The sequence below is a fragment of the Gymnoscopelus braueri genome, assembly GCF_963280865.1.
Source record: "Gymnoscopelus braueri genome assembly, chromosome: 8".
Classification (NCBI taxonomy): Eukaryota; Metazoa; Chordata; class Actinopteri; order Myctophiformes; family Myctophidae; genus Gymnoscopelus; species Gymnoscopelus braueri.
In genome coordinates, this window is record NC_137609.1 from 45,862,994 (window position 1) to 45,917,136 (window position 54,143).

General features: G+C 43.1%; 1 protein-coding gene across 1 annotated transcript; it reads left to right on the top strand.

Moving 5' to 3' along the window:
* The first annotated feature begins 389 nt into the window (after window positions 1–389).
* Window positions 390–48,990, top strand: LOC308089735 (pecanex-like protein 3). Its single transcript, XM_080434624.1, has 36 exons — window positions 390–693; window positions 1,532–2,836; window positions 4,397–4,605; window positions 5,995–6,100; window positions 6,274–6,313; window positions 6,928–7,026; window positions 7,235–9,007; window positions 10,560–10,689; window positions 11,779–11,948; window positions 13,104–13,161; window positions 13,650–13,791; window positions 14,930–15,087; window positions 16,597–16,750; window positions 17,605–17,637; window positions 19,353–19,524; window positions 20,275–20,385; window positions 21,073–21,164; window positions 21,583–21,692; window positions 24,762–24,867; window positions 25,208–25,300; window positions 27,169–27,319; window positions 27,411–27,555; window positions 28,556–28,733; window positions 29,521–29,629; window positions 29,840–29,969; window positions 30,208–30,266; window positions 32,455–32,670; window positions 34,182–34,435; window positions 35,810–36,040; window positions 36,989–37,092; window positions 37,422–37,569; window positions 37,954–38,184; window positions 39,676–39,950; window positions 41,122–41,294; window positions 42,739–43,151; window positions 45,856–48,990. Exons 2-36 carry the CDS (start codon window positions 2,684–2,686, stop codon window positions 46,006–46,008), a joined length of 6,879 nt encoding a protein of 2,292 aa, XP_080290750.1. The 5' UTR covers window positions 390–693; window positions 1,532–2,683; the 3' UTR covers window positions 46,009–48,990.
* Window positions 48,991–54,143: the final 5,153 nt, after the last annotated feature.

The following is a 54,143-nucleotide window of genomic DNA, read 5'->3' on the forward strand; positions in this document are numbered from 1 at the left end:
AAGTGGACTGAAATAAATACACCATGCAGCATTTCTCTCTCTCTCTCTCTCACACACACACACACACACACACACACACACACACACACACACACACACACACACACACACACACACACACACACACACACACACACACACACACACACACACACACACACACACACACACACACACACACACACACACACACACACACACACACACACTTCCGTTCCAAATAACCTGTTCCCAACGGTGCATGACATCTTCGATGACGTAAACCCCCGAACACAAGACAGCTGCCGACTCCACCCATACATCTGTGACGTACTGGCAACAAGCAACCAATCAGCTTTCTGGGAACACTACCCTATGCGCTTGCGCGAGCATGTGTGTGTGTCAACTAGTTAGCCAAAGCTAGCTTCTTTTGGAACAAACATCACCTCAACGGCTCTGCCACCAAAAAAAACTACGAAATGAAAGAAACAGCTGTCGCTGAGCATGAAAGAGGAGCTCCGCCACAGCAGGATATCTAACGGCGACGAGCGTTTTAATGCCAAAGAGGACTTTAGACCTTCCTCACAGCAGCTCTGCACAAAAACAATGAGAAGTTAGCCCTGCCTGCAGCTAAGCGACAGCTTTATGGCTAGTCCACCTAGCACAGTGTTGCCATGTCCGCTTGTTCTACGCGACTTTGGCCTTGTTTTTCTGGTAAGTTGCTTGTAAATATTGGGTTTTGGTTGCGTTTTTTTTGGGGGGGGCTTGTTTCTAAAAGTGTGTTTCCTTTTATTTGGGCTTGTTTCCTAATGTCGTTTAACCCATTAAGACCTAGAACTGTGTCATTTTTAGATTTGAGCTAAAAAGCATTATTTTACACTTTTGGCTATTCAAAAATAGCAGATCTACAAGCTCATAGCGCGGCACCGAGTGCCGCGCTATGAGCTTGTAGATCTGCTATTTTTGAAAAATTGTGAAAATGTGTGCAAATGATTGAATATATATATATATTTTTAAAGCGAACATTTTTAACTCAAATCTTTGCTTCTGGGGGGTCCCTGGAACAAAATATTTGATGGGGGTCCGTGGCCAAATACATATAATTTTGGGGGTCCTTGACATGAAAAAGATTAAGCACCACTGATAGAAACATACGTTTTTCAGAATACTGTTGAGATTTAGGAGACATGTAGAATCGGCTTCAGGTCTCAATGGGTTAAACCGGTGTTTCTCAAACATTTTCAAGTCAAGGACCCCCTCCCCCCAAATGAATATGTATTTGTCTGCGGACCCCCAGCCCCCCATCTGTAAATATTTAATGTCAGGGACCCCCATACAAGATTTGTGTTGTTGAAATGTCTCAAAAAACATTACAATTCTTTTCACATTTTCTTCACGATTTAAAAAAAGAAAATGCCTATCTACAAGCTCACAACGCGTCGCGTAGCTTGTAGATCTGCTATTTTCAAATAAAGTGCTCATGTAGCCTATATTATACGTCGCTTCTTTTGGGCTTGTTTTCATAGACCCCGTTTGCTTGTTTCTCTCGCAGAATCTGGCAACGCTGACCTAGCATAGCATGCTAGCATCTCATCCTGGGCTGGAAAGGGGAAAAACCTGTGATTTTCTTTGCAAAAAAAAGGAGTGAAACGCGGAAGAAAGGAGGACATGAGGCAAAAGCTGAACAACAACCCATGTTTTTTAGTCATCTGGCTGTAACGGGGCTCGTGTTGTGGAGAAGGTCTCACAGTGAGACAGGAGGCACACAGCATGTTAATTAAATCAAATCACACCAAAAAGGAAGCTAACGCTATAGCCAGCCAGTGAACTGTTATCAGCTATTCAACGTTAGCTTAGCCATATTATGCTAATGTTAGAGCTAACCGCTGAAATAATCGCCAGCTAGCGACGGTTGACGAGTATCGAATATCGAATCGAATCGAATATCGACTGATTTGTTTGTCCAGTCGACATTTATATACGGATATTGGTCAATTGAGCTGAACTGGTCGCTACCAAGCTACTGTCAGTTACAGAACTTTAAAGCTGGCTTGTTGTGGCTCACAGTGACCTATAGCTCTCTGAAATGCTGTTTTTTGGCTGGAAATAGTTGTCCTGTCTAAAAGTAAAAAACTGTACAAACATTTACACGTCATCGCTTACACGATTAATCAGCATTTGCGATGTAAATAGTTACGTGAAACCCAAGAAGTAATAATAGACCATTTTAAGGTGTTATCTTTTTAAATGATGTGTGGTTTTGTGTATGTTCCAATACAAATGACTTGACCTCAAGATTAGTTAGAATTCCTGTTACCAGTGGAATATCCATTTAGAATGCTGACAGAATATGAGGAATTGAAACAAAAAACAGCTTTGACCCTTTCTTACAGATGAATACTTTTTATACATTCAGTGGATTACCAATGTGCCAAAAAGTCACTCTCCTGATTACCCTACAAGGGCTAGGCTAGATTTTTTTTGGCAACGGTGTGTTTGTCAGCGAGCACATTAAAAAGTACAAGTTTGAGACGCAAGACTGGCATGCTTGATGAAACTGCCTCAGTCCAAATGGTTAAACTGCCATCCTAAATGGAAGTGCCATTGTAGACACGACACACTGTGGCTACAACTGCAGCACAGTTAAAAAAAGCCTCCGAGGAGGCATTGCAACTTTGGGTTGACTTGACCTGAAGGAGAAGAGATGGGTTCCCAAGCTCTTCAGATACTGCGGCAGGGTGTGTGGGCTTCTCTCACAGGAGGCTGGTATGTGGACCCCCATCAGAGTACCTTCTCCAACTGCTTCCACCTGTACCTTTGGATATTCCTCCTGGCCTTCCCCTTTCTGCTCTACATGGTGAGTGCAATTCCACAGCTTCAGAGATTAAGATAAGGATGTGTGTTGTACTCCATGTTTGAATGATTGAATATTTTTATTAGGCAGAAATGTAAAAAACATGTACAGTCAAAACACTTTGTCTAAAAGGTACGTCCAAAAAAGTCCTTGCCGTCTTGTTTCCATTGGGGTCAGAAGGAGGCAATGAAATAGACTCTCAGTAGCCTCTGCTGTCTTAATTGGACTTTATTTTAATGTGTCAAATGACTATGCCCCCCTCAAGCCTTCATAGTTTGACATGACCAGTGGGTGGGTGGTGGAGGCTTCTCTGTGATACTAAAAGCACTGCAGGCAGTACACTGTTCGACTGTTGTCTCATTTTGACGGTCTTGCCATTTGCAAGACTGCGTTAAAGTGATTGGAAGTCACACAGCCTTTTAACCCATTAAGACCTGAGGCGATTCTTAAAAATGTTTTCTAAATCCTAACAGTTCTTTGAAAAAAATCAAAAAAAAATAAGTCAAGATTTTTCAAAAATAGCAGATCTACAAGCTGCCTCGCTATGAGCTTGTATATCTGCTATTTTTGAATAGCCAAAGAAATCTAAAGTGACAGATGCGTTCCAGGTCTTAATGGGTTAAAGTGATGGTCAAATTTTGGTAGAACCTTGGTTTCTATTAGAGCCCAACCGATGTATCGTTTTTGCCAATAATATATCTGTTTGGCCCTGTTAGTGTTTGGGGCCACCTGTCATTAAAGGTGAAGGTTTTAAACAGTTTTCACTCCGAGAGTGTAAACAAACGAATGAACCCGCCATGTTTTAACAGAGGTGAGTCCCTGTGAAATAATGGACAGGAGGAGATAACCGGTCTTGATGCATTATTTACACACAGATTTAAGTTCTGATGATTTGAGGCTATTTGAGGCTTCCCGGACAGCTCGCTTTCATTGGATATTGTTGGTTTCTCAACATTCAGTCATTGTCCCTTTCACACTAACAGGGTTTAGTTGTTTGTAACATGTTTGATCATTACGTCTCAGGATTGGTGATGCTCTGAGCCAGTCGGTGACATAAGATGAAGTCTGTGAACCGCTCACACTAAAGAGTTAACCAGTTGGCACATTAACAATTCAGACCATCTTCGAATTGGGAAAGTTTGTTCGGAGGGGTGAATCGGACTCAAAATCAGGCAAATTGTTCTGTAATGTGGGGCCAGCTTACAGGACTTGTTCTTTTAATATATCAGTAGAGCACTTGTTCTTTTAATATATCAGTAGAGTCTGCTTTGTATGCATTTTCTATGTGTTAAAAATGTGATTTGTGAGACCTTTTTCATAAGTGTTTCTTTTCACAAGAGTAAAGGGAAAGAGGGAAGAAATGTGTCATTCTTAGTCCCCCAATCCTCTCTCACAGCACATTGAGCGCATGAGCATCTGATAAAGATGATTGATAATATTTATATGTATACTGCACCTAAAACTACCAAAGTTCAACATCTCTTTGAAGTAGTCTCATATGACTCCACTACAGTATAGTATACAGAGCCTCATTTGCTGTCGTTGTCTCTGCCTACCTCTCAGGCCCTTCCTCCTAGTTTGGTGGTAGCAGGGGTGTACTGTGCCGTGGTGGCGGTCTTCTTCACAGCCATAAAGGTGATTAACTTCCGGCTTCACACCATGTTCGACCTCGGCGAGATCATAGAGCAGAAGCAGGCCTCGCTCACGGCCGATGCCCCGAGGGCGGAGGAGGGAGAGGAGGGGTCAGCAACCCATGATGGAAATCAACACAGGTAAACAAGGTTAATGATAAGCAAGCTTGTCAGAAGCCTTAACACTTCATTGCGAAGTCTAAGGTTCATAGAAGGAATTTACTTAGGGGATGTGGTTGCAGCGATAAGCCTGACATGAAACCACTGATGCATAGTAGTGCATGATACAGACTTGCGGTGCAGCATAGTTGGAGAATCTGATGGCTATCTGATCTATGCAATCACATATTTATCACTTAGAAATATGTAACCTAACCTACAGTATATAAAGGCCTATATCGACTGAATGTGTCCATAACGTAAATGTGTCCAAATTGTTTGAAATGGGGGCAGGGCCGTCATTTTCGTGTGATTCATGTACTAGGTGACAAAGGTTATCCCGTCACGCAATAAGTGATAACCCCACAGGCAAACCTTGCAACAGAGCAAGAGCGCAGGTTCAACAGTGCACAAATACACACATAGACCACGGTGGAGTGCTCCTCCAACTTAAGTTGCAATGTTAAAATATCTATCTCCACCAGAGAAGTTTTCTCTTCTTGGCCATATTCCACATGTCCATGTTGAACACGCCAGGGTCACGGCCTCTAAAGCGAGAATATTTAACACATCGACCGCCAGAGGTTAATCTCATAATGTACTCACCAGTGCCAAGGTGTTTTTGTTGTTTTTTTGTTTTTTTCATGTCGCCATAGATCTTGTTAAAATCCTTAAGATTGAGCTCTACACGGTCTGTTTACATCCGCGAGATCTCCCTGTATCTCCCAGTGAAGATCGCGTGTCAAACGGGGTATCCATGTTGTAGTTAGAGCGGATTACGTTAAACAGTGAAATGCGAGGAGAAAAAACTACAGGAAGAGAATTGAGTTTCAGTTTCGTCTGTAGAATGGGAGCTGGCGTGATCGTCAAAACCGGATCCCAAATCATTCTATTTCCGGTCATCAAACCGGAAACGGAAGTGGATCAAAAAAATTCCGAAAGTGCACCCGGACCGCGCATGCGCGAAAAGACCGCAGCCCGTAGGGCTACGGTCTCGGCGCTTAACAGTTGGATTTAACGGACCGTAGGACTACGTTCTTGGCGGTTAATGTGTTAAGGGCGTGATATTTAAAAAAAATCGTTTTCAGCTGTCACATTTATCAGCACTATCATTCTTATGCTATGATTAATGAGACACAACCGTTTCATAAATCACACGTGAACCCTGTCATAACATGAATTCTACAGTGTGATCTGTGCTGGTTTCTATGTTAGATTGATGAGGGCCATTATGTCCAGTGAACAATAAGTGGATGTTTGCGCTGTAGTTTGAAGAAGTATATTGAATAAGATCACAGCGTACTCAAATGCTATGCTGCATGGTGTATTTATTTCAGTCCTCTTTCCACTGCCGTTTTAATTTCCTCACAGGGACAGTCATGTCGGTGTGGAGATGACTGTGTTTCGGAAGGTCAACTCAACACCGCCTGTGCGCTGCAGCTCTCAGCACTCACTGTTTGGGCTCAACCAGGTGTCGGTAAGGGTTACCGCATACTAAGCAGTTGTCAATTTGAGCAGAGCTATTTTAAATCTCTCCCTTCTATTAGGTACTTCTATTTTGTTATTTAGGTGCTCCTGTATGCTTTATGTGCACATCCTAATGTGTCTCAAATGGCTTGTGTGACTTATTAAATGTGTGTGTGCTTTTAGGAGTTTTTACCTCAGCTGGAAGATACGGGCGGCACTAAGGGTATGTATCTGTGTTTTCATGCAGTCGCCATGCTGGGCATACTGGGCTAGGTTTACAATCTCACTGTTTACAATCTCACTGTGTAGTATTATATTTTTCTTACCAATATGAATCATGCCAGTGAATGGGTCAAACCAGTGGTTACATGTGAACCCCACTCCCACAGTTGGAGGAGAAACACACAAAAAAAATAATATTATCACTGATGGAAAATCATACCCATGCCTTTTTTGAAGCCACTTTGGCAACCAAGCAGACTAGGTCGTTTCTGCTCATAACGGCGATGTAAAGTGAAAGCGAGTCTGATAGCATGAGGAGGAATATTCATCTCTCTTTGTGAAATCAGATCCAACATGGTAAAGCCCTGTAGGTCACACAACACATATGCACTCTTTTCTTTAAATCTTTTTACGATTCCTTATTATCGATTATTTATGCTGGTGCATTGCCTGAAGGAAGCAAAACAAAAATAAGTTTTACTCTTTATGTACCTGTACACAAGATGTAACAATAAAGTACAACCTTGAACCTTAAGTTCCTTCCCTTGTAGTAGTAGTTTCTACTTTATTCCTACTAGTTGTGTTGTAACCACAGTTTCCATTTTTGCACTTCAGATATCAGGGAGCTAATGCGGGAGCAAGGCAGCAATAATGTAATTGTGACCTCAGCTCACCGGGAGATTCTACGTCAGAGCTCCCAGGATACAATCAGTAGTAAGCCAGCTTTTACTTTGTAGGGCTGCAGAATTAACTGAACAATGTTTTCCCCCCATTCATTTCAAATGAAGCTAATTTATTGAGTTTGAACATGATATGTATTTTCTGTCTAAAATAGACATGCACATTCTACAAAGACCCATTTCACCCTTTTTTTTCTTTCTGCCCGGCTCGTTTATTCTAATGTTGATTTCTCGCTCAATAGGGGCTGCTAGTGTCGTCCAGTCCTGCTTGGCTGCAGCTCTTGGAGGGGAATTCCCAGGCCTAATGGGAGTGCCTGGAGTGTCAACCGTATTCAGAGAGCCTGGGGATTGCCTGTCTATACCCCCTTCCCCCTCCAGTCAGGAAGACGGTGGGGAGAAAGAACACATGCTGGAGGTGGGGGCGCTGGAGCGACTGTCTCCCCAGAGTCCCGAGAGACATTGTATGAGGGCTTACTCTCCCCTTGGTCCCTCTGCTGAGTCCGAGAGCCTGGGGGAGACTCCCCTTAGCCCACTCATAAAGAGCAGCTTGAGCGAGGAGCTGAGTCAGAACCTTCTGGGTCTGGGCCTCGACCCCGTGGCATTTGGCCCTGGGACCGAGCACCCGGGAAGCCGCAGTGGGGTGGCCCTAGCCGCTGGTTCTACGGATAGCTGCTTCAGTGCCGGAGGGGCCACGACGGATCGCGAGACCCTCAGCACCGTTAGCAGCTACCGCAGCGAGAAAACTGACTCCACGCAGCTCGAGAGCCCCTCGTTCAGCCTACCACGACCCGCGGATGCACGGGCGTCCTCCTCAGCCCCCGCCGCGGGCTCTGGGCTCCCCGAGCCCTTGGAGGACTCGACGGCTCAGGACGGCAGTGACACTGACAATCTGTCCGACAGCGTGCTGCTGCGCTCACCTTCCAAAGATCACTCCCTTGGCCAGGGGCTGGACAGGACGCTCGTCGAGGGGGAGGACTTGCCCTCTGACATCGCACAGCCCCCTCCTCTCCTCCGGCCGAACTCCTCCCCCTCGAGCAGTGACCGCTCGATGGACATTCGTGATATAGACCGGATCGTCCCGGTTCCCCCCCCGCCCCCGCCTCGACAGGCCAACTCGGCGTCCTCAGGGCTGGCCCTGGGTCTAGTGTGCTCCGAGCCCGCCCTCCCCGTGTCCTCCGCCCCTTTCCCGCTATCGGACCGGCCCGCGCTGCAGGGCCAGCAGCAGGTGGTTCGCCCCAAAGACCTGAAGCTGCTGCGGACGTCCGCGGGCCACAGGCCGGGCCGGCGGAAAGCCCCCCGAGCCCCCCGCAAGCGGGTCGGCACGGGGAGCGGCAGCTTCGACTGTGGCCCGTACAGGCGTCACCACAGCCACAGGCAGCACAGGGACTACATCCCCGTGCGCAGCCGGCTGGGCGTCAAGGCGTACAGCGAGAGCCTGTTTGAGGACTCGAGCGACGAGGACGACGGCAGCGACATGAGCGCCGGCTCCAGCCTGGGCTCTCAGCGGCGCTACAGCTCCGACGACGATGACGACGACGACGACGAAGATGACACGAGTTCCTCTACCTCCTGCTACTCCCCAGACCTCACCAACGCCGGCGTCGTGTCCCCGCTACCCTCTGCGGCTCCGCCGCCCGCCCCACAAAGGGACGGGGAGTTGCCAGACTCTCTGGCCGGCCCCTCGCACACACACTCTCGCGCCGCTCATCGCTCGGCCAGCACGGCGAGCGCCAAAACTCACGCCAGGGTGCTCAGCATGGACGGGGCCGGCGGTGGGGGTCAGAGCGCCACGGCGGCGGCCGTGCCCGCTGTGGCGCTCGCCATGCCCTCGTCCTCCACTCCGGCCCCCCGCACCCTCACTCTCTCCAAGTCCGACCTGGAGGCCCGGAACAGCCACACTGACGGCTTCCCTGGAGCTCATCACCACCGGCTGGACTCCCTGGGAGGCTCCTGGACAGGGAACCAGATGGGGTGGAGGACGGGAGAGCTGGTTGAAGAGGGGGCTGTGGGCGGAGGTGAGTTTTCTTTTAACCCTTTAAGACCTGTAACGCATCTGCGTCATTTTAGATTTCTTTGGCTATTCAAAAATAGCAGATATACAAGCTCATAGCGCGGCACCGAGTGCCGCGCTATGAGCTTGTAGATCTGCTATTTTTTGAAAAATAGTGAACATTTGTGCAAATCTTTGCTTCTGCGTCTTCTAAATCCTAACAGTTTTTTTTTTTTTTTACATATGTTGCTATAATATCAGTTTTTGCATGTCAAGGACCCCCAAAATGACATGTATTTGGCCGCGGACCCCCATCTCAAAATATGTTCTTCCAGGGACCCCCAGAAGCAAAGATTTCAGTTCCAAATGTTCGCTTGAAAAAATATATATTGAAAGATTTGCACAAATATTCTGCTGTTTTTGAATAGCCGAAGTGTAAAATAATGCTTTTTCGCTCAAATCAAGAAGTGACACAGATGCGTTCCAGGTCTTAAAGGGTTAAATATCAGTTTATTTATTCATTTCAGCTGGTTACACAATACACACATACACTAATTACAGCACTGGTGTTCGGCATATCGTCTCTGTTGTGTATCGTCGCTGTTGTATCTCTGTATTTCAACTGTTAATGTTTTTATGCAAGTTAATGTTCTACTTCGTTGTATCGTGCAAAATAGCGGATCTGCAAGCTCACAACGCGTTGTGTCGTGATGCAATGTGACCTCCTGTTTTTGCTACTTTAATTTTTTGGGGAATATCTTAACATAATGACATGCCCAAAATAGGAACGCCAGTGGTTAAGTCTGTCTATTTTTAAAAAATCGTGAAAATCTTTGAATATATATTATTTTAAAGCGAACACTTTTAACTCAAATCTTTGCTTCTGGGGGTCCCTGGAACAAAATGTTTTGAAATAGGGGTGTGGGGCCAAATACATATAATTTTGGAGTCCTTGACATGAAAACGATTGAGAACCACTGATATATAACATACGTTTTTTTCAAAAAACACTTACGATTTAGAAGACATTTTGTAGAATCGGCCTCAGGTGTTAAGCTGTGTTTGTTTGAGCAGTATGCTTATTGTTTATAGCTGTGACAGCGGTGAGTGACATCAGAAGAACTCAGTAATGTAGCCTGCATGTGTTCAAGAACTGGTCTGCCACCCAATGCCCTGCAACAGTGATTTCCTCATGTTGTCACTATCGGGCAGTAACCTTGCATGTCCAAAACCGTTCCTTTTCAGGTGATGGTGGGGGAGAACCTGTGTTCTGATGGATCGAATGTAGTTATTATTTAGTTACACACTACTTTTCATTGGTTAAATATTTATGAAACCCCACAGACAGACTTAACCACTTTGAACCTCATGTCTCTATTTTGGGCATATCATTATAGGCAAATATTTTCAAAACATAGCAGATCTACAAACGCGTTTTGAGCTTGTAGATTGGCTATTGCGCGACACCATCATACGTATAAGTCATAAGTTATAAAGTTAGGCATTCCTTTATGAAAAGATGAGATGAGATGCTCTGTTTCTGCCCTAGTAAAAAGTGTCATTAATGTCACTTACAGCCTTGGCCCCAGAGGACGGGGGCAAACGTGACTCAGTCAGCAGTGTAAAGAGGACCCAGGCCATCCGCAGGAGACACAACGCAGGCAGCAACCCGACACCTCCCCCCTCCACCATGGGATCCCCACCCAGGTCAGCCAAGCTAAATCACACTAACAAGCTAGCAATATTCATACAGGTCCTTGAATTTGAGTTCTACTTGTTTTAAAGGAGTAGTTCACCCCCCCCCAAAAAAAATCTCATTTTCTATCAATTACAGAGTACAGACCCCATGAAGCATTGAATTCCAGGAGATTTTCTTTAGTTTTTGACGCATTCCTAAGCCAATAACTTGATTACCGGCGGAAAGATGCTAATGTATCTGGTAGGAGACTAAAAAGGAGACTCTTTGAGTCTCCTACCAGAACTACACCCAGTCATCAAATTATTGGCTTAGGAATGCGTCAAAAACGCCATTGATAGAAGAAAAAAAAGTCACGTTTTGGGCGAACTATTCCTTTTATGTCATTATCATTAACTCATTCACTGCCAGAATAAATAAATGCATCATAATGTGGTGGAAGGTTGGAAAAAAATATATATGTAGAGATTATGATGTATTATGATGTATTATCTTGTGTCCTTGCTTACTGTAAATCGCTCTGGATTAAGAGCATCTGCTAAATGCCTAAACTGTATTATCTCCAGAGTATCCAGAGTAGAGTTTGTTACAGCCAAGCTAAGCTGCCATGTTTTAAAAATACCAAGCACATTGATTTCATCCTGCACAGCATTGAATGTTCTCAACATTCACGCTCCACATGAGTGCAGCACTAACCTCCTGCGTTATCTCCTATAAAAATTAGTATGTAGGAGGAGGATAAAAAAATCTATCCGTTTTCTGTCAGCAATGTGGGCTTTGGTGGCCTAGCGGTTCAGGCGCAACCACATATATGCTCTAATGCAGCCTGACAGCATGTCGCAGGTTCGATTCCCGAGCCCGACGACCTTTGCTGCGTGTCACCACCCCCTATCTCTCTCTCCCTGTTTCCTGTCACACTCCACTACTACTATACAAATAAAGGCAGAAAAGCCCCCCCAAAAAAGAATTGTGGGAATTAAAAATCAATGTTAAATCTAGATTCTAGATATAATTATTGTTATCATTTAAATGCTAACTGGGTAAACAATGCAAACCAAACCGTTCTGTCCACCCATGTCCATGTTGTCGTCATCCTGTAGCCTCCAGGACCTCCAGAGGGCTCGGACCTCGTCCCACTCCCGGACCCGTACACTGCCCTCAGCCTTACAGTTCGCCTCCTCGCTGCTGCTGCCCCGCGGTGGCATCCACGAGGCCTCCACCTTCGACGACACATCAGAGGGGGCTGTGCACTACTTCTACGATGAGAGCGGTGAGTGAATAGTAATGGTAACTACGCTGCACTTCCTGCGAGTTGTGGTGTTTAAACCAGCGTGCACGGCACGCGCATGCCTGTTGCATGCAAGCGATTCCCAAAACGGTTGTTTTGAAGAGCGCTCGTTTTCGTTCACTCGACGTCCTGCATTTGAGGCACGCCCCGAGCGACCCGCAAGGCCTTTTGAGGATGGCTGATTTGGGAATCGCTTTCCATCGAGCATGAATAAAATATCGAGGTTCACAATCACGATGTATGACTCGGCACTTTGTCCAGCCGAGACTCATCCCTCCTCTACAAACCACAAAGCCAAAGTCATATATCAACCAAGCTTGACCCCGATATGAGAACTTTAAGACAATGCACTGCCTCTTACTGATACTTTTACTAGATATTAGTGGTGTAACGATATGCATAGTTGTATTGGAACGTTTTCGGTTCGGCAAGCACTACGAACCGAACATTTTTTTTTTTTTTTGTCAACTTCAAACGATGCGCTCCGTTATCAACAAGGCAGACCAAACAAAGTCACGCAAGTTGCTCCATGCTGTCTGCCCCTCCCACCCCCAAAAAGAAACACTATTCCAGTCACAGTCAAGAGACACACTGAGAAGCGCATATGCTAATAATGCTACAGATAGAAAGACCAGAAACAGAACATCAACAGGTCTGGCGTTTCCTGTGAATTATGGCAAGAGACCGGTAGGTAAGAAAAAAACGCTATGTTGTGTTTTCCGCATGAGCGCAGGTTGTGTCTGCTGACATCACCCCAGTGTGTCAAACAAGGAGCAAGCCTTCCTTTACTCTGTAGTGAAAAATGCAGGCTTTTTGAATATGCTTAATGTAATCCATATACACCTATATACTCAATGCCGATAGACTGTACCATATGTACATTCATAATTCATTTTTAGTTTGCTAATAAATGTTTAGCGACAGATGTATAGATATTCATATATTCACTGTACATTTATATCTATTAATAGACTGTACATCTGTTCATTCATTCAGATCCAGTGCAGATATCTAGTATTTTAGCATAGTATTTTATTTTACCTTTGCATAATGCAACAATAGTGAGTGGCCTGCATTGCCTCTTTTTAAACTCTGCACTTCCCCTCTCAGAGGTTAATTTGTGTTCCCGTGTAACAGGAGTGAAGAGATCATATACTTTTGGACCTGCTGGAGGCGGTTACGAGGACCCAGTGCTGTAAGTTATCAAGCTTTTATCACCAGTTAACCCTCTTGACTGGGAGAGTGGAGCATATCCATATCGCCTCTGTCGGGCAGAAACCTTATATCTCCATATTTCTTCTTTATGAATCAATACCCTACTTAGATTTGACATTTTTGCTACAGTATATCCATAATGACATGCCCAAAATGGGGATGCCAGTATGAAAGTGATTAAATCTGTCTGTGGGTTTTATGAATATTTAACCAGTGAAAAGTATTAACAAACGCTTGTGACTAAATAACTACTTTGGATCCATTGGAACACAGATTCTTTGTTCTATTTCCTGAAATGTTACGTTTCTTATTTTTGACATACAAGGTTATGCCAGACAGCGATGATATATATTACCTTTTGTACCTTCAAATGCAGTATTGTCCCCTGACCTGAACCAGGGTTCATAACCACAGCATCCAGGCTATACGTAAAATACTTACATTTGTTGACGTTGCCTGACTTTGCAGGGAGAGGGAGAGACAGTCGCAGTCCTCCAGCTTCACCTCCACTGAGGTCCAGGAGGGGGCGCCTGTGCTCTCCATGCTCCAGCCCAGGCCGGTGGTTCTACAGGGTATGCAGGTGCGCAGGGTGCCGTTGGAGATGCCTGAGGTGAGCACTACTTGCTTGTTGTGTCATCATGTGCTATCACTAAACGGATTGAATCTCTTCAGATTCCCATACTCCAGTGACCCAGTGTTTGCCCAGTACATGTCTGCTGTGGTGGGCCCACCACTGTAAGGTGCACGACACGCCATGCAGAATTTCTCCCTAAGTGGGCTAAATAATAGATGCAGAGTATCACTCTAGTCCAGGGGCCTTCAACCTTTTCAGCCCAAGGACCCCCTAGCTGAGAGAGAGAGATGAAGCAGGGACCCCCTCTATATTGTAGAAAATTGTTTTTCTCTTTTTCCCCTCTAAACCTCTATACCTCTTCGCCAAAAATAGCCGATCTACAAGCTCACAACGCCTCGCAGCGCGAGGCGTTGTGAGCTTGTAGATCTGCTATTTTCGGCTAATGTTCCCCCTCAGGATAAGGATGCTAGGGTTAAAAGTTGTTCATGTAAAAAAAAAAAAAAAAAAAAAACATCCTCTCACACAAAGATTTGGCGGACCCCTTATAGTAGCTCTAAGGACCCCCTAGGGGTCCCGGACCTACCCCCTGTTGAAGACCTCTGCTTTAGTCCAAACGGTGTGCCGACTCCAAGACACACTGGTCTGACGAGACCAGTCCAGATGTGCTTTTTATTCACTATAGCAGTATTTTGTGCGCACTAATTTCTCAATGCCGATGCAAATTCCCAAAATATTTTAATATTTCAATCTGGTGTCCATCATAACAGTGATGACAAGTGTTGGAGGGGAACTTTTGAAAGTATATGAATACCCGGTGTGCCTTGAGATTTTGACTTGCCCATTGGTGTGCCTTTGACTCAAATAGTTTGAAAACCACTCAATTTGAGTCAAAGACCACTTCAAGCGAAGATATCTTTCTAAGCTCAATACTCAATTTCATACCTGAATTGTATTTGATGTGTTAACAAAGATGAGGTAAATGTTCAGACAACATATTCATGAATCAGCACACACACCCTGTTGTTTGCTGTTAGCGTGTTTTTGTGTTGAAGAACTCTCTGATGGAAATTCCTAGTTTGTGCAATAATTGGCATAATTGCCATAACAATAATAAAACAGATTCTGATGAATATTCAGGAGTCCTCTCAACCCTCTTATCACCATACCTCTCTAGTTTGACCTGGACCACGAGTCTCTACAGGAGTCCCAGGAGAACACTCTGATGATTGAGGAGAAGGCCAAACCCAAACAATACTATCGCTTCTGGGTGCTGCCGAGGAAGTGGCTGAGGGTTCGCTATGATCGGCTGGCCCTGCTAGCCTTGTTAGACAGGTAGGATGGATAGATAGATGTTCTTAACTCATTCAGTGCCACATGACGTCAAAGACGTCACGAGGCCTGACGCCCCGTGTGCCACAGGACGTCAAAGACGTCATGGAAAAAAAAAAAAAAACTCAAAAACTTTTTGGAAAAACATGTTCAGAACCCAAGATATGATGATTTGAAGATTTGCTGCTCCATTCACTCTTTGTTTAACTACTTACTGAAAAAGGCTGTATCTCGGCTCCTAAGCACTTTTTTTTTTACAATGAATTTTGCTGTGGCACTCGGAACCAAAATTCCATAAATAAGCATGGCATTGAAAGAGTTAATAGGGTGCTTGAAAATGCTTTTATATGGTGTAGACGTGCTATCAGAAAACACAGAATTGTAATAATCAAAGTAATATACATATATTTGATAGCTCCCGACTTTTGAATCGCATGCAACTTAAGCAAAGCTGCAAATTAACCATGCACCTTGAAGATGACTAAAATGTGTTTAAAATTTAAATTCAGATGTGTTTAAGCCCTGCATCATTCCTTGAATTGTGAAAGTGTAACCCATTTTTTGGGTTACACTTTTTAACCCATTTAGACCTGAGGCCGATTCTAAAAACGCCGATTCTAAAAACGCTTTTGTTTTCTCTCGGCTTGATTACTGCAACGCACTCTACTCTGGCCTGCCAAAGAAAACAACTGACAGATTACAACTTGTTCAAAATGCGGCAGCCAGAATTTTAACTAAAACCAGGATGAGAGAACATATCACTCCAGTTCTTGCTTCACTACACTGGCTCCCGGTTGTTTTTAGGATTGATTTTAAAATTATTTTAATAGTTTATAAAGCTCTAAATGGTCTGGCACCTACCTACCTCTCTGACTGCCTAGAGAGATATGTTCCAAACCGGGCCCTCAGGTCTTTAAGTGCTGACCTGCTCGAGGTGCCTACAATGACATATAAAGAATACGGTGAAGCAGCATTCTGCTTTTACGGACCGACAGTGTGGAATAAACTCCCATTACACCTAAGACAGGCAGCCTCTGTCGATAGCTTTAAAGCACAGCTCAAGACCTATTACTTCACTCTTGCTTTTAGCTGATTCTTTGGTTGATTTTTAATTCCTCACTGTATTCCCTATTTTAATGTTGTTTTATGCCTTTGCTTTTGCCTTTGCTTTTATTTTATTTTATTGTATTTTTGTTTGCTTTATTGTTAAATTGGTTCTAACTGTAATTGTATTCTTGCTCTGTAAAGCACTTTGAGCTGCATTTCATGTCATGAAAGGTGCTATACAAATAAAGTTTATTATTATTATTATTATTAAATCCTGAAGTTTTCTGAAATATTTTCTCAAATATGTATTCAAAAATTACCAAAAATGTATGTTGCCATATCCTGAAAGGTATAGTTACAAATAGGGGTTCCCGCCCAAAATGGTTAATGAAACGATATCAAAGCCATGTGAAGTGATAGTCATACGTATAGTGCAACTGACCCCACTTCACCCTTTTGTGTCAGGAACCGGCGGGTGGGGGAGAACGTGTTCGCCGTGGTGCTGGCCAGCCTGGTGGCCTTCCTGGGGTTCCTGCTGCTGCTCCAGGGCTTCTTCAGGGACATTTGGGTCTTCCAGTTCTGCCTGGTCATCGCCAGCTGCCAGTACTCCTTACTCAAGGTGCAGTCAGTCGGTGACCTGCCTCTGGCTCGCAAAAAACTGGGTCTCATCCACAGCTACATTGCTGTTGGTGCTTTTAGGATATTTAACACTGAACATCCACATTCTGTTTGGGATTTTTGGGGGCATTTAGTTGAAGCTATTATCAAGAGCAACTTCCAATTGAATCAAGGTCAGTGTCGTACATAAATGGCTATTGAATAAGCTTCACTTTCTCATGCACCAGCAGTCTTAACCCTTTGAGACCTGAAGCCGATTCTACATGTCTCCTAAATCTCAGCAGAATTCTGAAAAACGCATGTTTCTATATCAGTGGTGCTCAATCTTTTTCATGTCAAGGACCCCCAAAATTATATGTATTTGGCTGCGGACCCCCATCAAAATATTTTGTTCCAGGGACCCCCCAGAAGCAAAGATTTGAGTTAAAATGTTCGCTTTAAAAAATATATATATTCAAAGATTTGCACACATTTTCACGATTTTTCAAAAATAGCAGATCTACAAGCTCGTAGCGCGGCACTCGGTGCCGCGCTATGAGCTTGTATATCTGCTATTTTTGAATAGCCCAAAGTGTAAAATAATGCTTTTTAGCTCAAATCTAAAAATGACACAGTTCCAGGTCTTAATGGGTTGCAACCAACAGCTGCAGTAAGAAGTGAAAAGGCCACAACCATTCATCTAGAATGCTTAGATAAGGGATGTTCGTGTCAGTATAAGAATGGGGACACATAGCTCTTATCTAAATTAGCTATCTGATGTATGATCTCTTCATTGTTATCTCCTTAAACTGTTGACGCCTTTTTTTATGTGTATGAGAACTTGCCATCAATCCATGCCAATCTCTTTTCTTACAGAGTGTACAACCTGATGCAGCTTCTCCAATGCATGTGAGTGTTGTTTTATTTCCAGTTGTTTAACATTAGCACTTGGGTGGCGCAGGGGTAACGTTGCTGTCCACCACCACGGAGACTAGAGCCAAATTCCAATAACGAAAATCTCTGCCACTCGCTCACTCCCACTCGGTCACTCCGACTTCAAACCGGAAGTAGTCGGAGTCCAATTGTTCATTTGCTTCTTGGAGGAGTCGAGTGGAGGAGGCGAGGAGGCTCTCCGCTTCCGCATTCAGCGAGTGTACATGAAGTGAACGCTCGAGCTGCCTCCACAGCTCCTCGCGGCAGACTTCCGCATCACGTGTACACGTTTTTTTTTTTCTTCCCCTTCTCCCGTGACGTATACATGGTCCTCCTCCACATGTGGCCACACAAACAATGCTTGAAACCTGAAACCATGCCGAGGGCCGAGGCCGCCCGATTAGACCTGGGGCGAGGGTGTTTTAGGACGAGAGGTGCGCGAGCAGATGGAGAAGAAGGACCCAAGGACACATGAAAGAAGACCCTTCACAGCTAATAGAGAATTTTACATTTACACGGTTCAGAATTGAATGAGTACGGCTATAGTTAAATGTGAACCTGTTTCTGCTATAAATATGCATCCACCGTTCTGCGCGCCCCTCGGCTGCGACGTTTCCTTTTTGCCACGCATCTACACTTCATGGATACATTTTTGTACTGGGGTTCTGGGGACTGTACGAGAGAAAAGAGGGACAGGTCAGGATTAAATTCATAAATGTAAGTTTGCTCATCCTGGCGCTTCATTCACTATTTCAGGAATAAATGGCTTTGCACAACAATGTTAACTAAAGATAACGATGTGGCCATCCATCCACATTGATGAATTGTCTATTCTTATATTCTGTATTATTCTATACCTGCATATTATTCTATACATGTATATTTTCATCCACGGCTCTGGTCCAGCTGTGTGAGACGTCATAAGTGATCGCGGAATTTGCCGTCGCTTTGAAATGACACCGAGTGCAGTCCGATCCTTTGAGGGCAACTGCTCGACCACTCCGTCCTCACAAATAATCCTCGGCTCCTCGCAGGGGCGGGGCTTAGGCGCGAGTGGAGGAAGCGAGGAGAGTGAGCGAGTGACCGAGTTTTGGGGAATGGAATTCATCTTAGGGGTTTGAATCCTCTGTGGCGCATGTGGCTTGGCCTGGGCATCCATATAAGCACAATTGGCTGCAGGAGTAGTGCTGGGGCAATACATCAAATCCTCCAGTCTAATAGATGGAATTAACCCATTCAATCCGGGAACGCAACTACAAATGTCTGTGGTGCTCCAACCTTTTCATGTCAAGAAAAAATAATATGTATTAGGCTGCCAACCCCCATCTCAACATATTTAGTTCCAGGGACCCCCAGAAGCAAAGATTTCAGTTACAAATGTTCCCAAATATATATATATTCAAAGATTTGCACTCATTTTCACGATAAAATAAATAAATAGCAGAACTACAAGCTCATAGGAGCATTTATATCTGCTATTTTTGAATAGCCAAAGTATAAAATAACGGTTATAGCTAAAATCTAAAATGACACAGTATGCGTTACCGGGTTGAATGGGTTAGATTAGAAGAACATCATGAAATAATTTGACATGGAAAACCTTCCCATTTTCATTGAATCTTTTGTCAGCTGAAAGCCAAGTAATTCACCCATTATCTGCCCTCTCTCTGTCCGTTCCCTCCTGACAACAGGGCCATAACTGGATCATCGTGTACAGCCGGCCAGCGTACTTCTGCCTGTGCTGTGTGATGATCTGGATCTTTGACCTGTCTGGAAGCTCTACCAGCCTGCAGCCCTTCTCCCTCTATGGCGTCACCTTCTTCTCTGCGCAGTTCCTCCTCTGTGCCAGGGACATGCTCATTGGTTAGTTTGTGTGGTGTGTGTGTGTGTGTGTTTGCGTGCATAGACCAGTGATTCCCAACCTGTAGGCTGAGAGGATATTGCTATATAAGTGAGTAATATAATTAGCAAAACACTCAAATTTTAATGATAATAATAAAACATTATTCTAAATTAAAGGGATAGTTCACCCCCAAAATGACTTTTTTTCCTATCGATTACTCACCCCATGGAGACTTGAATTCATGAATATTGTTTTTGTTTTCGTCGCATTCCTGAGCCAATAATTTGATGACCGGCAGCGGTTCCGTATGCAGACACAAGGAAGACTCTTTGTGTCTCCTACTGGAACTGCTGCCATCCCGATGAAAACAAAAAAATATCCATGAATTCAAGTCTCCATGGGGTGAGTAAGTGATAGAGAAAAAGTAGTTTTTTGGGTGAACTATCCCTTTTTTGTATTTTTCAATGTTATGTTATTTTCAAAAGGCAGACAATTAATGTCAACAAGGTCCAATGACCTCGTTGACATTTTGTGAAACCACACAGTGCAACCCTCAGTGATTAGCACCCATCAGGGGATCGATTATACTGGAGATAAATATTCTGTGACTACGGTACTTGAAAAAGGTATAAGAAAATTGAAAAATTGCTTGCACAGTTCGCAATAATTTTTTTATTTCATTGGCACTGAATGAGTTAATTATAGGCTGGATTTTAAAACAGTTTGTTTTGACTTATTTTGTTTTTGTGTGTTTTTGTTTTCTCCAACAGTGTTTGCTTTGTGTTTCCCGGTCATTTTCCTGTTTGGGCTCCTACCTCAGGTCAACACCTTTATCATGTGTGTGCTGGAGCAAATTGACATGCACATCTTTGGGGGAACTGGTAAGAACAGGTTTTAAATAATAAAAAAAAGAATAAAAAACGGTCAGAGCGAGGGATGATTGATTGGTCTTGCTGGCTCAGCGATTGACACATGTCGATCCTGGGTTTCGAAATACAACTGGGGCCTTTGTGTTGAGTTTGCATGTAGAGTTGCACCGATACCGGCTACCGATATGACTTATTTCACATATCGGACATGACATAACCAATCCACGTTCCGATAAAAAAAAGTTTTTTTTTTTCCTTTCCTGGAGCCAGGGTATGGCAGCTGCAATACCCTGCTATACCCAATTGACGCCTCTGATTTGTAGGTATTTTCTTTTGGTGATAGATCATAGTGTATTTGTTTTTTTTCTACTGTTATTGTACTTTAAAATATTCAGTAATAAATGTCTTTAATTGAAAGGTAATGCATTTTTTTTTGTATTTAAAGTTTTGCTCGGATATCGGCATATATATCGGATATCAAAAAATATCCTAATTGATATATCGGATCGGATCGGAATTGAGAAAACCTGTATCGGTGCATCTCTATTTGCATGTTCTCCCCATGTTCACTTAGGGTTCTTTCTGCACGTCAGAATTAGCCGCACGGATAACACTGGCATATTGACAGTGATGATTTCTGTTGATTAATGAGCACTGTCGCTGTAAAAAATGAAATCCATGTCTTGTCTCTCTCCACAGCCACTACCAGCCCCGTATCGTCTCTCTTCAGCCTATTTCGCAGTGTGTTGGTGGCTGCTGTGCTGTATGGGTTTTGCCTTGGTGCTATAAATGTAAGTGGCAGCGAGGACACTTGAGAGTGAACGTCATGAATAGAGAAACATTGTTCAAAGAGGGAGGAAGAGCCATGGCTGAAAAGAAGAAATAAATAATCCAGATCCAGGCACTCAGGGTACTGTAGGTTTGAAAAATGTAAAGGGCCTTTACTTAATTGGGCTAGAATAATAATACAAAAAATACACCAAGACGTGTCAGCTTGCGCTTTCTTCAGGGTGTGAGAAATGTTGCTTCTTCTGCCCGCCATGAGCACCACAATGTAAATAAGTCAGACTTGATTATGTCATCCTCGATGACTTAAATCTATACATTCTGTATGTGTTTTTCAAATATAAAAAACAAACAAAAAAACAGGCAGGTTGTGAGTTGAATGTGGTCTCTCCTCATGTTGTGGTGTTAACCTTTGACCTCCAGGCGCCGTGGGGTGACGCCCATGTGCCGGTGCTGTTCTCCGTGTTCTGTGGGCTCCTCCTGGCCCTGTCCTACCACCTCAGTCGTCAGAGCAGTGACCCCACCATCCTATGGTCAGTATTCTGTCTTCACATGGCATTATATCTACTTTTATTTTATTTTTGTTGAGTAACACATCACTTGACAGTTTGTCTCAGTAGTTTGCATTAGGCTTGAAACGGCCCACATTCATTCCCAACATATTTTGTGTAGTAAGAGATTCATTCATATGTAGTACATACAGGGTATCTGCGTTGCATCTGATGTTGCCCGGACTACCCACTTGATTTGAGATGACTGTTTTATATGTTGCCTAACAAAAGCTTTGATGATTGAATCCAGAACAAACCATGTTTTGTGTCAAAATCAGAAACTGTTCAAAAGCAATATTGCACTCGAGGTTGTGCTGTTACACTGTCAGCAGGGCTGTGATTATCTGCAGCCGGTGGCCTCGTAACTACTACGGAATCACATCTCAGTTGATATACAGCAGGGATATTCAAGTAGATAAGGTAGGGGGCCACAATTGTAAAATGAATTGAAGTCGGGGGGCCACAAGACCATGACAACAAAACCGTTTGTTGTGTGCTATAGGTCCGATAGGACACATTATGTCCATTATGGTAACCTATTAGGGCCTGCTTCATACTGCATTTTGATGTTTGATAGGGACATTTCTGTGTCAGTCCTTGGTGCACACTGCACAGGCATAGATTTTGTTATTTTTTATTAAAAAAATAGGAAGTAGATATTTCAGTGTGTTCTGTGCATGAAAGTGTCTTTGTGTGAAGAGTATTGGCTCTTATGGTGTGTTTGAAGTGGATGAAAATGGAGAAGCTGGAAGATGCTGGCAAGGTGAAGTGTTTACATGTTGGTATGAATGAAAGGTGTTTTCATTCAGTGATGAGAGAGCACAAGCTCTTATGACAAGAGCACAAGCTCTTATAATGTGTTTGAAGTGGATGAATATGGGGAAGCTGGAAGAATGGAAAAAATCCACACAACCCACACAAAACTCACACAACCCACACAAAACTAACACATACAAGCTAATGGATGCATAAGGAGAATAATTTATTTGGTGCACAACATCCACTTAAAACTAGAAATGGTTACAAATGGATGGTCTGTGATGGATGAACTGAACTCAAAACCCCTGTTGTGCTTTTTTATGTTGATGTGCCACTGATGTAGCTTTGACCAAGCTACCCGGCTACATGGTGAAAAGAAAATATTGCTGAACTTCTTGAAAGCTACATTATTCTGAAAGTAGTTAGAAGTAGAAGTAGACAATATTTCTGGCTGTTTTGTTTCTTTATACTATGAAAAGGTCTTACTTTTACTTTGAATAATTAATACATATTTTAACACCAGATGCTTTTCTTATGTGAGCTACTTTAACACTTTGACCCAAGTGATTTTCTTTTGGGTGACTCAAGGTCCTTGCACACCGCGGCGATTTTTTTCATGCGAATAATATGTTTTTTTTTAAACCTTGTAAAGTCAATGCAAGCTTACATGGAGCGAAAAAGCGAAGCGAAAAAGCGAAGCAAAAAAGCGAAGCGAAAAAGCGTCTTTTAATTATTCGGAACGAGTCCGAATTTTTATTCTTTGGTGTGTAACCGCCTTTAGGCACCAAAGATTATATTTACCCGCATTTGGGTTCCTGAAGCAGTGTCTTCACTGCAAATGCAGTACTGATACTGTAGGCGTTAATTTGGGACCCTGAGTGACACTAACATCCTCCATTCTAAATAGTTTCTACATTTTATTCTTATCTGTTAACACATCGACCGCCAGAGGTTAATCTCATAATGTACTCACCAGTGCCAAGGTGTTTTTGTTGTTTTTTTGTTTTTTTCATGTCGCCATAGATCTTGTTAAAATCCTTAAGATTGAGCTCTACACGGTCTGTTTACATCCGCGAGATCTCCCTGTATCTCCCAGTGAAGATCGCGTGTCAAACGGGGTATCCATGTTGTAGTTAGAGCGGATTACGTTAAACAGTGAAATGCGAGGAGAAAAAACTACAGGAAGAGAATTGAGTTTCAGTTTCGTCTGTAGAATGGGAGCGGGCGTGATCGTCAAAACCGGATCCCAAATAATTATATTTCCGGTCATCAAACCGGAAACGGAAGTGGATCAAAAAAATTCCGAAAGTGCACCCGGACCGCGCATGCGCGAAAAGACCGCAGCCCGTAGGGCTACAGTCTCGGCGCTTAACAGTTGGATTTAACGGACCGTAGGACTACGTTCTTGGCGGTTAATGTGTTAATGGTTGATTAACCATGTTAATGTTAATGGTTGATTAACCATTAACGAGCTTTGGTTAACTCTCTCAGTGCCACGCCCCGAGATATCCCGAGTTTTTCCCGAGTACCCTCAGTGCCAGCACCGCACGAGAAATCCCGAGTTTTTACTTTTGACTGATCGTGCTATTCTGTATATTTTTCATGATCACTTTCGCTTCCTGACTCCTTCAGACTCACCCGGAGCCGGATGTAAAAAAAAAAATTCATTTCCGGGTCACGTTGTTTTTCTCCAGTGATTTTCGGCCAGAATAGGGAAAGTCACGGTTTTTCACACGGTATAAAAAGCGAACGGAGAGGTCCACGTCTACTCTCTTTGGTCTGGGTGACGATCAGTCATCGTAGTCGTGTATCGCATCGTAATTTAGCCCAATCAACGATTGTCGAAAATGTCAACATCCGGATATGACGTGAGCCTGTTTGGGAGGGGGTGAGTGAGCCAGCGAGGTCATCAATGTGTCGATTTGTTGCTCTCTACTGGTAGAACTGTATTATGGGTTTAAAAACCCAATCAGATCATTTATTTGAATGAAAAATTACAAAAAAACGCAAATTGCTGGCACTGGGGGAGTACTTTATGAAAATACTCTTGGCACTGAAAGAGTTAACGGTTATGAAAAACATTCAAAATGGTCATCCTGTACAACCAACCATCTAGTAAAAATTATTTGCATTACATTTTACATTGGAACATGAAATATGTTCCAGGGGCCACAAGAAAGCTCAGCTGGGGCCGGATTTGGCCTGCTGGCCGCCAGTTGAATCTCACTGATGTACAGTATAACAGCACTATGAATATGATATTATGTGTTCTTTTTGTTCCCTCCACCCCAGGTCTCTTGTCCGAGCTAAATTATTCCCAGAGCTGGAAAATCGGACACCAGAGGAACCCCCTGTGGAGATCAAGGACCCACTTCCTGAGAAGCTGCGCAACTCTGTGGTAAAGCCATAAACCCGTAACAAGCCTTTAGAAACCGTTCTAACCATGGTGCTGCTTTACTTTGTTTTTTTGTGATACTCATGTGCCTGGGGTTTTGATGGCAATTAATCTGTTGTGCATTTATATTGTCTCAAGCTAAATCCAATGTTCCACGCCAGGATCCCCTGGCTCAAATGTGCCGAGATAAAATCCAGGCGTGGATTTGATTTGACAGTTTCATATTGATTGGTCGCATCACAGTTTTACATTTTTTATCAGATTGGATTCACTGATAAAATGCTTGCAGCGGGAAAACAAACTCTCTCTCCTTCTGTCTGTCTGTCTCCCTTTTTCTTTGTAGAAAGAGATTCTTCATTCAGATCTTGTCATGTGTCCCCTCATGGCAGTCATCACCTTCGCCATCAGTGCCAGCACAGTCTTCATAGCTCTACAAGTTAGTTGTTGGCCATTGTTTCTTAATCGTAATTGGAGCTAGATGGACGGAAAAATCGACATGTAGATAGATGCATTGACCCAGTCCACTCAGGGAAAAGTGTCATCCAAGCCACTTTACCTCCCTTTTAACCCATTAAGACCTGAGACCATTCTTAAAAATGTTTTCTAAATCCTAACAGTTTTTTTGAAAAAAAAATCTAAAAATATTTTTTTTCAAAAATAGAGTGCCGCGCTATGAGCTTGTATATCTGGTATTTTTTAATAGCCAAAGAAATCTAAAGTGACACAGATGCGTTCCAGGTATTAATGGGTTAAAAATGATTTACAATAAAAAAAAAAATTATTGTTAAAGTAGCAATGTGCTATTTCTGTCCACTAGAGGGTGCCTTTGTTCAGAATCAGAATCAGAATCAGAATCAATTGCTCAACTAAAATGTCTATCTGTTACATTTCTACTGTCTAGTATAGAATAACCTAAAAATATTGAAAGTAATAGTCTAGTGGGAAGAACGGGGTATCATGCACCCCCCGGAAATATACTTATAATCAGTGTTTCTAGATTGGGGATGTGCACAAAATGATGAGCTATGTTAAAAAGTTTTCAAAATGTCCCACATAACTTTTATATGCAAATTAGTGCCGCCGTTATCCAAACATATATTTTCACTATAAATCAGCCAATATTGCACTTAAATTAACAAATACGTTGTCTAGACTTATGTTTTGAGGGTCAAGGAACACAATGAAACTATTCTTAAATTGATCACATGTACCTGTGGCATGCTGGTAAGTGCTGTCTTTACAATAATACAATAATATAATATAATAATATTTTTACTTATTATTATTAGTATCATGACAACATTTTTTTGCCATCTGCAAAATAATAGCTTTCTTCACCAATGTCTTCATAAAAGTGTCTTCTAACACCTCTTTATTACTTCCAACCAAACTCCTCTGGGAAACTTCGTGGGAGTCAAAGTTGAGAATCACTTCCAACACTTTTTCAGACCGGGCAGCGGGCTCAACTGGGCGGGCAGCTACCCGCTCTGCCCAGCGCTGACGCTCTGGAAAACTTTGTGGGAGCCAATCTCAAAGTTGAGAAGACCTGGTGTGAAAAACTGGAACAATAAATAATAATTAATTGGCCAATATGAGCTTGTGGGATGTCTAATTTAGGAGTTTGTGGGAGTGCTGAATCCATTCCAACCATTAGTTTTGAGTAAGAATGACTCACTGGCCTACCTTTCAGGGGGCCTATCCATCAAATTGTGGTGGCCATAATTTTCACTTGTTATTTTTTCTTGAGTGGATTCTTGAGGTTCCTAGAGAGTCAAATGGAAATGGGTATAATTTGGCATTAACTTTGAAAGGTGTCTGGTGATCTAGAGTCTATGTCCATGTTTGTGATAAACATAACAACGGAAACAACAGAAATTCATCTATTACCATTGTGAAGCCATCCCCTTACCAAGGGATGGCTGATTTATATTGAAAATATATATTTCTATAATGGCGGCACTAATTTGCATATAAATGGTATATGGGACATTTTGACAACTTTTTTACATAGCTCATCATTCATCATCAAGAAACACTGATTATAAATATATTTGCGGGGGTGCATGATACCCCCTTCTTTCCACTCCACTATAATGTTTGAAATTATTTTCTCAATGCAAATGTACCATATGCCCTTTCAACCGGTTTGTAAAATTAGGTGTCACTTTTTGTATACATACCTTAATTCGAACTAAAGCACTTAATTTCTCAGTGGTTTTAAACTTCCAACGTTTGCTTCATCTTTAAAACTCAACCTTCTTTCTCTCTCACTCTCTATCTTATTTCCCCTCTCCTCATCCTCAGCCTGCTCTTAGCTTCGTCCTGTACATCATGGCAGGAGTGGTGGGCTTCCTCACACATTATCTCCTGCCTCAGCTTCGTAAGCAGCTACCTTGGTTCTGCCTGGCGCACCCGGTCCTCCGCTCCAAAGAGTACAGCCAGTTTGAGGTCCGAGGTGAGTGGCTACTTTTTATTACATTTATATGTATTTATTTATTCATTTCAATTATTACTTCATATTCAATTCATGCGGTGGTCTCCTACAGATGCTGCTCAGCTGATGTGGTTTGAGAAGCTGTACGCGTGGCTCCAATGCATAGAGAAGTACTTAATCTACCCGGCTGTAGTCCTCAACTCCTTAACGACAGAGGCCCGCGCCGTGGGACAGAACCATAAAGAACTGGATATCTAGTAAGTATCTTCACACATTATCAACTATAGAGCCCAACCGAAATATCAGTTTGGCCGATATATTAGCCGTTAATTTACTTTTAATTTACTTTTACAATATCAGTAACGGTATTAATCATGTAGCCGATGTGTCCCAATTTTGAACTACTTTCAACCAAGCGTCGATCACCCGTTTGGGCATGTCAGTATATGTGATAATTTTGGGTTATCCTTTTAGCCTTAATGTCTGACTGTACCTTGTGCTGTTTACATTTTTGTAGTATTCAATCAATCAATTCTCAAATAGAAATTTTAATCAAACATAAGGTTTTCAAATGTATTTCAAAACATAAGTAATCAGTGGTCTCGGACTCAGGATTGTCATCGACTCCAAAAGTCTCCCATTATTCGGGCTCTAGTTAACTACCATATATTGGACCAGTGATGCGGAACTGGGAGCTCACACTGGGACTTGCACCTTCACAAACAAGTATTTCAAATGAGACATAGAAGTGATAAATCGCTCTGGTGGTGCAGTGGTAAAGTCACTGCCCACCACCACGGAGGTTGTGGGTTCGAATCCACCGTGGTGCATCCGGCTTTGTCGAGTGTCTACACGAACACAATTGGCCCGTGTTCGGAGGAGGGAAGCCGGACGGGGAGATCTACAAGCTCATAGCGCGCTACGAGCTTGTAGATCTGCAATTTTTGAAAAATCGTGAAAATGTGTGCAAATCTTTTAATATACCGGTATATATTTTTAAAGCAAACATTTTTAACTCAAATCTTTGCTTCTGGGGGTCCCTGGAACAACATATTTTAAGATGGGAGTCTGCGGCCAAATACATATCATTTTGGCGGTCCTTGACATGAAAAAGTTTGAGCACCACTGATATAGAAACATACGTTTTTTCAGGTTAGGATTTAGAAGACATTTGTAGAATCGGCTTCAGGCCTTAATGGGTTAAGTGTAATTATGTACTACTCTATCGTTTCTCTCTCCATCTCTCCACTCCTCCAGTAGCCGCGCTCTCTTCATCTCGGTGGCAGGGATGAAGCTGCTGCGGTCGTCGTTCTGTGCGCCGTCGCTGCAGTACGTCACGCTGTGCTTCACCACGCTCTTCTTTCAGTTTGACCATCCCAACTTCTCCGAGACCTTCCTCATCGACTACTACTTCATGTCCATTCTCTTCAGCAAGGTGAGCGATGCAGAACACCTCTGCATCTGTAGCAAGAAGTGATGTTTCTAACCACCTGCTTGACCCCCTGGCCAAGCGGTGGGATTCCCTTTTGAATGAGGTGACGTAGGTTTGAATCCCGGGTGCAAAACTTAATGGACTGCAGCTTTAATTGTGAGCACAGACTTATGAACTTTAATTGTATAGCACCTTTTAAAACATAATTTCAAAAAGGTGAGAGTTGCAGATTTTCACACACATCTTTAGACTTGACAAGCATTTTAAGTGGCCCTGAGTTAAGCCATCTGGAGGGTGATTACTACATACAGTATACTGTTAAAGGGACCGTATAGTATGTATATTTTACAGCTCAGTGAAATGCTGGAAATGCTAAGTAACATGGCAACAGGGCTCAGACAACTTTACAGTCAAAAACGTTCTTCATTTCTTTAGTACACTTTAGTACACAACAATGTTGAGTCATCATCCATTAGTAACTCAAAGGGTGTACATTAAATTGTGTTACCGTGTACACTTGCCGAGTTAAATGAAACCAGGATTTTACAGTGTACAGTGCCCTAGGCTTTACATTGAAAAGTACTTGAGATGTGCTGTTTGTCAACTGGTAAACATCTGGTTTATTCTGTCTTCATTCTTCTCTTTACTTTCTCAAAGTGGTGTCCAGGGACACTCAGGGTTCCTTAAGAAATTAAAAAGTTTGAGAACCACTTTAAAGCACATTGTGACAAAGTGGTGGGTCAGGTGTGTGTGTTTGTGATTACTGACGCATTTTTCTTTCCCTTGCCAGATGTGGGACCTGCTGTACAAACTGCGTTTTGTGTTGACCTACATCGCCCCCTGGCAGATCACCTGGGGTTCAGCGTTCCACGCCTTCGCCCAGCCCTTCGCTGTACCTCGTATCCTTCAACATTATACTCATACAGTCACTGTGTGTGTGTGTGTGTGTGTGTGTGTGTGTATGTGTTTGTGAATCTCTGATGGCTTAGACATTCTGCCACAGCTCTAATATCCCTTGACTGCAAAGGCTATCTATTACATTTTGAGGGAATTTTTTTTTAGCAATTAAATTGATGTCGGAGAGATCCTCAACTCGATTGTTACCTCAGACTCTGCCGTGCTGTTCGTCCAGGCTGTGTTTTCTGCAATATTTTCTACTCCTCTCAACCCGGTCCTGGGCAGTGCTGTATTTGTCACCTCATACACCAGGCCTGTTAAGTTCTGGGAGCGAGACTACAAGTAAGTTGCGCTTGGATTCTGTTGTCTTGTGTGGTAAAAAGTCACAATTTCGATGTCTACCAGGATGTTTTGCATTAGTTGTAATTATAATACAATACTCTTATAATAAAGTAAGCTAGATGATACTTTTACTGAGATTTGGTTTTAGTACTATTATCAGGAGATATTGGCACTCATTAGAATGCCTCTCAAAATGAAGGTGGGAACTAAATGTGGTATGACTTCTCCTACCTTGCAGCACCAAGCGGGTCGACCACTCCAATACAAGGCTCGCCACTCAGCTGGACCGCAACCCAGGTAGGCCATGAGAGAGTCACCTGTCTTTTCTAAGTGATAAATGAGAACATAAAAGTTAAGTGAAATTAGAACAAGCTCATAAGCCTCAAGAGATCAAAGCTAGGTGAAACCTCGCATATGGCCAGACCTTGTTTGGGCAGTGTGATACATTGTGGGCAATTTCTTTGAGGAATAGTCTGGTATTGTCTAGAAAGTTAATCCTGGATATAAAATGCTCATCTGCAATTTTGTGTAGTGGTCGTAGTAATATGTGTTGTCAAAATGTACTATGATCGCAAAAAATATGAGGACAACAAACCCTCATTTATTTTGATACACTATAAGATTTATTAGGAAATGTATGAACTAGTTTACAAGATTATACCACCCAAATATTTCTAATTAAATCTAATTACCTGCACAGTTTCAATATCACAGAATTACACCTCCCGAACATTAAATAACCAGACTTCTCCCAGTAATAATAATCCCATCTGGATAGGGCTTTACAATAGATGGTGAGACCATGATGAATTCACCCATCTACTTATATAAAGGGCGAATTGCTACTTCCGCCGCTGACACCCACAGCAATTCCATTCATTTGCACCTCTTGCCTGCTGACGCCATACCCACAGCATTGATTTCGACTAAACACAACAACTACATCGGACCTCTCAACACAAAACCAGCCACAACGTGCACGCTGAATTTACGGGTGGCGTAGGGCACCTCTCATTGCTCACTACATATTTTCCACCTCGCAACATAATTAATTCCACTCGCCACATTACGAGCACAACGGAAGGGGAAACAGTTTCGCACCGTTTACCGTGCGCACCACCGAACGCCAACGGCCACAGCCGAAACAACACGAAGCAGCGGCCATTGAAATGTGCGCATCGCCAGAACAACAACAACAGAAGCGCGTCCTTCACGTCCCCTTCACTGCACCGTGTCTTCTGCTTCCACGCTCCATTCAGGTCACTACAATGCTAATACATTAACGCTCAACCTCACAATCACACGCTTCTCCGTTTAGTGTTTCATTAGTGCGAGCGTGGAAAACAACAGTGCGTTGTGCTGCTGCGCATCTGCTACACAATAGGCTAGGATCATGATACCAAGGATTCGACAGTGATGTCATCATTATGCAACCCGGAAGTAATCTGCGTTGCCACGTTGCCAAAAGAACACAAGCACAAAACACAAGAAAATATCAGTGTTGCCACATTTTCGCCAGAAACAAGCAACCACCTTCATGAAAAAAAAAAAAACAGCCGAAGGGGTCCGCCATGTTCCATGGGGGTCCCCGGGGGTCCCAACACTCCCAGGGGGTCCACGGACCCCCAGGATTTTTTTTTTTTTTTTTTTTTTTTTTTTTTTTACTTTTGCAAATTTTTATCCCACGATTTTGGTACCCCAAAATCAGCGCGCCCTCGCTAGAGCCCTGTGCGCGGCCGGTCGGACCTCTAGTAGACCTATAAAATAACAATTATTAATAACTATATAAGAAAAATTAAATGTACATATTCTGACTGGAGAATTTTAACTGAGACTGGATGGTGTGTTTGTGACAATATCCATGAAATAGAGAGAGGAAAGAGAGAGAGATATTCGTCTTAACCCATATTTACACTGTACCTCTGCAAAAATGGTCTGCCGATCAACTGAAACGTGACCATGGCATGCCTCTCTTCTCAATGGAAGAGTAGGTAGACCACCTCACTGCAAATTAAGCCAGTAGTTAATTATGTTGTACTGTATTAACATAGGGATGGGTCAGAATAATCCATTTGTTTGACGTGCTATACTGGCATTCAGAGGCTTGACTACAGTAACAACATTTTAAACTACTGTATGTCTACTGTGGGTGTAAATATTTTCCTGTTTTCTAATGTATAGTACACAAGAACAAAGTTATGAGGATACCAGAATAAATGAAAATGTATCGTTTGAGCTTGTGTTTTATTATGGTTTAATAAAAGATGCACATGCTACTGTTTATGTTTTATTAAAACCTATAAAACGCTGCATTTCATAGTGTAGATTAGGGTCCCAGAGATAAACAAAAACAACGACAATGTATCAAATGGGGTTCCGTGGCATAGTGCATATCAAACTTGTGGATCCTTGAAATTGAAAAGGTTGAGAATCATTCTAAACCACTGATGTCTGTGCCCACGCCCCCTCTCCCCCCCCCCCCAAGGTGCGGATGACAACAACCTGAACTCTATATTCTACGAGCACCTGACCCGCTCCCTGCAGCACAGTCTTTGTGGTGACCTGCTGCTGGGCCGCTGGGGGAACTACAGCACGGGAGACTGTTTCATCCTGGCCTCAGACTACCTCAACGCCCTGGTGCACATCATCGAGATTGGCAACGGCCTAGTCACCTTCCAGCTGAGGGGCCTGGAGTTCAGAGGTTGGTTGAGAATAGCACTTGTTAATGAATTGAATTTTATGAGTGGTTCTCACACTTTAATTTCATTGACCCCCAGTTTGGCATTAAGCCCAGTTCACGCCTATGAATTGCAACGCAACTCGTTGCAACTTGCAACCAGTTGCAAGAAATTGCACTGGGCTGTAATGACTGTTGCAGGTCGGCGCAGTATTGGGATAATGCTGGTGGCTGCAAGTTGTGACTAGTTGAGTTGCAAATCATTGGTGTGGACTGAGCTTTAGGCCATGGACCCCCATAACTCCAAGAGTGTATAAATGGAACCAAATGGACCAGTAACCACAATCATTAGATGCCCTCTGGGAGTGCTATTAAATGCCCAGAACAGCTTGAAAATTATATTTTGCAATACAATTATGATCTGAATCACAAATTTAGTGGTTGGCTGATTGACTCAATAATGGTAAGAAAAAGTACAAAAAGGTTGCACAAGAGCAGTTATTTTCACTTGCACAAATGCTCCCAATTATATTTCTAGGTCGCACAGATTACATTTTGCGAGCATATGTGACCAAAACAGTTGCAACTTTGAGCCCTGAATATGTATTGGAAGCCGTTATTGTTTACCCAAGTCTCTTGTTTGATTATGTGCAGTATGTAGACCGAACAGAATAACATTTCTAGTCTATATGCTATTATAATCTTATTTGAACTTTTTGCGTGAATGCCCTACTTTGCCGTACAGTAGTCATGCAAAAGTTAATCTCTCAAGAACAGATTCTGCTCTGCGTTGGAATCTGTCGTGAAGGCTCGTCATAACATGTACGCACTGGGCTACAAGTGGGCGTGCCTTCAGATCAGGAAGCAGGCCGCGCTTTACCCAATCAAATGTAGTGGGCGGGATTCACATGTCCGTCGATCTTTCCCCCTCGAAACAAACCCAAACTAATTTAACAATAGTGTCCGGAGCAGACAAAACCACGGAAAGATATTCACATTTTAACTTACTCTTTCATCATAGAAACAAGTGGGCTTATAACCAAAACGATCCATGTTCTCTGGGAGAAGTGGTGTTAGTGTTCCGTGTAGAAATATTGTTAGTGGGAATGAAAAAATAGTGGCACCACCGGAAGTGAAAGCTGAAGGCAGACCAAAACCCCGGTTTCCTTTGCGCACGGGTGCCACGTTGTCATTAGCCCAGAGCCAAGATGAGATAGTACAAACAGCAGAGGCCGCTGTTTTTCATTCTCATTTGGCTTTGGGTTCCCAGATTGTGCAAAAGTAGTAAGAATATCCGATGTACAAGCTCACAACACGTTGAGCTGTAATGCTGTGAGAGCTTCTAGATGGGCAATGTTTTAGCTGTTTTTGAAACATTTTGAAAGTTGATTATGTCTGATGGTTTTCATAAATATTTATTGTGCGCTCTGCTACATTAGACTACCCTCACTGCTATAGTATACTATACTGCCCTCTCTCCAATACTATACTAATACTAATATACAAATACTATGCTGTCCTCTGTCATCTCCTAGGGACATACTGTCAGCAGAGGGAGGTGGAGGCCATCACAGAGGGGGTGGAGGAAGATGAGGGTTGCTGTTGCTGCGAGCCGGGCCACCTTCCCCACGTGCTGTCGTTCAACGCGGCATTCGGCCAGCGCTGGCTGGCATGGGAGGTGGCGGCCACCAAGTACGTCCTGGAGGGCTACAGCATCAGCGACAACAACGCTGCCTCCATGCTGCAAGTGTTTGACCTCCGCAAGATCCTCATCACCTACTACGTCAAGGTGCGATTTCAACCACTTTCATCCTCGCACTTCATCAGAGCAGTGATTCCCAAACAATGGGTCGCCACCCTAACCTTTCCTACAAAAAAAAATAAGTTACCCGTTACCTATCCACTTCGTGCCTTGTGGCACATAAGGCCTTAAAAAAAAAAAGGAAATGAGACAATTCAATTATTTCTCAAAAATGATTCTAAACATTTTCAGAATTCAAATTTAATAAAAATGTAAACCTTTGCAACTCAAATTTCAAAATTTCAAACTCACAACATGATTGTAAATTGGCTATTTTTAATGGGGCTTAAGAGTTTAATTCATGTATCTTTTGTACATTTAGTTCCCGGGAACATACCAAATTGCTCTTTTAGGTATCAAGCTGAAAAAGTTTGGGAAACCCTGCATCAAAATGCAACAGTTTTGAGCTTTGAGCTCAGTACTGATGGATAGCGTTAAAAGTGTCGTCATCGGTGTAAGCTCACTCCTCAGTTGACTTGGGGGCTCCTCACTATCAGGTAATCTGATAGATTACACAGGAATGTGCGGAGAATTCGGGAATTGGCATACATTCTAAATTGAGAGAAATCAAAAGCAATTGGCAACTAAAAATGTTGTTTAAAGGGATTCCTGGCTAATAAGCCTTATATGCGTTAATGCATTATAATTGCCCTATATAAAAAAAAATTGACATTAAAAACACCTTAAATATTTTATTTATTTTAGAAATAGTACCTCTTTCACTCAATAGGGGCCGCTCCCGTCGCAAGTTGATGTCCATGTGTGGTCCAGCCCTATGCAAAATGGAATGCATGTGCTAACTAAAAAACAACTTTCCTTTCGTTTTTATACCATGTGAAAACTACGATGATAGGCCGAAACCAGGGCAAAACGAGTTGACTCAAGATAAAACCGGAAACAGGAAACGGATATTTCCGCATAGGATGAGTGGAAAGCGAGTGGGAAGAGAAAATGATGAAGGCTGGTACAGAGAACCGCGCGATCGTTTATTAAACAATTAAAAAGTTATACAGCGCGTCGATTGGCCAAGTGGACCAAGTAGCAATTGACTCGAAAACGCGTCCATGGCAGTAAAAGAGTTGAGGCTTATAAGGCTCATCAGCCAGGGATCCTTTAAAAAAAATATATATAAAAAGTTGAAGTGATTCAGGCGGGTCAGGTACATACATGTCACAAACATAAGCTGGGAAGCTTCACTTCAATAAAAATAGACAACGTTTTAACAACCAATATTGTAAAAAGAAGACCCAACCTAAAAGCAATCAATAAAACAGACCAAAGTATATTACCACTGACCGCTATGCATTACTGCAGTGCTTCATACCGTATGTTGTTTCTTGTCATTCCCCTCTTTCAAAACAGAGCATCATTTACTACGTGAATCGCTCTCCGAAGCTGGAGGAATGGCTGGCTAACGAGACGGTCCAGGAGGCGCTCCGGCCCTGCCAGGCTCCCACGTACGTGGACAGCGATCCCACCTTCAACCTGAACATCGACGAGGACTACGACCACAGAGCCTCTGGCATCACTCCCTCCGCCTTCTGCATGGTCTACCTGGACTGGATCCAGTACTGTAACAGCAGGCGCCTAACGGTTAGGCAATCCCTATGTTATGTTATCACCGTCAGGCAATAACCTTAATAACCCTTACACAATAATTTTCAGGAAATTGGAAAAAAATAAGAACCTGTGTTCCAATGGTTCTAATGTAGATATTTAAGTCACAACGTCTTGTTAACCCATTTAGACCGGGAAATAATCTGTGTAATTTTTTTGATTTCTTTGGCTATTAAAAATAGCAGATCTACAAGCTCGTAGCGCGGCACTCGGTGAAAAAAGAATGTGTGCAAATCTTTTGAATATATATATATATATATATAATTTTTTTAAGCGAAATATTTGCTTCTGGGGGATTCTACAAAGTCTTCTAAATCCTAATATTTTTTTTTAAATCGTATGTTTCTATATCAGTGGTCCTCACACTTTTTCATGTCAAGAACTCCCAAAATTGTATGTATTTGGTCGCGGACCCCTATCTCAAATTTTCACGATTTTTCAAAAATAGCAGATCTACAAGCTCATAGTGCGGCACTCGGTGCCGCGCTATGAGCTTGTAGATCTGCTATTTTTGAATAGCCAAATAAATCTAAAAGGACACAGATGCGTCCCCGGATTGAATGGGTTAATACCTTTTCATTGGTAAAGTAAAATTTACAGATCTCCAAGCTCACAATGTGTCGCAGCATGCGTTGTGTCTAGATCTGATTAACTTGTCGAGCCGTTTCGTGGTCAACATCCAGCGGCCACTGATTGTTGGCACCCCATGTGCAGGCTAAATGCATCATGAAGTTTTATTGGCCAAAAGCATGTCTGTTCTAAATGCAGAATTTCTGCCACAATTTCCAGACCGTGTTCAATATAACTGTAGAAAATAGTCATTTGTTTTAAGAACTGTCATATTGGTTAAAAAAAAATCCTTTTGTTCCCCATCACTTAGCTTCATCTTGTTAACAGTTTGACGTTTGTGTGTGTGTGTTGTAGCCCGTGGAGAGTGAGAGGGACTCCCCCCTTGTCAACCTCTGTTTCGGTCTGTGCATCCTGGGACGGAGAGCCCTGGGCACAGCTTCTCACAGCATGTCAGCAAGGTGAGTCTCTCCTGCCCCTGCAGCCATCTCGACCCACCCTATTCCTTACCTCGCTCTTTCACAGGAACACCTTTCTTACACACTTGTAAATGTACATTCAGCTGCCCAGTATGGCCAGTTTAATGCTGTCAGCCACCTGAACTCCATGTGACCTTGCTTAAGGGCCCCTCGATAGGAGATGTTGTTTGAGTAAAGAGCAGTTCCCAGATGGTTTGGGGATTTGAACTTGTAACGCTGTGGTGTTATGTATGCTTCTCTAACGTCTACTGTATATACCTCAGTGTCAGAATGACGAGCCAGTATTGTGTTCTTTCTTATCCCTATGACAGCTTGGAGCCTTTCCTCTATGGCCTTCATGCCCTCTTCAAGGGAGATTTCCGCATCACCTCCCCGAGGGACGAGTGGGTGTTTGCGGACATGGACCTGTTGAATCGGGTGGTGGCTCCAGGTGTGCGGATGTCCCTCAAGTTACATCAGGTATGAGTGTATCTCATACGCAGACAATGGAGTTACAAACAACAGTTTTTGGCGTTTCGGTTCTCTGGCTTGAGCCCAGGCATGTGATCACAGATGTTATATCTGTATGATAATTCCTTTGTGTGAAGATTTTATATGGAGTGGTTCTACTCAAGTCAGGGATGAACACAAAACGATTGTAAGATTGGTTTTATGGAAATGAGACCTGGATTTTATTTTGCTTTGAATTGTACTAACCTGTTGTTATTGCTTTTCAAATCAAATCGAAGTCCAAAGGAACAAATTGACGGACATCCCTGTGGTTCAACCGAGTCATTGCACTGAACACACACACACACACAATATAGATTGTACATCATACCCCTGATTCGTGTCTCTATCCAGGACCACTTCACATCCCCAGACGAGTATGAAGACCCCGCGGTGCTGTACGACGCCATCACAGCCAACGAGGATAAGATGTTGATCTCGCACGAGGGCGACCCGGTGTGGCGCAGTGCCATCCTGGCCAACATGCCCTCCCTGCTGGCCTTGCGGCACATCATGGACGACGGAAGCGACGAGTACAAGATCATCATGCTCAACAAGAGGTTCCTCAGCTTCAGGGTCATCAAGGTCAGTGTGGTTAACTAACTAACTAAATGAAATTGTGTGGGTAGGTGTTTGTTTTAGGCCAGTGATTCTCAACCTTTTCCATTTCTACGACTCCCAATTTGATATGCATTAGGCCACAGACCCCCAACTGATATGCGTTTTTAATCTCTTTTTTTATCTCTGGGACCCCAATCCTACCCAATCCTCAGTGTTAATTTAACTCTGAGAGTGTACAAATGGAAACGAATGGACCCGCGAGGTAACCGGAACGTACATACTCATTTGTACGTTCCATTTGTATACTGACCCCCGTAAAGGTCCTTTCAGACCCCAGGTGGTCCACGCACCCGACATTGAGAAACTGTGTTTTAGACCACTGTTTCCCAAACAGTGGGTCGGGACCCATATGTGGTTAACTCATTCACTGCCAGAACTTTTTTATTTTTGCGTTTGACAAACTGCCAGAGATTTTTCATAGAAAAAGAAAGTACTCAGGAGCCAAGATACAAAATGTTTAAGTTTTAAGTTAACAAGGAAGTGGATTGGAGTCTAGATCTTCAACAAATCATATCTCCTAGGTCTTTAGGTTAAAAATTAAATAAATAAATAAGAAAAAAAAAAGTCATTTTAGTCGTTCTTGGCAGTGGGGGCTTAAAGGACAAAAGTCGTTTTAGTCGTTCTAGGCAGTGAATGAGTTAAATACCCCTTTTAGTTTTTTGTTTCCTACATTTTGTTTTTAACACATCCACCGCCAAGGGCTAATCTCATAATGTACTCACCAGTGCCAAGGTTTTATTGTTGTTTTTTGTTTTTTTCAGGTCGCCATAGGCCCCGTTAAAATCCTTTAGATTGCCCGATCCAATGTTTGTAAACAACGGGCACATGTCCTGGTGTCTACTCGTCGAGACCGCGTGTCAAACGGAGCCGCCATGTTTGAGTTCTGATCGTTTAAGTTAACATGGGAAATGCGAGGATGAAAAACTACATGTCCTGTACAGCTTTTACAGGGGTTTATGTGTACGACTTAGAATGGAGACAGACGGGAAACAAAAAACGTGATCGCACTTCCGGTCCGATCGGGTGGTGTTACACTGAAAATGGTCCCCCTAGAAAATTAAAAAAAAAAAAAATTTCGAAAAAAAGGAAAAAGCACCACAGCCCGTAGGCTACGGGATTGGCGCTTAACCGTTGGATTTAACGGCCCGTAGAACTACGGGCCCGGCGGTAAATGTGTTAATTATTTTATAAGAAGAAAAAAAATCATTTCATCAAAAAAATACTTCTAAAAAGTAGTGAAAATTGCAAGCTCACAACACGTCGCATCGCGACGTGTTGTGAGCTTGTAGATTTGCTATTTTCACTAGTTTGGGTCCCAGGGAGACCACTGTTTTATACAGTCCAGAGGTATGACATTTTTTAAGATTTCTTGTTCTGCTGACCGCAACCTACTCTATGCTCCACCCCCTCCCTCCCTCTCTCTCTCCCTCCCTCCCTCCCTCCCTCGCTCCACAGGTGAACAGGGAGTGTGTTCGTGGTCTGTGGGCGGGGCAGCAGCAGGAGCTGGTCTTCCTGAGGAACCGGAACCCGGAGCGCGGCAGCATCCAGAACGCCAAGCAGGCCCTGAGGAACATGATCAACTCGTCGTGCGACCAGCCCATCGGCTACCCCATCTACGTGTCCCCGCTCACCACCTCCTACGCCGGGGGCCACACCCAGCTCCGCTCCGTCTGGGGGGGTCCCATCAGCCCCCACAACATCTACACCTGGCTCATCAGCAGCTGGGACAGGTACGGGCTTGATTTACTGTCGTTTTGTGATATTTCTTTAATTATATTTAGGGGTGCAACAGTTAATCAAGCAAGTCGATTTAACTCATTAAGACCTGAGGCGATTCTTAAAAAAAATCTAAATCCAAACAGTTTTTTGAAAAAAAAACAAAAAATGTTTTTCAAGATTTTTCAAAAATAGCAGATCTACAAGCTCATAGCGCGGCACTCAGTGCCGTGCTATGAGCTTGTATATCTGCTATTTTTGAATAGCCAAAGAAATCTAAAGTGACACAGATGCGTTCCAGGTCTCAATGGGTTAACTCATTCACTGCCACTGACGTAAAAAACGTAATTTTTTCCAATTACCAAATCTGCCACTGACGTAAAAAACGTAATTTTGCAAAAAACTTTGATTTTATAAAGATCTCACCGTCCTTCATCTCTCGCAGTGACACATTTCATTGTAGCACACCCGGATACGGTAATGACGGTCAATCGAAGATTTCCGTTTCCGCCTGCCGCCGCTCTAAACCTTCCGCTAAATCGCCATTATCTCGGCTTTGTTTTTCTCCGCCGTGGTGCGTCAGAAACGCTGTTTAGAAACTGCTACTGCAAAATGGAATGTCGCCGATTGATTTTTTTTTTCTCTGGGCCACTCGCACAACTACCCTGTGTGTCTACAAACAGTTGAACACACGATCAGAAGGGATTTAGCGAGGTCTGTGGCGAGGTGGAAAAGTAAGTGAGCCGTCCGTTCACATGGCGAAACAATGGTGTTTTTACGCTGGGCTGCAGGAGAGAGACTCCGCCTCGATCGGAATGTTTGTTGTCTGAGCGGCATGCAAGTATCGCCGGTGTGTTTAGAAACGATTGGACTTGCGATCATAATGAAAAAATAAATTGTGACATTTTTAAAGTTATAAAAAACACTAAATCGCTGACAATTGGCAAACACAGCCAGAAATAAGTCTGGCAGTGAATGAGTAAATTATAATGAAGAATAGATAATTTCATGAAATAATCTATTAATAATCTATGCGTATTTTCGCCGGTCATTATTGGCAAAACGTTAAATATTCTAACATTGTGACAGGTTGGGAAACACTACCCTAAGGCTTGTCTGGGTGTCTGGGTGACCTTTTGTCGCACGTTGTCATTGAAGAGTTCCTCCTTCCCCTCTTCTCTCCAGGTTACAAAAAGGTTGCGGTGCTGGCTGCAACAGCGGAGGGAACATCGAGGACTCTGATTGCGGGGGAGGCTCCGCTTCCATATCCACCAACCAGGCTGCTCACACTACACAGAGCACACCGGCCAACAGCCTTCCGCTGTCCCACCTCACCACTGTACAGCCTTCCTCAATGGGTAAGGCACTGGAACACTCACATCACCACTATTAGCTGGGGCCGAGATCCACTGCCTTTTTTCGTTGTGCATGCATGCAGGTATTTGATCAAAACACTCGCAGCAGGTATGAGATCACAAAGTGGCACAATGTCAACCAAAAAGAAGCTAGCGGGTGGCGGAAAAAAGTACGGTAACCACTTATTTATTTCAAAAATAGCCTTTAGCCAATCTACAAGCTTACGACGCATCGCGATGCGACTTGTTGTCAGCTTGTAGATCTGCTATTTCCCCTTTTTTTTTCCTTTTTGTTTGGGCACATTATTATACATCACGTTATTATAGGCAAATATTTTCAAAGTGTGTACGGCAGGTTGAAAGTGATTAATGAATGTCGTGTTGCAGAAAAGAAAATGCATTACTCTATAACATGGATTGAGATGCCCTCAGTGCTGATCTAAAATCTGATCAATCTGCAAAAAAAATGTTCAGGTAGTGAAAGAATGCATAAAAGAACAGAATTTGAGGTTTAATGCAAACGCTAGGGGGTGGCAGTTACCATGCCCTGGGACCCCAAATCACGCCCCTGCCGTCAACGAAAAAAGGGGAATGAATAAGTGAAGGCACAGTTCAGATTTGGTTGTGATAAAAACCTGTAATACTAATGGCTGTTAGCTGTTTCCCTTTGTTTTTCCCTCTGGGGGCACCAGAGTGTAGAAACAGGAACTTGGTTTGGCTCCTCCCCTTTCTTTGTCCACTTCCACCCAGCTGCTTCTGTGTTTATAACTTCTAACAACAACACTACATGTTTAGGGCAGTGGTGCTGAGATTAAGGAAGTATTAACACGCCTTTATGGAGAATCCTTAGCCTGGTAAACCCTCCCTCCGGAAATCTCAATTCCATTTCATTTCAGGAGTGAGTCTGGCATGATCCGCCTATCTGCAATATTGGCTGTGCTGGAGTTGGGCGGGAGTAATACCGTTGACTGACAACCCCTTCAGCCAATGATAATTTTTCCTCTTCAGCCAATCAGCAGTTCACCAGTCTTAATGTGACGCGACGGGACTTTTGAGACAGCCATACCCAAAATGGGTTGCCTTTTTCGGATAAAATGGTGTCACTGCCCGCCCCTACCGGTTCTCTAAATTTTTATTTTTAAATAGGCTTTGTCATGATTAATTGACCACATATATGAAGTTAAACAACTAAATTCTATCCAAACGATATCTTATAAGTAAATTCCGGGCCTCAAAATAGAGTCATGCCAGACTCACTCCTGAAATGAAATGGAATTGAGATTTCCGGAGGGAGGGTTTACCAGGCTAGAGAATCCTGACTCATGAGGAAAACATTTATACCCTGGTTATTGCCATAATTTCTTTTAGTAAACCTCACCTTGAATCTGTGTCGTCTACTCTAAGTTACAGTATCATTGAAAGAAATTCCCCTTCCCCCCCCATTCAGGCACAGACAACCCTGTAGGTCCCAACACCAACTGGCCTCACCACCCCCAGCCCCTCCCGCTGGCCCTACTCAGCCAATCAGAGGGCAGAATGGAGGCTGGGCTTCTCACCTCCCTCCACCGCACCTCCTCCATTCAGGGCCTGCTGGGCCAGCAGCTCTCCAGCTCCCAGCTCTCCTTCAGCGGGTCTGTGGCTCCTCCCTCTTTGACCGGCCCGGACCGCTTCTGCCCCGGGAGTTTCCTGGAGAGCTCGGCCCACCGGGGAGGCCAGCGGGCTGGCCTGGGTCTGGGCCTGGGCGGAGGGCTGCACTACGAGAGCCACTTTGGGAAGTGGAGTCTGTCGGGAAGGAAGGGCTATAATGGGCCGGCTGCAGTGGAGGGAGATGGAGGCGCGATACACGGCATACGCACACAGGTGAAGGGAGCCCTACAAAATAACATGTAATGCTGATTGGATACGGTTGACTAATCTTTGATTTAACCCATTAAGACCTGAGGCGATTCTTAAAAATGTTTTCTAAATCCTAACAGTTTTTTGAAAAAAATCTGAAAAATATTTTTTCACGATTTTTCAAAAATAGCAGATCTACAAGCTCGTAGCGCGGCACTCGGTGCCGCGCTATGAGCTTGTATATCTGCTATTTTTGAATAGCCAAAGAAATCTAAAGTGACACAGATGCGTTCCAGGTATTAATGGGTTAAAGTCAATCTATTCTGATGACTCATTCAGTCACTTAAGGACAGCTGGCAAAAGCAACATTTATCACATTTGTGACCTCTAGCGATGACGCCAAGCCCAATACTCGACCACAGAACAGCTGTTAAATGAATCATTTTTGCTAAAATAAAAAAAGGATTTATGTCATAATTTATAGTACCGGTAGTTGTAGTGCTTATGACCTATGTACTTCCAAAACTTGACTTTTCAAAATGTTAATCTTTGTGATTTCCTGACAGTGTGGGGAGGGAGAGTGTTCGATATTGAAAAATATACTATCACGATATTTTTCAAGAAATATCACGATAGACGATATATATCACCATAATTTTTTTATGTTTTAGGATTATTATTATTGTATGATTATTAATAACATATATGATGATTAATTATATTATTATAACATTTTATAAGATATGATCATGGGGCACGTATAATCATTATATTATATTATATAATGAATCATCATATCTTATTAATTAATGTGTTCACAGACAGACAGGCTACATACAGATAGATAGATGGATATAATATTCGTTTTTATGCTGCTGATAGATAGATAGATATAGATATAATATTCGTTTTTATGCTGATAGATAGATATATAGATATAATAGTTTTTATGCTGCTGATAGATAGATAGATATATAGATATAATATAATAGATATAATATTAGTTTTTAATGCTGCTGATAGATAGATAGATGTAGATATAATATTATTTTTTTATGCTGCTAATAGATAGATAGATAATATTAGTTTTTATGCTGCTGATAGATAGATATCTATTCCTTTTTATCCAGCTGTTGCATTCAGTGTAGGCTGCTTGATGGTGAGTTAGTAGTGTAACAGACTGCTTCAGACAGAACATCTGACAGTCAGTGGTGGAATGTAACTAAGTACTGTACATGTACTTAAGTACAAATTTGAGGAATTTTCACTTTACTGGATTATCTTAACATTTCTGTACTTTTACTTCTACTCCACTACATCTCAGAGGCAAATATTGTTATTTTACTCCACTACAATTTAGTTACTTTGTAGATTTGTATTATTACAAAACACGCATTAACCACTTTATCCCTATATACTTCGGCTATTTGAAAATAGCCGATCTACAAGCTCACAACGCGTCGCTTTGCGACCCGTTGTGAGCTTGTGAGTATTTCTGCATTGCAGTACTGATACTTTTACTCAAGTACTTTTTCCACCACTGCTGACAGTAGCCTAGTATTACACCTACCTACCTACTAACAGTAGACTAGCAGGTCACACAATGATCATTGATATGCATATGCATCCAGCCAGGTCGGTCATTCCTATGTTAATTCATGGTGTTGATAAGCTTTTGTAAGCGAGGTACGAATTGTTGTTTTTAATCGATACGCGAAGTCCGTCCATGGGCGTGCGTGCACTCTTTATGCGGGGACGGGACACCTTCGCTGTTTCACCCGCGTTTGGTTAAAAGTTATATCGAGTGACGTTCGAACATTGCAAACTTTGCAATTAACTTTAGTTTGCACCGTGTCGGTTTTGGAATATCCAAAGAGCCTGACTTTCCGTCCATTACTGCTGTTGTGCAGACTGACAAGACAAGTGCGACGATCGCCTCGCTGCCAAGAAGAAAGGGGGCGGGGACTTTGGGAGCGTGTGTGATGAACACAACAGATCTTCAAGCAATCAATGCGGTCCGGACGTGCGGTCGAGACGCGTTGTTAGCTTGTAGATCTGCTATTTTTGGCGAACGAAACCGTCGTACTACAGAAGTATAAATGAAAGAATAGAACTGCAAATCATAGACTGTGCACTCACAGGATCTCAATGGAAACAAGACCGCAAGGACCTTTTTTGGACCTTTTAGACAAGTATATTGCTTAATAAAATATAAATAAAATAAAAAAACAGAGTGCACGTTCTATGACTAAGTGACTCCCTGTATGACTGAAATTTGATTAGATTTTTTTTTTTTTACGATATGTATGATATCTCTGAAAACGCATATCGTGGGGACATTCTATCGCCTCGACGATAGTTATCACAATATCGAACACCCCTAAGTGGGTACACTGCTGTAGCTTGAACCGTAGATTTTCAAAAAAAAAATTAATCTCCGTTTCCTTTAGTTTGTGCGTGGCAAAACACCCACCACACCATCTGTAGCAACTGTTTGGTGGATTGTTTTCGTCCATGTTTTAACATGTTGCTCGCAGTGACTGTTCAGCGTCCTGTAGCCCGTTAGCTTGTGCTGATTTGTCAAAGGCTACTGTATCAGCCCCAGGGCTAATAACCGTTATCAGCCCTAAGGCTGTGATATAGCTTATCACACTCTCTGTCCCTTATCACTGACCTCACACAGAGTATATAAAGGCTGGGTATATGTAATATATCCTTGTTTCTACAGCCTACCCCTCCAGTGCCTCCACCTGAGGCCAGTCCGACGCAGGACCCCCTTGGAGCCACACAGTCTGTAGACAGCATACCGCTGACCTCAGTAGACCCCACGACCCCGCGAGAGGAAACCACAGAGCTGCCTTTACTTGAGCACCTGCGCTGAGGAGTCTACACTGCTGTAGAAGACCAACCGACCGGCACCACAACACCCCTCGCCCCCCAAAACACGCACCCACGTTGTCCTGATGTTGGTAAATTCTGGATTTGGGCTGCATCGCCCCCTCCCCCACCTCTTAGACAGGGAACTCATTCCAAGTCTTCTCTGGACTCATTCCATAATGATTCCTCATTCAAAGACGATTAACACTTGAAAATGTGTGTTTGTGGGAGGGTGGGGGACACTTTCTAAATGGGGGGAAAAAAGATTGTTCATTTTCCCCCCCTGTTGCACATTATTTCAACCCACTGCAATACTGGAGATATTCAGTTGTACACGAATACATCTGTCTTCTTCAGCCAAAGGAGGTATAAAACACTGAATCCTGCACATCAACAGCAGCATCCATTATGCCTCTCTCCCTCCCTCCCAGCCAACATGCGGTGCTTCTACAGCCAAGTTTACAGTCCAAGTGTCGGCCCGGACAGGACTAATAGTATAGGCTAATTGACACAGGAGACATGGGAGGGGGTGAGGTGGAGGTGCAGTTTGTGGACAAAGCTGACGGGCACGGTTCAGGACGTATTCGGGGTGGGTGGGTGGGTGGGCGGGGACGACAGTGGTGTGCCTACCATTGATATTGTGTTGATCACAAGACTAAATGCTGGCAGTACTGTATACTAAGGCCTTTTTTTTTTTCCTTTTTTTTTTGGTGAGTGGAATGTCTTTTTACTTTTACTTGAAGAATCACACGTCTCAGTGTCTGAGGCTCGCTGAATTGGGATTTGTTTCTCTCCGAAGGTTACCTATCAAGAATCCCACCCCTTATACACACACGCTCGCACACACACACACACACCTCTCTGGCCAGATCCAGTCGAGTCTACAAATCCTCTCCATAGGTGGGGATCCGGGCAGTTCTGCGTGTGGCAGAGCTCGCCACTACTACCCAGAAGCCCCTCCTCTCCTTTCCCTAGACTATGGCTCTTCCCTGCCCTCCCTCCCCCCTCCAACTGCTACTATAATACTACTGCTACTGCATCTCCTGCTACTACAAAATATACCCACTACAACTGCTGTTTTGTGAAACAGTCAAACTCCAGCGTTTTAGTTGGAAAAATAAACTTAAAAGTTTATGAGTGAAAGCAAAGGTGGAATATTTATTGATTCTTAATATTGTCTTAAAGATATCTGTAAGGGGGGGTTGTCGTTACGGCGTGCTTGGAGAAATTAGATTCTGCCTTCTGTCAGCTCACTTTTATTTCTCCCCACTTTGCTCAGTATCATTGCAATTTTTCATCATCTCACTAAATGACCATCTTTCTTAAGTCTAATATATTTTTATGTATATGCACATATACATATATGCGTATATATGTGAACTGGAAGTATCCCTGAGAAGTCACTTTAAGTTTGTTTCCTTCCCAGCCTTGCACTCCTTTCCCCCTGCCACTGTGAAAGGCAGACATAACACTGATTGACTTGTGGGTCGAAGCAGATGACACAGAAAGAAGCTGACCATCTCATAATAAGTCTGCCCTGATTGTTTTTCCTTGGGTCAAGCAGCTTTAGGCTAACTGAACTCAATGGATGTATGCCCCCTTCACCCCCGATCTCAGCCCCTCGCACCCACAGGATTGATCTGGATGCTGGAATAACCTTGTGCCATAGCGTATACATCTGTCCCAGAGAAAGACTCAGCCCTGTGCACGCTTCGGATTTCTCACCAAATAATCGTCTAGTATTACGAACTGTTTATAAGGAAAACAAAAAAAGGAAGCTAGCGTTCTCAGGGTCTTGACATGGGAAATAAATTGATCTACCGTCTTCAATAGGAAGGCTTTTTTTTTTTTTTTTTTTTTTTTTTTTTTTTGTCCAATGGGATAAAAACCGATAAAGGAGAGATAATTTCATTAGTGGCAATGTCATTAAAAAGTTTCATATTAGGTCACGTTTGAAGTGCCAGAAGGTGCCCCCGATCACATTTTAGTTTTTTCTTCAGTGATGATGGGTTAACGGTATGGGTTAACATTTCACGCTGCATGCTTATTGTTTTGCCACAACTTTTGTTTTTTTGCATATTTTTCCAGCTTCCAAGGACTGTTTTCTTCTGCCATCAACACAAGGGACACACGCACATAGGGCCAGCCTGTTTCTTTATTAAATAGACATCATTACTGTCCACAGTAATGCTTGGGAATATCCTGATAAGAAACTTTAAGGCTAGCATGTTATTGTTTGGAGAAATTCAGACATTAAAAAAAAAATCTTTTGCCTGTTAAGATGCTACAACAGGCACATTGTGCGTCAGTATCCCCGGTTCTTGCTAATGTGTTGCTAACTCTGTGGCTCAGGAAAAACAGAGACTTTCTGATCAGGGTTGATTTCTGTTTTTCTCCACTTCCCTCCTTCCCTCCCTCATTCATTCAGGGAGTTACTTTTCCTTTTTTTTTTTTTATCCAGGAGAGGAAAGCACAAATTACTGGAAAGACCTGGGTGTCAAAAAGCAAAAGGGATTACTTGATCTCTGCAATTTATGTACAGCATGTTTCGTATATAAATATATATTTAAGATATAAAATCTATTTTATTATGATTGGATTTTGGGGTTATTTTACATTAAAAACACTATGTTGCGGCTTGGGGCGGGAGGGAGCCTTTCTGTTTGTTTTCTGTTCAGAAGGGTGGCTTCTGAGTGAGAAAGGCACATGTCACATTCAACCATGCAGTTTGGGAAGAATTGATTTAATCATTTTATTTTTTGCACAAATGTGTATCGTACATCAGCCCACTTTGTTATGGTTTATTGTTTTAGTTCAACAAGAAAAGGCGGACGGGGGTCTTTTATTTAAGAACTTTTAGTCAATATTCAAAGTTCTGTACAGTTTTTTTATGTGATTTCCCCCCCCCCCCTATTTAAATTAAAGCTTTTGTGTCTTTGTTTGCAAATTAAATGCAGAGTGGTTTCATTTACCTTTCCCCCCCCCCCTTTGTCTTGCTGCTTATTTACTTCTTTTGGGGCTGGGTTAACTATGTAGCAAAAGAAAAAGTCAATACTATGTCCAGTGAAATACAAATTCAATATCTGTGATTCATTTTTACTTTGATTTGAACTTTTTATATTGCATAGTCAAAACAAAATAAGAATTCTAATCCTGGGGGCCTTAGCAGGTTAAGACCTCAAGCTGTTGTAAAGTACCCTTCCAATTAAAATTTACAATTGAAGCATTTAGCGGATACTCTTACCAAGAGCAACTTTCAAATGTGAGTTTGGAATAAGCAGATTAAGCATGAACTCTAGTCAATGCAGAGAGAACAATGCATTGCCTCATTGATAAGAAACTAGGATACGAGGGAAACAATGAACCTAGCATTGTCCGAACCACATGCTATCTAAATGACTTTCTTAATATTTGTCAAGAAAAACATCAAAAACATCTGTCCCAATGAAAGGATACATTTGATCTAACTGCTTATTACTGTAGTGTGTACTTTTCTTATCAATCAGCAGATGCAGTCCAAGCTCTTGATAGCCGTTTGACTTTGTTTAGATGTTAAGGTCCAGCCTACCTCAACTAATACAGTATATAGCGTTGAGCTTTTACATTACCAACTGTGGTGTATTATTTAAATCTAGGCCTACTTAAAAGGTCTAAAGTTTTTTTCTTTTCTTTACTTGAACTGGCCCTTAAGTTATAAAACATAAGGAAGATTTAAGTTTTCCATTGTGTCTTGAAGGCATCTTCTACCAAGATCTGTCTGTTGGGATGGAGATGAACTTATCCACCACGCCAAGCAAGGGCGCCGATACTGTGGGTGCCTCGGGGCTAAAGCCCCCAGGAGAAAGGACGAGCAGTCGAGCACCCATCACAAACTCATCACAAAAAAAGAAAAAACCTCCGATATCACTTCATGGAGTAATTGTTTTTGTACCAAATGAACCGCATTAAAGTAGCATGCGCGCGTGCACGTGCATGCATCCCTGGTTGCGCCCCCAGTAGCGCGCACATAAATTGGCACCCCTGACACCAAGGGTAGTGCTATGTCCAAATGCTTGAGGAAATGTGCCAAAATATATTTTCTTCCTCAGCCTGCAGAGTTGTCTGACCAGGAGCTCCTCACCACTGCAGTGGAGTCAGGCATGCCGTTCACTCATCTCTCCATCACAGCTTAATGCTCAGGAGAGGCTAATGTATTTTTTTACACCGTGCAGCTCATGTTTGTTGTCTGAGGTGACTTTAATCTTAATAGTAGTAGTAGTAAAATAGTCTTATGGGCAGTCTATTATAAATTGGTACTAGTAGGTGTTTCTTGTTTCAACTTTCTTATTAGTGGCATCAATAGATATCTGTAAAGGTTGTGAGGTTATTGTCATGAGTTCTGAGATAGCATCCATACTCAATCAGAAACTTGTGAAATGTCTCACACACTCTTCTCCTCCAGGCTAGCGTCTTAGCTGACCAGCCACCTTGTAGTTCGTTATTAATGTCAGATGGTTATGGTAGAAACACTGAGTGAAAACCCATCTTCAAACACTAACCTTGTTTTTAACAGTGTTATACAGAGATATATCCTCACCCTAGCTCTTAAGGGTGACATTTACCATAAGATTGAACTTAAAACTAACACTTATACCCTGTTTTCACATTGCCAAAGTGCAGGAAGTATAGTGGAAATGTTGAAATTCATGTGAAAACGGGCACTGATCTTGTGTGGCGGAAGTTTTGGTGTTGGAATTTTTACGGTGAGCTTCCTAGTAATTTTTCCGGAATGTACTGGTGGAATAAATACAAATTTCTGTAGTGAAAACGCCAGAAATCAAAGTACTGGGATAGTGTGATGATGACGTTGACAACGAGAAGGAGAGAGAGAGCGTCGAGTGAGAGAGCGTTCTAGTGGTCATCTTGGTCGAGCGAGCATTGGTTTCAACAAGAGAGCGAGCGTATGACAGGCTGCTACATTCACTAGAATGGGGAATCTCACTTCCAGCTGAAACAGCGCGACTTGTAGTAGTTCATAATGGCATATGGTTATATATCACATTTCACAAGACATAGTACATGTAGATGATATAAATCAATTGGCTGAAAATGCTCAAGTCTTAACTTCAGTAAGCACTGTAAAGCTGGAAGTGAGATTCCCCATTCTATGAATGCAGCAGCCTAAAGGGCGGAGCCAAAAAGTACACCGTCCGTATGTCACTGATCACATGACCCACAATCAATTCTCCAGTTCTAGGTGACACAGAAGAGTGGGGACTTTGTTCTTATTTCCACGCAACAGCTTTAAAGGTTTCATGACGTTCAGTTTTACCACACATTAAAAGTCTTTGTCATGGTCCTTCAAACGTGTATAGAAAGTTGTAACAAAAAATTCCACTCCATTGATCCATGGCAGGTGTTTTTCTCTCACATTTCTAAAGCCTTTTCAACTGCAATGAAAAAAGAAATCTTTGACTGCGGGTGTCGCTGGTGAGGGATTTTGCCTGTCAATAATCGCCTCTGCTCCGCCCCCCCCAAAGGAAAGGATAGGGGAGGGGAGGGGCGAGGAGGAGAGTGGGCGGGATTAATTGACTGTGACCTCACTGTCGAAGGGCCAAGCTCAGATTACTTTTCAGCCTAATTATTCAGAAAACCCCAGACCACAGAAAATCCACTGAATGTTCAAAGTTCAGATTTTGTAGGTGTATTTGAGGTCATAAAACCCCCAAAAAAACATAAGAAAAAAAAAAGGTTAAAATGAATGTCATAGAACCTTTAAGGTGTATTAATGACATTTCCCTTTAAGATCACCGGACTGAAAGCATAAAAACTCACAAAAGGCTCACCTCACTAAGCTTTGTAGCTCGATGCTATGCACCTGATAGACAAGCAACAGAAACAGCGTTGTCTCTGAAATTACACCAAGCACAAGTTGACCTGCTGTGGCAGAAAGCTGGTGTAGGGGGAAACTGCAGACTCAGAGCTAACCCTACCCCCAAACATTCTACGAGTGCAGTGCTGTCGGAGCATGCTCCTGGCCTGCCACTATGTGGGCTACTAATGGAAAACCTCCACTGTATCGTCCCTGGGTGGGCTTGAACCACCATCCTCTCAGTTAACAGCCGAGCGCGCTAGCCAATTGCGCCACAGAGACTGCAAGCTGCAGGACTGCAAGAGTTTTTTTCTTTTTTCATGTCTAGTTTGGTACAGCCCTGTAGGAAAAAGTGGTTTAGGCTTTTGTTCGAAAATATTTTGAAAACACGGGAGCCTACATACAAGTGCTACAACTCTGGTGGGACTCGAACCCACAGCCTTTGAATATCTCTTTCGGCATGCCTAGAAGTCCAATGCGCTATCCATTGCGCCACAGAGCCACACCCTTAAAGGTGCCAGTGGGTGGAGCCTCGCTTCATTAAAAAATGACCTATATGCCTGATAATATTGAATGACCGAAAGGATAGGCTACCAGGCGCTGCTGGGAGTTGAACCCAGGATCTCCTGTTTACTAAACAGGCACTTTAACCAACTAAGCCACAGCGCCTTCTGCATTCTACGAGTGCAGTGCTGTCGGCGCATGCTCCCGGCCTGCCACTATGTGGGCTACTATTGGAAAACGTCCACTGTGCCGTCCCTGGGTGGGCTCGAACCACCATCCTCTCGGTTAAGTTTTTTTTCTTTTTTCATGTCTAGTTTGGTACAGCCCTGTAGGAAAAAGTGGTTTAGGCTTTTGTTCGAAAATATTTTGAAAACACATGAGCCTACATACAAGTGCTAACGACTCTGGTGGGACTCGAACCCACAGCCTTTGAATATCTCTTTCGACATGCCTAGAAGTCCAATGCGCTATCCATTGCGCCACAGAGCCACACCCTTAAAGGCGCCAGTGGGTGGAGCCTCGCTTCATTAAAAAATGACCTATATGCCTGATAATATTGAATGACCGAAAGGATAGGCTACCAGGCGCTGCTGGGAGTTGAACCCAGGATCTCCTGTTTACTAAACAGGCACTTTAACCAACTAAGCCACAGCGCCTTCTGCATTCTACGAGTGCCGTGCTGTCGGCGCATGCTCCCGGCCTGCCACTATGTGGGCTACTGTTGGAAAACGTCCACTGTGCCGTCCCTGGGTGGGCTCGAACCACCATCCTCTCGGTTAACAGCCGAGCGCGCTAGCCAATTGCGCCACAGAGACTGCAAGCTGAAGGACTGCAAGAGTTTTTTTTCTTTTTTCATGTCTAGTTTGGTACAGCGCTGTAGGAAAAAGTGGTTTAGGCTTTTGTTCGAAAATATTTTGAAAACACGGGAGCCTACATACAAGTGCTAACGACTCTGGGGCCTGTTCCTCAAAAGGTGAATTAACAAAGCCTGGCCTTAAGCCAAATCAAGGCTTGACAAAGTCGGGTCCGAAAAGCCTCGTTTGTTCCGTTCCTCAGACGCCAAGCCAGGCTGAAAAGGAGCAACTTTGTCGAGCTAGACCTTGTCAAGCCAGGCTGTGTCCAGCCAGGATAATGAAGCCAGGCTAAATGGGCGGCGATTCGCCGACGACGTATTTCTATAAAAGACCTAGCTCCATAAAGAACCTCTCACTCCGCTATACAGCTCCGAGATGAGGTTCTATGTGGTTACCTTCCAGAATCGGGTGAACGTCCGCCAAGGCTCCGCTGTTTACCCTTTTGTATATGTTGTATCCCAAAACTAATGGTAGATTCCAAGCCGCACGGATGTTTAAAGTTTGGAACGGAGCATAATATTTTAGGTCCGAAGCGAAACTACCCGTTTAAATCGCTTATTTAGTCAGCCTGTGGCCATGTTTCCCATTCAACCCGGAAAACCCCCCTACGTCCGCTGCCAGTACTGCTCCCGGTTTGGCTACAATGGGAAACATGGCCACAGGCTGACTGAATAAGCGATTTAAACGGGTAGTTTCGCTTCGGACCTAAAATATTATGCTCCGTTCCAAACTTTAAACATCCGTGCGGCTTGGAATCTACCATTAGTTTTGGGATACAACATACAAAAGGGTAAACAGCGGAGCCTTGGCGGACGTTCACCCGATTCTGGAAGGTAACCACATAGAACCTCATCTCGGAGCTGTATAGCGGAGTGAGAGGTTCTTTATTGAGCTATAAAAGACCATGAACTCGAGCGCAGATTCCTTGAA

Coding starts and splice junctions, on each gene's coding strand:
- LOC308089735 (XM_080434624.1), top strand. CDS start 2,684: ATGGGTTCCCAAGCTCTTCAGATACTGCGGCAGGGTGTGTGGGCTTCT. Junction 20,386..21,072: donor GCACATCTTTGGGGGAACTG/GTAAGAACAGGT, acceptor CTCTCTCCACAG/CCACTACCAGCCCCGTATCG. Junction 37,570..37,953: donor TGTCCCTCAAGTTACATCAG/GTATGAGTGTAT, acceptor GTCTCTATCCAG/GACCACTTCACATCCCCAGA.